At 42.8% G+C, this 72,089-nt stretch overlaps 3 protein-coding genes across 3 annotated transcripts; all 3 read left to right on the forward strand.

Annotated features, from left to right (window-relative positions):
• The first annotated feature begins 12,113 nt into the window (after nt 1-12,113).
• On the forward strand, nt 12,114-13,981 carry LOC116223799 (nuclear factor 7, brain-like). Its single transcript, XM_031581811.1, has 2 exons — nt 12,114-12,509; nt 13,804-13,981. The coding sequence occupies exons 1-2, from the start codon at nt 12,114-12,116 to the stop codon at nt 13,924-13,926; spliced, it is 519 nt and encodes a 172-aa protein (XP_031437671.1). The 3' UTR covers nt 13,927-13,981.
• Nucleotides 13,982-30,518: 16,537 nt separating this feature from the next.
• Nucleotides 30,519-37,435, forward strand: LOC105895272 (nuclear factor 7, brain-like). The gene is made up of 6 exons (XM_042709702.1): nt 30,519-31,183; nt 32,169-32,264; nt 32,367-32,608; nt 33,307-33,318; nt 33,404-33,522; nt 36,780-37,435. The coding sequence occupies exons 1-6, from the start codon at nt 30,797-30,799 to the stop codon at nt 37,310-37,312; spliced, it is 1,389 nt and encodes a 462-aa protein (XP_042565636.1). The 5' UTR covers nt 30,519-30,796; the 3' UTR covers nt 37,313-37,435.
• An 18,372-nt stretch (nt 37,436-55,807) lies between these two features.
• Nucleotides 55,808-65,422, forward strand: LOC116222776 (zinc-binding protein A33-like). Its single transcript, XM_031577448.1, has 5 exons — nt 55,808-56,211; nt 57,615-57,710; nt 57,816-58,046; nt 63,031-63,124; nt 63,977-65,422. The coding sequence occupies exons 1-5, from the start codon at nt 55,825-55,827 to the stop codon at nt 64,507-64,509; spliced, it is 1,341 nt and encodes a 446-aa protein (XP_031433308.1). The 5' UTR covers nt 55,808-55,824; the 3' UTR covers nt 64,510-65,422.
• Nucleotides 65,423-72,089: the final 6,667 nt, after the last annotated feature.

The following is a 72,089-nucleotide window of genomic DNA, read 5'->3' on the forward strand; positions in this document are numbered from 1 at the left end:
GCTCCACCCCCTCTTGCCTACCCTGCATGTATCCCCACTGAGGCTGTGAATACGGTTGAGCCGGCTGATTCCAATACGGTTGTCTACCCATTTGTTGTGGGGGATGGGGGCCTTGTGTTTGCTGAAAAGGTGTTGGCTGCTGGAACGCCAATGGCTCAGACCCTGAATTTTGCATATTGCTTTGTCTCACATCCTGCTTGGGTGATTGGGCATGTTCACCAAGCTGAGGGGCCTGAATGCACCCTTTTTTTAAGCCCTTGTCAGTGTCTAATTGATTCTGAACCACTTTCTCTGCCGTTCCGTGTCCTGTTTTTCCAAACTTAAGTCTGTCTTCCTCTGCACATTTACAAAATGAGTGACAATATCCTAAACTCTGTTTTCGTCATAGACCCAATTCGGTGCTCATCCTCTAATCTATTTTCTGCTGACGATGGAAGGCTTCTATTTATGGCTTCCTCATCATATGTCTAACCATTAAATTACTCTCTGGTTTTTTCGGTCTGTCCATCCTCATTCGCCAGCAGTCTGCTTCCACCCTGCCTCAACCAAACACCCAGGCAAGGATTCTCATCTGCTTTGATCTAATCTACCGACATACTTTGCCAAAGAGGGAAGGCCATTCGGGTATGTGTCTCGTAAGCACCTCCACACCTGATTCCTATAAGTATCAAATGCCAATTCATCTGCCAGTGAAATTACCCATTAGCCCTCCAAGTGCCACTTTATTTAAGAATGGCAGTGGTGGTCTCCTTAGTAAGGATACTGACTCAACAATGATTTTACATCCGCCCAACGGCTAACCTCTTTCCTTCCATCTCTGATTCCAGTTTCCCTATCCAAACTCCAGCTCCTTCTTGCAGAATAGGAAGCCTGGATATCAATCCGTCTAAGTCCGTATGACCCACGGTTGGTAATGCGTTACATTGCCTTTATGGAGTAGAGGCATCATCACCTCTACCTCTGTGACTGGTGCCTGTATCCCTTCTCTCTCTCTTTCTCTCTCCTCATTCCTTATCAACACATGTTCCAACTGCTTGATTTTTTCCTTCATTCTCCTCATCTCCTTATTCTCTCTCCCTACTTCCTTCAAAACCTCCTTCTTAGAAAAAACAGTGACTGGGCATTGTTCTCTAATCACCAAATCATCCCAGTCCTCAGAGTCACTGCCCTCCCTGCACCTTGTCACACTCTCTTCCTGTTCCTCTCTCTGTGTAACCCTTCTTTTAAATGGCTTCTGTGAAGACCTCCACCCCCATTCCTTTAACCTTACTGGGGCCATGCCTTTTGCCTGTGCTAAGCCATCCTCCTCTTCTTCCTCATTCTCAACTTCTTCCCGATCTCTACCTATCCTTCCATTTAACACCCCAGAATCCACTGTGAATTGTACCATCTGTGAGAGTTGTGGCACCCCACGTCTTTTACTCAAATCCTCCTCATCTTCAGCCAGACACCCCTTCACCTCATTGCTCAAACTCTTTATATGTCGTAACCGCCTTTCAACTGTCTGGCACAATTTACTTCCCATCTGGTTACCCTCTGTCCTTAACTTCTTAGCACTCATGTCTGATTCTAATGCTAAGTCATCATACAGTGAAAAGAGCCTGAGCATTCAGACGGCCTGCTACCGCCTCCAACACCAGCAGATTCATATGATTATAATTATCTTCCCTTCTGCGCCAAAAGGTGTCTTCCTCAGCCATTCTATCATTGAAGTCCGGTCTAGCTCTCCTCCTTCTCTCTCTCTGTGTCTCCTCTATACCTCCTCCTAAGTTTTTTTCCAAATCCATATCAACACCTCCCATTAATCTCTGTATTTCTTTTGTCCTTTCCTCATCAAAATTCAACCTTCTGTTCAATTGTTCTTGATCCTTACTTGCAAAACAAGCATGAGCCCCGCCTAATTCTTTCCAATCTCTGTCTCTTTGTTCTGAGAATGCTTCCCATGAAGCCGCTCTCACACCTGGTTCAGTCATTTCACCACTGTTATCTCTCGTGCTCTTTGTATAAGACCCAGCAGGAGACACAGATGACCCTTCTTCATTACCCCTCTTATCCCTACCATCACAAGCCTTTTTCATGAGGGAACCACGAGAAGATGCAGGGGGCCTGCTTACTACGTCAACACCCTTTCCTTGATCAACAGTACCCCCTGATAGGGGACCAGCAAAAGACAAAGGGGGCCTTACTTCCAAATTAACATTCCTAGAGTCCTGTTGTTCTAAGTCAGACAGAGACTCCAAGGGCCTTTGTTCTAAAACAGCTGTCCCCACAGACATTTCTCCTAATTCTATTTCAATGTTAATTAACCTCTTCGCTATTTCCTCCAACTTCTGCCATCTCACTGTCTCATCTGGAAGGTCCGCTTTTCCAATGAATCCTCCCTCAAATGTCACCACAGGGAACTGGCCCACCGCAGGAAGCTGTGGATACAACGGGATTCCTCTCCCCCCTATCTCATTGTCTGTAACATAAGGTGGAGGGGGAACCGACCCCCCCTTAACATCACCTTCTTTCTCTGTCTTATTCACACCCCGTCTCACATCAAGGCCCTGATTGCTTGCTCTCTGTTTAGCCAGTTTCATGAATGCACGCAGAACTTTTAATTCCTGTTGTCTTTTGATCTCCCTCTTAGCACTCTTATCTTGTACTTTGTAGTCTAGAATTTTCCCTTCCATCTGAGTTAAAAGCTTAGGGTCACATGACCCCTGTTTCGGCCAAGAAACACTATGATCCTTTGTCCATTTAGACCATTTGATCATTTGTTGCATCACCATCTGTGAATCTAACGCATACCATCTAATAATGGCCTCTACAGGCGTAACTGATTCCCCTCTAATCAAATCCATCTTAAATTTCACAAAATTACTAAAATTACTAAATCACAACCTGAAAAGCAAGATTACCTCCCTTCAAAGCAGGGACTTACAGGAGGAGAATCCTTGAAGTCACGTCCCACGTGGTTTCCTGAAACAAAGACAATTCCACAACACAGCCACGTGTACGGCACAACAATGCAATTACAGCTGCCTCTGTTGAAATGATCTCAAAATACAACCTTAAACTCACTTTTCGTTTATAATTATATATAGTTACCAAATCCTTTTAACCTACTACAATTACCCACAGTATTACCACTTAATTCAAACCTTTAGCCACAAATACAAAACGAATCCTTTAAGTTTTACTTAAACCACGTGTTTGAACAATGGAACCAATTCACTCAGTACATTATAGCCCACTCAGCTAAACAGATTCATAGGTTTTAGATCAAGGCCGATTTCAATGCGTGTCACAAAAACCAGTATCTCTGTATTATAAATTACAGCACACAACAACAAAACAATGTTCCTTGCACTAATACCACAATTTCCAGTCGCATTCGTTTTAAGATAAGCAGTCCACAATCAACCTATTCAACAAAAACGAATTAAACTGGTTTGAGTACTATGTTTCCAATAGATTTAACTACGTTTCTACGATATCACTTCATCGAGAAATTCCAAAATATTTCTGCCTAAAATCAACCGCAGAATACGAAGCGTTCATATGTGGTCATATAATCTAATAACAGATTAACGAAACTTGACTCCTGATTCACCCACAGTAAGCTTATTAAGTTAACTGCAACATAAGACAATGTGATATTAATATATAATGACCAGAAAAGTTTAACGGCGTCACGTACAATATCGTTTCGTTCGCTCAACTTAACTGCAGTTCAAAACTTCACAAATTCATCCACACTTTCACACGACTGGAGCATTTATCCTATATGCTCCCTATTTAACCACTGATATTAATGAGAACTTTATTGTAATGTCTACAGTGGCTTTATGCAATCATTCACACAGGTCTCCCACACTTTTCCAGAATCACTTTACAATCACCCGATTGTCACGCTTAAAACCAAAACGCGTGTTTTAAGTTGTATACCGATACAACGATCTCTGCCCAGAGATATATCAAGCTCACCTTGAGCCGTGCACTTTTCCGTCTATACCTTATGTTATCCTAAAAATGGTAGCGAGCCATACAGACTATCCCTTACTAAAACACTCTCATCTACTGGCCACGACGACGGGGCGCTTCGTTTTTGCAAAGACTAACACACCACAGTTCAGCTCTGACTCAACCAAAATCCACTAATTCAAGCGAAATTTGCTTACCTTAAATTTAAAGTGCGGCCTTGGATTAGTTGAGGTCAGCTCTGAACTTGGTGGTCTCCCGTCTTTCTGCAATCACGTCGGACGGTCACCAAATATGTGGTGTCCGATCACAATTACCGCGAGGTACCAGGAAATGTCGAAGTGGAGACAGCCGATTGTAGAGTATTTCAGTAAGGTTTATTGAAGATGCTAAACAACAATATGAGAATGAATTCGAAGACGCTCTGACCAAAATATCTCCCGCTTAGGCATTTAAACCTGACACTAACACTCCCCCTAATGCCTCCATTCGCTGACTGCTCAACCAATGAAACCTATGACCTCCCCGTTGACTCCACCAATCAGAACCCTATCATAGTACCTCGAAGACCCAGCCTTTATTTATCATAAGACAAAGCAGCCCCGTCTTCCCATTCAAATAATACTCCTAACCCCTTTGTCTTATACTGAATTAGATAAACCCATATTAAACCTACTCATTTACTACTAACATTCCTACATGACGTTTAGACTTGTTAGTCAGGTCTCTTGAAACTCTGAAGAGTATTCCATTGCTCAAAACAAGCTTCTCCCAGTGCTTCAGGTATCTTAAAGCTGTGACTGATTCTCTAGCTCGTTCTCTCCTCGAGGGTCTACGACGTCTTTCTACATAATACAAGACTCGAGAGAGGGCTCTGTCTTTGAGCTGTTCATCGCGTAGTTCCTTCTCTGTATAAGCAGGGAGTGAATCTTGACCTCCTGGGATCAGCTGTGGCACATGGTGCAGAGTAGCAACAGCGCGAGTTCTTGCCCCAGTCTCCCACTCATTGTGTGACTGCAGAACAGCAGAAATCTCATCCATCCCAATGGACTGAGTGTAGACCTGTAAAGCCGCGGGCACACTCTCAGACCCGTCTGGTTGTGGGTACCCATCACGGGCAGCAGAGCAGCGGAAGGTGTCCTGAACAGAGTCACTTGTCACACCCTGGACCTCAGAGAGAAGACTACTGAAAGGCTCTTGAACAAGTCTGAGACCGACTCTCTGCTTCACAAAGGGCACACGGCTCAGAGCATCCGCAACTACATTCTGTGGACCTGGAACGTACTTGATGTCGAAGTTGTAGCCGGCTAACTTGGCCACCCAGCGTTGCTCACAGCAATCCAACTTTGGCTTTGTCATGATGTGAGTCAACGGATTGTTGTCTGTCCACACCGTGAATGTATGGCCTTTCAACCAATGGCTGAACTTTTCGCAAATGGCCCATTTTAAGGCTAAAAATTCTAAACGGTGTGCTGGGTAATTTCTCTGAGACTGAGAGAGTGACTTGCTGGCAAATGCAATGGGTCTTGCCCTGGTTTCTCCCTCCCTGATCTGTGACAAAACGGCGCCAATGCCGTCAAGGGATGCATCGACAGACAGCATGAAAGGACGGGTGAAGTCAGGGTGGGCCAAGACAACTGTGTCAGCCAGTGACGATCTCAGCTTCTGGAAAGCCTGTTCCATGTCAGGGGTCCAGTCAGACGCACTTAACTTCCTGCTTTGCGATCTTCGTTTATGCTTCTGTTTATCTTTACTTTTACGTTTCTGTCCTGACAACAGAGAGAAGAGTGGTTTGGCAATGGCAGAGTAATTGGGCACAAAGTGTTGGTAATAATTGATCATTCCCAGGAAAGACCTGACCCGTTTTGCTGAGGGCGTCACGCCATCTGCTTCCATGAGGTCAGCACTCACCATCTTCATGATGCCCTCAGTCTTACTAGGGTCAGTTGACACACCTGATTCATCAACTATGTGCCCAAGGAATTTCACAGACTTGCGCAGGAAAAAGCACTTCTTGGGGGCTAGTTTCAAGTTGTGGTTGCGCAGTCTGCTAAACACCATCTCTAAGCGTTGCAGAGCAGTCTCCTCATCTGGAGCAAAGACTAGCAGATCATCTAAGTAGCAAAGCAGACTCAGATAGTTTTGATCCCCAAAAATGCTAGTCATCATGCGCATAAAACTTCCAGGGCTGTTGCACAGGCCTTGGGGCAAACGATTGTACTCGTACAAGCCTGTTGGAGTGGTGAAGGCAGAGTACTTTTTGTCATCTTCGTGCAACGGCATGTTGTAGAACCCAGAGGTCAAGTCCATTGTACTGAAAAGTGAGTTTCCTCCAAGCGCCGCTAAGCAGTCTGCCTGGTGAGGGAGAGGGTGAGCATCTTTAAGAGTACGCTTGTTCAACCAGCGGAAATCTGTACAGACACGAAGATCCCCATTCTTTTTCCAAACTAGAACTAATGGAGACGCATACTCACTGGTGGACTTCCTGATAATCTCTTTCTCCTCCATCTCACTCAGTACTTGGCGCAGCTTCTGATACTGACTGGGAGGAACACGTCTGAAGGGTAGCCGAAACGGCCTGTTGTCTGAGAGGTGTATACGGTGGACGAACCCCTTTGCCTCTCCGCAATCCAGATGATGACGTGAGAAGATGTCACTATAGCTCACAACCAGTTCAGTCAGCTTGTCTTTACACTGTCCAGACACATCACCGAAGCTTATGTCAACCTCACTCAGTCCAACTGACTTGAGCCTTTCTTCAGCAGAATATGATTTGTTCTCAGAGGGACTGTCCACTAGTGAACAACTGTTTAATGGGAGCTCTGCTGTGTGTGCGTCGTCCATGTCTTCAAGAGCAATGCAGGGGAAAACGTCAGCTAACTTAGCGTTGCGTCTCACCAAGACCGGCTTGTCTGAGGTGTTAATGAGCTTCAATGGAATCCATCTGTCGCCCCACAACGACGTCACCATTCTTGCCACCAGAATCCCTCTCGGAGCTGAGCGGCATGAAGTGAGCTCCGTCATCACAGTACTACCAGGGGACACAGGAGTAGACTTGGGCAGCTTCCCCCACAACAGGTACTCACGACCAGGTTCAAGGCACACAGCTGAGTTGCTTCTGACAGTGCCTATCTTGTATGGAACCTCCTCACCTCTCCAGCGGTCCATACCAGCAAGCATAGAGAGGAACCGCTCAGACTCTGGATCGCCAGCAGGACAAGGGGCAGATACAGCTTTCCAGTAGGCATCACATTGCTTATACTGGCGAAGAATATGCTTGATGACGTTGGTGCCCAATATCATCTCATCATGCTGGCCTTGGACAACGAGAGTGGGAACCGTGAGCTTGCAGCCATACACCTCCATCTGCAAATAGACAGCTGACTTAGGCATGACACGGCGACCACCACAGCCAATGAGGACGACATCTGTGCTGAACCGATCATGTGCTGCAATTACACCAGCTTCTCTAAGCTTCATTTCGGCAGTCTCACTGATAGTGCAAGCCATAGAGCCACTGTCCAGCATTGCATTCAAGGTCACTGTATCACCAATTGACACAGCTGTATAGAAGAGACTGTCACTGCCACCAACTTTGTGTATGTTCTGAAAGACAACTTGAGTGTTATCACATGAAATCTTGTTTGTTGCATAGATGATCTCTGCATCTGAAATATCTTCACAGTGGGAGGACGAATTAAGACCCATACTTTCTCCCCTTGAATATGAGTCAACTAGTTTCCCTTAAACTGAGAGGAAGACTTGGTGGGGCATTCTGTCTTTGTGTGACCCGGGGCTAGACAGGCAAAGCACAGCTTCTCTGACATGCAGTGGGTGACGGTGGAGTGTTTACTGTCATTACAGACACGACAGGCCTTCTCACGATTACCACTCTGGAATCTTCCTCCACGGGGAGCGATACCACGCTGCTCCACTCTGCCCATCATCTGCTCTAACATCGACATCATGCGAGAGACAATCCTTTCCTCAGCCTCTTGAGTGTTCTGTAAGATAGCTGGCATAGAGGAGTTAGAGGGAGGGCCTGGTGTCTGAGGTGAGGCATGGCTCTGACTCAGGGCGGTGATGGAGGGGGAACACTGTGTGTGGCTCACTGGGCTAGTAGCTGTGGCAGAGGTAAGGGCGGGGCACTGAGTGTGACACTGCTCAGGCAAAGTTTGACTGTATGCCACCGGGCTACACTGGCTGGCTAAGGTGGCAGTATGGCTCTTTAACTCTCCACGGGCTCTGCAGGAGGCTCTCAACTCCCTTTGATAATCATCAATTCTCAACTGTATGTCGCGTGCACTCCACTCATGAATAGGCTTACTCTTGAAGATAGAGGAAAGCTCAGGGTCGGGGCAATGCTTGACAAACATGCGAGCTATCTCCTCATCTGAGCTATCCATCTGCCTACCTTGTCTACGGAGGCCTTCGTCGGCAAGGTCAGCTGCTCTGTTTACCCTCAACCAGTAATCAACTGGGCTCTCGCTAGGTCGAGGCAGGGTGGAGTAAAAATCTGCTAATGGAAGACATGACGACACATCACTGAAATACCGAAGGAGAATATCAAAAATACGGTGGGGGTTCAGAGTCACATCAAGAGTTTTGTCGCTACGCAGGGCAACCTTCACAACATCTTTTGCTTTGCCCATCAGCTTCCCCATTATCTCTTCAGCCTGCTCTGCCACAGGACACTTCTGCTTCCTGAGATAAGCTTTAGTCATGTCAATCCAGTCCTGGACAGGGTATTTGTCAGAACCGTCACCTCTGAATAACTTAGGCTCTTTGTCTGATTTTACATGCACGGTAACGTGTGAGTCTGTCTGACTAACAGTGCTGGAGTCAGTGCCTGTGTGTGCGGGTGATGTGTTGAGAGGTGCGCCACTCTGGTGTACACTGTCTACATTAACTACACCAGCAGACAACAACCTGGCTACAATGGACTCACCAATCTGAGCACCCAACTGTCCCATCATACCTGTGAGATGGTCAATAGCAGCGGCATCAACGTTGCTGCCGGGTGTGGATGTGAGAGGACCCTCCCCCATGAACTGGCCAACAGGAGTACAACCTGGGTTTCGACTTAACCCTGTACCCCTACCGCTGTCAGCTAATGACTGGGAATAACCTGCCCCCCCACTGAACAACCCACGTCCCACAGCACCACTATCAAAACCTTGCCAGGCACCCAACATACCCCTCCCTTTTGGTAGAACTGGACTAGCAAAATTATCTCCTACATTACTGTAACCTCGTTTCTCAGCCATAATGGCAAGTATCTGCGTTGTGTAATTTTTTTTTTTTTTTTTTTTTAAGTAAAACGAAAAAAATAATATCAGAGGAAAATTACTGTATTACTGGATAATTATATAAAACATATATATATTTTTTTAAACTAGAACAATATATACATATCCCTACACTGCCCAACCATATACAAAGATAAATTCGAACCACACTTGATCTTGCACCCTTGAGTTGGATCTCCACACAGCATCCACGGCGATCGGCGTTCAGGCTGATCTTTGAGATCGACGGGTCACGGCACCAGTGTAACGGTCTTGTTGCAGTCAGGGACGGAGACGGATTTGCAGCTTTTTGCTTTCTTTATTCTGTTTTACAAACAAACAATTGTGGGCATATTCAGCATCGCTGACAGGCATATCTCTTCTGCCTGCTTATGGCCATATACAACAACATATTAATCACACAAACCAGTGCACGAACAGTTAAAACAACAATGCACACATAACACACACATCCCGGCATTGGAGCAACATACCTGTTTTACAAACAAACAATTGTGGGCATATTCAGCATCTGCACAAGTCAAACAAAACACAAAACACGTCAGGCTCAGCATGGCCACCCATACTCTATCACTATCATTATTATTCATATTCTATTTCTACCACACTATTCTATTAATATTTAGCTAGCTAGCGGAACGTGAGTAGTGAGAAGTTCCTAGCGAACTAGCTAGCTAATCACAGTGTGTACAATGAACCTCGTGTTCAAGTAAAATAATGCAATCAAACTTTCTGCCCATTGACAAACTTGCTTTACAAACCAACACAATACATACTTATTATAGAAAATACCTGTTACATGTCGAATTTCTCGACATTTACTGCATCTAGCTATCTAAAAATGTACAAATTGTGATGGTCAAATTGCATTATGGACCTACCGCTGACAGGCATATCTCTTCTGTCTGATTATGGCAACGGCACATGAATATATCTTGCAGACCTGCAGTACGTCACATCCCCAAAGGTGGCTCCAAAACACCAAGACTAATGAAACACGCTTATTTATGGCGAAACTCACACTCTATTTACATTTCATCTATTTACATTTATAACTCTGTTACACATAGTCTGGGGGTTGCCTTTTTTTCTTTCCTCCCCTCTCCTCATGTTATGCTGCAATTTTTCCCTCAACCTTGTCTTACCGTCCTGTCTACCCCTGTTTAAAAAGGCGATAGCAGTTATTTGTTAAGTTGCCCATACAGAGCATGTTTTGGATAATGACCATATTTGGTAATTACGTTGGTCATGTGACTCCACTCCGCACGGTATAGTGTTTAGATTTCGCTTCACGTCACGTCAGATGGAGTGGCAGTTCACTTTGGGCATATTTTCGCCTAGTTGAACGTTGCACTTGAACATTGAAATTGTGTGCGTCCATGTATAAGTAAGTTTGACTTTGTACCTTGTCATTATGTGTTTGTTATAGTTTAGTTATAGCTTGTTCATAATTGTTACGAGGAATGTAATTTAATTACGCTAGCATGATGGCACTGTTAGTGAACTAGCTTAGCATAAGCTGCTAATATACAAGTACTAGTTGTTGAAGTTTACCTATGCTAACTTTTGAGCGATCTTTCATTTAGTGTGCATGCCCTTGTTGATTTAGAATAGCTAGTAGCATGTCATTACTTAAGAAGTTACTACAGGGTTGTGGATTAATGTATATTTCTGTTTGTACTTTACTTTCAGAACCACACACACACACACACACACACACACACATACACACGCACAATCACACACACATACAAACATACACCCACCTACAATTCATTCCATTTACATGTGTGAAAGCAAAACAAAGTGCAAATAATCAAACTGAATATCCAAGTCTCCATTCTTTCCCATTCAAACCGGATGCCCCTCAGTGAACACATTTCCCGACCCCCCTCTATAACAACCCCCTTGTTTGTTTGCGTATATGGACGGGTGGATTGCCATTTTCGCTAGTTTACTATGCGACAGGCTATGTTGCTGGTACTTGTGTACTTGTGCTGTAACAATAAAGGACTACTACTACTAATGAGGCTTAAGGTGATAAAAGGAACAGGTTCTACAGTGTGTCTAAGTGTTACTTGCAATTACAGCAGTTACATTTCTGCACTTCTTTCTTTCTTTTTTATTTCATTTTGTTATATTTCTTATGTAAAGTAGTATTTATTTATTGTTACACCAGGTTCTATTGCTCGTAGCTTGAATATTCTCTCCCTTGTACGTCGCTTTGGACAAAAGCGTCTGCTAAATGTAAATGTAAATGTAAATGTTATTGACCAATCAGAATCAGAATAAGGTATGGCATCATAGACTTACGTCTTTTCTGACACATTGAAGAAAAAAATTCATGAGAAAATCCATTTAGTTGAGATTTAGGTCTGTCTATGTAAAATAAATACTCCTAATTAATTGGTCAGTAAATAAGGGAGGTCAGTTTTATCCCACAACACAAGAGGTTACAGTGTGGAAAGGGTTAACTAACTACACTACCAGTTCCAACTAGGAAACAGCCGCAGCACTGTCCAACCAGAAGCCTTTATGACTTTATCTGAGCCCCTCCCTCAGAAACTCCTCAGGTGATTGAGGAAGTGAACTTGACAGACATGTTGCTGTTCAGTTCCATTTGACACATCGTCCTGACAGAGCATATGCTAACTATATAGGAAAGGATCATGAACAGGAAACAGCAGCTGTGAAGACTGGAATAATGTTTTGAAGTCTCGTCTCGTTTTAATTTCAGTGAATTTTCTGGTTCAGGCTGACACGAGTTTTCAGTCAATTGAAAAGTGAAAGCAAAGACTGTCAGGCATAACTGTAGAGCAACTGCAACTACTAGACAAAATGGCATCCAAGTCCTTTTCGGAAGAGGATTTCTCCTGTCCTGTGTGCTACAATATCTACAAGGATCCTGTTCTTCTGACCTGTACTCACAGCATCTGTAACACCTGCCTGCAGAAGTTCTGGAAAGCCAAAGGATCCAGGGAATGTCCAGTCTGCAGGAGAAGGTGCTCAAAGGAGATTTATCCTGTCAACCTGGTTCTAAAAAACCTGTGTGAGAGTTTCCAACAGAGAGAGGAGAAAAGTCAGAGGGAACTATTCTGCAGAATGCACCGTTCTGAACTCCTCAAGCTTTTCTGTGAAGATGACCAACAGCTTGTGTGTTTGGTGTGTCGAGACTCAAAACTCCACAAGAACCACAACTTCAGTCCTGTCAGTGAAGCAGTACTTGAGCGTAAGGTAAGATTAGTGGTCATCAATTGTTTTCATATTGTCAATGATGTTGGACAATCATTTTTGGTAAAAAAAATCATTTTCTTGGTAAAAACTTCTCCCAGAAATCGTCGTGTGGTTGCTGTAGTGTTCATCTCAAACCACTAGGTGTCATGATGTCCCTTATCTCATATTTCTTCTCTACTGTTGAACCTTCTTGCATGACCTCCTCTCCACAAGTCTGTACCTACTGTACAAAACAACTCTTACAATTGCAATTATTACATTGTGTTGAACACTGTTGAAATCACCTTGATCAAGATATCAAAATGAACTGAATAAATAGTTTCAGTGGGACCATTTTAGACTGTGTTTGACTTTTGCACAGTAATTGGTAATACCTCATTCAAAATGTAGCTTGTTAAACAATTCATAAAACATTCATAAGCACTTGTATATATTTCTAAAGAAATGTTTAACATTAATGATAGGCATATAATACTACATAATGAAATTACATAATATTTATAATAAAATAATTGCTGCTGTGCTGGCTTAAAGAAAAAATTACTGTAAGCAACTTTTATTATCGGTATTGTGAAGCGTTCCAAACGACACGACAAGGGTGTTTTTCAGCAAGACAGGTCCATTTATTAACTCTTAAACTTACAAACTCAGGTAGTCAAACATAACAGAAAAGCCATAAGCCCACGGGCTTGCACACTAGAGTTACTAGAACCTTTCCCCTCGTCAGTCCTGCTTCACTCTGACGCTCTTTGTCGCACTAGTTGCTGCTCAGGTGCCAAACTAGTCTAACAATTTGCACCTGAGCTTGCAATCAGTGGATGGCCTGACCTCCTCAGTCCCCAGAGCACCTCCACAGGGTCCTAGAGCCTCCCCTGTATAGCCCTGGTAAGGGAATTCACCAATGTTTAAACCAAGTGGGACCCCAAGTGCAACTTGGGGTACCACAGTATAAATATTATATATGTTATTCACATCTTTTTAAAATGAGACAGCACACAGAAGGCAAGCAAAGAACACATATACAGTTCATATTACAATTTAAAGCCAGCAAGGTATGTTTTGCAAAACAGTTTAATTCATTATTTGGATTCCCTTGACATAAGGTGAAAATGTTTAATAATATCTAACAAAAAAGAAATCTAGCACTATTAACACTGTGATAAGCAGAGACATTTGATGGATCACAATCAGCTACCAAGTCAAACATGTTTATAACTAGTGTTCTAAATCTAGCATCCAGACATATGGAGGTATGTTGACAGTCAATACCTAATAATGTGTTAATTCATAACAGGAAGAACTGAAGATCAAACTAGAGCCTTTACAGAAGAAGCTTGACAACTTTAAACAAGTTAAAACAACCAGTGATGAAACTGCCCAACACATAAGAGTAAGAGTTATGGATTGTTTCTTTTAAAACAACACTACATATAACAGAAACTAATATCATATATAAACTAAGACACCTTTGTGTGATGACGTGGTATTACAGGTCCAGACCCAACACACAGAGAGGCAGATCAAAGAGGAGTTTAAGAACCTTCACCAGTTTCTACGAGATGAAGAGGCAGCCAGGTTAGCTGCACTGAGGAAGGAAGAGGAGCAGAAGACTCAGATGATGAAGGAGAAGATTGAGAAGATGAGCAGAGAGATTTCATCTCTTTCAGACACAATCAGAGCCATAGAAGAGGAGATGGGAGCTGATGACATCACATTCCTGCAGGTAGGGCCCATGCTTTATCTTTGTTAGTGAACCTCTGACATCAACATCTGATTATGAGTCTACAGAGTAAACCTCATGTTTATGATGAGATGAGGAAGAGAAAGATCCAAACAGATCTACTACTAACTACTAACACCCTCACACACACACACACTTACATACACACGTACACACACAAACGTACACACACTCGTACGCAAACAAACTGTTGGTACACCTGAAATTCGTCCATTGTGTGATTTTAATCAGGAACTTACGTAAACATTCAGCCTCTCCTCCAATCAATCTGTAACTTTAGCCTGATGTCACCTTGACTACGCCCCCTGAACTAGTGGACAGTCTTACATGCATTACTAGCCATTTCCCTCTTCTAACCTGGCATCATAATCACACAGATTACACATACATTGCTCTTAACATAGCCACACACACGAGGAGAAGACTTCGTGCTTCACATAGACTCGTCCTTTGTTCATATCACATGTATGTTTACAGACGTGCACACACATGTACGTGGAAATAAGGAACACACACACACATTCTTTCTGGCGTGCACACTCAACTCAACAGTGCACACTGTTACGACCCTGGCGGGTCTAGGCCCCGCCCCCATGAGATTTGCATGCCTGTTCTGTCTATCTCTAGAGCAGGTGATTGGGAGCAGGTGTAGCAGGTGATTGGAACCAGGTGTAGCAGTAATTGGAGGGGCTACAAAAGCCCTGAGCAGACTGCATTCGTGAAGCGTTGGATTGGAGTTTTGGATTGGTCGTTGGTGTTTGGATAGGAATTGGATTTGTGGATACTCGTTGGATTTGGATTGTCGTCGTCGTCGTCGTTTGCTTTATATTACCATTTAACTGACTTTACATTACATCTTTTGTTTCTCTCCACAACACTGACATTCACCACACGTTTTCCTATAACTAATAGATAACTATATACTTGTAACCCTTAATAAATAACTTATTATTATTATTATATCATAAATTCTGCGTGGCCTCCCCTTTATGTTTCGTGCCTGTGACCTGGGTTCGGTACATGTGGGGGCTCGACCGAGATTGTTTTCGGAATCAGGTAAGGTAACTTTTCAACCACTCATTGGGAAATAGTGGTGGTAAAGTTGCATTGAATTTTATAGATCGGGATATTGGCCTTTAATGCTGACGGGCACAAAACTGCCGGTGCAGCAGGAAGGGTATTGCAAATTGGGGAGACCCACGCGGAAAATTGTAAGTGTTAAACTTTTGTTGTTTTCGTTGGGTTGCCGTGGAGAAGGGAAGTCACTTTTGAAAGTGACGGCAGCTGTGGGCTCTCGTTGGGAGAGAAACGGGCTGTGCATATACTGGTTAGATTGAGTGCAGGTGTAGTGGTAACTGGGTGGGAAAAGGTAGGTTAGACCTACCGAGCAACGTGAACCCCTGCTCAGGTGAAGAGCGCTTACCGCTGTTTGTTGTTTTTCCGGCTTACTAAAGTTTATTGTTTTCTGTGGGTGTGTCGGACGCGCTGGGGCTGTCTAGCAGCTCAATTGCAGGTGGACACACTGAAGACTAGATCTGGAAATAGCGAGGACTGTGTTTGGGAGTTAGATCGGGGCAGCTCTAGTCTGTTGGGTTTTGGTGACTGGGTGGTTCATCACCTGCGCTTAATTGCTGGGTTGCACTGTCACGTCTGGGCCTGGGTAATATAGCGGTGGAAATGGAGCAAATGGCAGAGTTTTTCGAGTCTCCAACAGAAGGGTATCTTGACGGGCTAACGAAAGCTCAACTTCGCATAGTGGCAGAGCATTACCATTTTAGCGAGTCATTGCCCAAGGATCTTAATAAACAGGAGTTAAAGGATAGTGTAAAACAGCAGTTGCTTGAGAGGTCGGTAATAGCTGGGAAGTCCGATCCTCTGAATCCGACGGCGGCGTTTACCCCAACGCGCGCAGATGCAGGTGCCCTTTTGCATGGAAGCGCTTTTAGTTTTGAACAGCAAATGGAGTTTCTAAAAATGCGAGAGGCGGCGAGGGATAAAGATCGGGAGTTTGAATTTGAAAAAATGAAACGAGATCGGGAATTGGAGTGCGAAAAACGAAAATTAGAGAGAGAGCGTCTGAGGTTAATGGCGGAGGGTAAGATTGTGGGGACTGGAACTGGATACTCCTCTGGGCCATCGGGTAGGGCGGGCGCAGAGGACCTATCAGGTATGATTAAGTTCTTGCCCAAGTTCAATGACCGAGATCCCGACATTTTCTTTTCTATTTTTGAAGGGATTGCCGATGAGCGGGGTTGGAATGACTCAAACCGCACCCTGTTAATACAAACGGTTCTTTCTGGGAGAGCGCAAGATGCGTTTGTGGCCCTGTCTGTGACGGACCGGAAAAATTACCAGCGGGTTAAAGAAGCAGTATTAAGAGCGTATGAACAGGTTCCGGAGTTTTATAGACAGCGGTTTAGGAACTGGCAAAAAGATGACCAACAGACCTATTCCGAGGTTGCGAGAGATCTGGTTGGGTTTTTTGATTGCTGGTGTTCTTCCGTTAGTGTAAACACGTATGAGCGGTTGTGTGAGTTGATGGTACTGGAACAGTTTAAAAATATTGTCCCGGAACGGCTGGCTATCTTCTTGAATGAACATAAGGTTAAGACTGCCGGGGAGGCTGCAGTGCTCGCAGATGAGTATAACCTAACACACAAACCTAGTTATAATCGTGAGGAACGTCGGGAAATTCTGGGTAGCAGTTATCGCAGTGGTCCATGTGGGACTAGACAAAGTCCTTCATATCTCAGTGAGTCGGACACCGAAAAATGTAATTATTGCTTAAAACGCGGTCATTGGAAGAGAGAGTGCCCACTGCTCCAGGGGGGAGATAAGAGAGGGCTAAACTCTCTCAAATGGGATCCGGTAAAGGGGGCGGGATGTGCAGCCCCGGTGCGTAAATGGAACCGCACAGGAGAGGTGGTGCAGGTAAATGCCACTGTCCCTGCAGAAGGTTCAGGCTGTGAGGTGCCTGATCACTCTGGTCAAGGGCAGTGCGTCTCTGAATCCGCTGATGGTCGGGGAGGGTTATGCCCCATTTATAACTGATGGCTTCATATCGTTTGTCGGCTGCTCTGAGAAGAAGCCTGTAAGAATTTTGCGAGACACGGGTGCTACAGAGACGTTTGTATCTGAATGTGTTTTACCGTTGTTACGACCGGCTCGTGGGTTGCAACATAAACACGGTAGAGACAGACAATGTGGCGGATTGTAACAAAAGACTATTTATTTACTACAAAGTTTGATCCAAAGGAGAAAGTCTAGGGGTTTCCAAAGATGCGTGGATGCGTGAGGTGGGTATGTACGTGAGTAGGAGCGTTTGTCAAAAGTGTGTGTGAGAGTAGCGGAAGCTGAGAAGGGGCCTCCATCAGACGTAGCAGTGCTTTTATATCCTGGCACCAGGTGTGGATAATCACTGCTCATCATAATGGTTGTAGGTCCACAGCCTGCTCCCTCCATATGGCCAGTATAGGGACTGCAGGCAGGGTGCGCAGGGCACAGGGGGTCGTAACACCTCCCTCCCCAAGAAGGTTCCTCCCAGGAAACCTGAAAAAAAAGAGAAAAGAGCCCCCGTGACCCCGTCCCATCTCCGGGCCCCACCATCCTGGGTCCTTGAAAAACTGAAGGAGACATGAGAAGAACAGGTCACAGAACCATTTTATTCAAGCCGCACCCCTCTTTTTTTACAGTGTGGCATGCTAATTACTACAGTCGTGATCCAAACAACACTTCCCCATAGTGTAGGGATCAGCTAAATTAGGTCGAAAAGGACTGAGGGGCAACACGGCTAGGACCTGATCCCCTTTCTCAAAACACTGTGCGTTGCGACCAAAAGAGCGCTGCATCTTACACGTTGATTTCGCTAGCGCCTTTTTCGCAGCAGCACGGGTTTGATAGAGGTGCCTAGAGCCACCTATATAGCCCTGCACATTAGCAGGAGGCTGCCTAGCGCTACAATCAGTGTCTGATTCCCTATAGACACTATGACCATTCCCAGGTCCGGTGTGGACCAACTCCACTGGGCCAGATTCAGTCCCCACAACTGAACGGCCATTAACACAGTTATATTTCCCTCTTGTGCGAGTCTGGCTGTTGACTGGAGAAGCAACCCTCTTACCTTCAACAGTTTTACTGATCACCACAGAGCGACAACGTAACCGCTCCTGTTCCTCAGCTTCCTGTAGCTGTTTAGAAATAGGAAAAACAGGAGGAAAATGTGTTGCGCACCCATCAAGCGTGTCAGATGCCGGTGGAACGCTTACCATAACAGGTGGCAGTACCACCTTAGTAAGTTCCCAGACCCTCCCCCCAGCTAAGTCATTTCCCAGGATGAACTCTACCCCAGGCACAGGCAGAGATGCACACACCCCAACCACTACATGGCCGGTGACTAAGCCAGAGGAAAGCTGGACATGATGTAAAGGTAACTTTCTAAAACCCATTTCAATGCCTCTAACGAGTGCATGACTTCCTGTGGCAGTCCTGGCTGAGAGAGGCAGCACTCCCCCCAACAGGACCGACTGTGCAGCCCCTGTATCCCTCAGGATGCGCACAGGCACACTACTTTGGCCTGGCAGAGACACTGACCCTATGCTTATGAAAGGAGAGTAGTCCGCTTTCTCGCTAGAACCACCCTCATGCGAACAGGCACTTCCAACACAGCCACAGTTAGTCCTGCATTGCGAAGCTGCAACCAAAGCCACAGTCTTACATTGGTCGTTCTGGTATGCATGACAGTCCGATATTTTGTGTCCAGGGTTTCTGCAATAAAAACACACAATGTCAAAGTTTCCACCAGTCGCCCCACTAGGACTCCTTGGGGGAGACGCAGGGTAAGGCCCTGCCACAACAGGCCTTGGTTTACCCTGGTAGGGAGCCCTGTTCCTAAAGCCATCACCTGATCTGTTGGGCTGCATGTTACGGTGTGTCAAAGCGAACTCATCCGCCACCACAGCTGCTTCAGCCAGTGTGTTAACTTTCTGCTCATTGAGGTATGTTGTAATCACCTCAGGGACGCAGTTCTTAAACTCCTCAAGGAGGATGAGCTCCCTAAGTAACTCCAGAGAGTCTACTTGTTTAGAGGTACACCACCGATTAAATAAGCGCTCTTTTTCACGAGCAAACTCAATGAAGGTGTGCTGGTCCCACTTTCTGCACTGTCGAAACCTCTGCCGATATGCCTCAGGAACCAACTCGTACGCCTTCAGAATCGCAGCCTTTACCACCTCATAATCTGCAGACTGTACAAGAGGCACAGAGGCATAGATTTCTTGAGCCTTGCCTACCAACACACACTGGAGTAGTGAGGTCCAGATCTCTTTGGGCCATTTTAGGGAGGTAGCCACCCTCTCAAAATGAGGGAAGTATTTATCCACATCCCTCTCAGAGAAGGGTGGTACCATCCTCATGTATCTACTAATGTCCCTTAATGCTGTATGAGACGGTGACTGTTCACCAGGAGAGGTTGGAATTTCAATTCCTTTGGCTGCAAGTTCTAATTCTAACCGGCGGAGGTCGAACTGCCTTTGCCGCTCATCATTTTCGAACTGCCTCTGCCGCTCAATATTTTCATATTCCAGCTTTCTTAAGGCGAATTCTTTGTCAATGGCCATTTCCCTTAGCCTAAGTTCACTATCAGATCTAGGTGTTGTAGAGACCTGGGCTGTAACTGGGTCCTCTCTTTTTGCCGCCATTACCTCTTTGTCAATCAAAAGGTCCTTAACGGCTTCATACACCGTAGCCTTTGCTTTTTTAATTTGACTAGTTAGTTCTATTTCGTAATGCTCTGCTATTTGCAGTAGCTGTTCTTTTGAACAAGTCTTCAACATTTCCTCAGAGGGCTGAGCAACAAACTCCTCCATGTTGAAAGACATTTTGCTAACTAAACAACAGCAAACAGGGCACTACAGAAAACCCAGTGTATTCAGGCAATCCCTCAAAATAGACCTTACACACCACTACAGGCCTCTATCAAAACACCTCGAAGATGCAAACGTGGTTACACTATTGCCAGTTATTTCCCACACAAAAACTTTAGTAATGAAGAGAAAAGGGAACCCCCCCCTTCAGATAATAACAGGAGACTTGTCCTACCTACCAGCAGTGAACCTCCGTAGTATCAACGGTTCTCTTTATAATTTTCTTTAAACGGAGAACCTAATCGAGGGAACTAAACCAAGTGTACAACCCTAGTTTAACAGATTTTCCCAGAATAACCCAACACCGTGATACAGCACACGTCAGCAATGCTAAGCAGACAGTTGATCACTATAATCTGTCGCTTTTTTAAACGGAGATTTGTTTTAACGCTACGCAAGCTCCCACAGCCATACCTAACTGCCAAACTCCTTTAAACAAATGTACCGATGTACTGCAAATTCTTCAGACCACCTGAAGTCAACTAATAACAAGCCACCGCTCATATATTAAATGCCCAGCTTCTCAACTAACCGTCTCTCACAAAAAACACACACAATTGAGGGGGGGGAATTACCATACTCACCACGGTATCAACGTTCATCCGTACACTCCAGCCCTGTATTTACTATCCTTTCCTACACCTGTCGCTTCAGAAACATGCTGAGCTAGAGGTGCACTGTTCTCAAATGAGTGCAGCCGTACTCACGTACCCCTGACGAGAGTTCAAACAATACCCGCCCAGGATTGTTTCCACGACGAGAAGTAGAATCAAAACACGCAACACAAAAAAACGCAAAACAACAAACCAGTGCTCGATGGAAGGATCTGGTGATCAAACTGAGCCACTGCTTCCTACCTGGAGTATACGGAGGTAGATGATACCGGTACCAAAAACCTGACTAAGTGAGCCACGCACTCCACGCAGAATTGGAAAAAAAAAAGATCTATTTCGAACGAGCCCCCAATTTATGTTACGACCGGCTCGTGGGTTGCAACATAAACACGGTAGAGACAGACAATGTGGCGGATTGTAACAAAAGACTATTTATTTACTACAAAGTTTGATCCAAAGGAGAAAGTCTAGGGGTTTCCAAAGATGCGTGGATGCGTGAGGTGGGTATGTACGTGAGTAGGAGCGTTTGTCAAAAGTGTGTGTGAGAGTAGCGGAAGCTGAGAAGGGGCCTCCATCAGACGTAGCAGTGCTTTTATATCCTGGCACCAGGTGTGGATAATCACTGCTCATCATAATGGTTGTAGGTCCACAGCCTGCTCCCTCCATATGGCCAGTATAGGGACTGCAGGCAGGGTGCGCAGGGCACAGGGGGTCGTAACACCGTTTTCTCTTCAATCCAGCACGGGAAAATGTGTATTTATTCGGGGCATGGGGATGCAAACCATGTCTGTACCCCTGCATAAGATTGTGCTGAGTTCTGATCTGGTCCAGGGGGAAGTGATTGTCGGGGTTCGCCCAGCGTTGCCTGTGCCAGGAGTGCATGTGATATTGGGTAACATCCTGGCTGGGGCACGTGTATGGCCAAGCGGGCCAGCACCACCAGTACGGTCAATAGAGCCCATAGAGGCTAATAAACAAGGTGACTGGGTTACAGAGGTTCCTAAGGATTGCACTGCTGGGGTGACGGGGGCGAAGAGTCGTGCACAATCAGGGAGGGGATCAAATAGGATATCAGGACTGAAGTGTGAAAAGAAATCAGGTCTAAGAGGATGTTGTGTGTTTTTCCACTTCTTTGGTATATTTCTGTCCGGTGATAAAGTCTTCCGTGCCATAGGGAATGTATTATTTACTACACGATTATCATTGGTCATCGTACTGAAATGCACCTTCAGATTCTTCTTTCAAGAACATACCGGCAGAACAACCAGTTTCTTCCTGGGGGCTGTATTTGGTGTAGTGATAGGTTGGCCCATTGTTGGTGTGGACTTCAAGATCTTTGGCTTCATGTTGTTATACAGTGGTTTTACACCTCATGTGAAGGGAAGGTCCATTGTGCATGGACTGATGCGTGGTCGCACACTGGGGATGGGTTGTGCGGGGATGGGGCTTGCCTGCTGAACTAATTTCTCTCTTCTCCTGTCTCTTCCCCTGTCCCTCTTTGACTGCTTTTCCAGGGCCTGGAATTGCTGAGGTGAATAGGGGGTGTGACTGGTGAGCGGGATGGATGTTGAGCGGGTGATTAAATAGGGGATTGGGATTGTTTAGGTAAATGGGTTTTTTGGATAGTGCAGAATCCCACTTAGGTGGGCTTCTGTCTTAAGGGGGGGGATGTTACGACCCTGGCGGGTCTAGGCCCCGCCCCCATGAGATTTGCATGCCTGTTCTGTCTATCTCTAGAGCAGGTGATTGGGAGCAGGTGTAGCAGGTGATTGGAACCAGGTGTAGCAGTAATTGGAGGGGCTACAAAAGCCCTGAGCAGACTGCATTCGTGAAGCGTTGGATTGGAGTTTTGGATTGGTCGTTGATGTTTGGATAGGAATTGGATTTGTGGATACTCGTTGGATTTGGATTGTCGTCGTCGTCGTCGTTTGCTTTATATTACCATTTAACTGACTTTACATTACATCTTTTGTTTCTCTCCACAACACTGACATTCACCACACGTTTTCCTATAATTAATAGATAACTATATACTTGTAACCCTTAATAAATAACTTATTATTATTATATCATAAATTCTGCGTGGCCTCCCCTTTATGTTTCGTGCCTGTGAGCTGGGTTCGTTACAACACTCAAGCACACACACACACACCCTCTCTTTCGCACGCACGCACGCACGCACGCACGCACACACACACACACACACACACACACAAACACACACACTCCCCTTTAGTTATCAGTCAAAGTTAGATTGTATATTGGTTGTTTTATTTCTGATAATTTTGTGCACACACATACAGACACACAGGGTATCCACACATGAGCAAATCATCCCATCTCCCTCTTTAATTTCACAGAACTACAAGAGCACAGTGGAGAGGTGAGTGATCTGCCTCTTGTCTCTCTCTTCTCTGTGGTTCTGAACCCAAACCCACAGCAGCGCTGACTCCTGACTGTTTTTCCAGAGCCCAGTGCACACTGCAGGATCCAGAGAGGGTTTCAGGAGCTCTGATCAATGTGGAAAAACACCTGGGCAACCTGAAGTTCAGAGTCTGGGAGAAGATGAAGGAGATTGTTCAATACAGTGAGTTCTGTCGTGCATTTACACACACACACACACACACACACACACACACACACACACACACACACACATCATGTTGATCTTCAGCACGGAGTTCCAGGAGTGAGTCCAGTGCTGGAGACTGGAGTGGTGATCAAACCTCATCATACTCTCTCATCCTGCCTCTGGTGTGATATGCAGGCCCTTTGTCCAACTCAGTTCTATAATTGGGGCTTCATCATCATTGCCAGCCAGGAAGGGATAGAGAACAGGTGGCTACTGGGTAATGTGAATGCCTGTGTAGGAGTTGGGTTTGAGGTCATTTTCCAGTTGTCTCCGACTCAATCTTAGACAGACTTTTTATGTTCACTGAATTTAACACACATGGAATCTCATTATTTTAATAAACATTTTTCAAATGGAATTCAAGCTGGTGTAGCCCCTGTGGCATCTTATCATTGACTGAATACTGGTGGCCCACACAAACACACACACACACACACACACACACACACACAGTTGGGCTCTACCTAGAGGTGAGTCAGTTCTATGTGTGAGAGATTAGAGGGCATATGCAGACACCTGCAGAGAGGAAGGCCTTGCTGCCCACAATGGCCATTTGAATACTAATAAACCTGGTGTCAGAGGGCAGAATACAGAGCATCAAATGAAATAATGTAAGTAATATAACTCACTTCAGTTCAAAGGTGATACAAACAGGACAACAGCAGTATTTGGTTTTATCAGTGTGTTTCAGTTTTGTATTGATGACTGATGATAATCAAAACCATCCTCATCATTCTCATCATCAGAATCTCAACTGGATTCTCATGTGTGTTCTCTCTCTCTCTCTCTCTCTCTCTCTCTCTCTCTCTGTAGCTCATGTGACTCTGGATCCCAACACTGCATACCCACAACTCATCCTGTCTGAGGATCTGACCAGTGTGAGACTCAGCAATGAGAGACAGCAGCTTCCTGATAACCCAGAGAGATTTGATGAGTATGCTTGTGTCCTGGGCTCTGAGGGCTTTAACTCAGGGACTCACTGCTGGGATGTGGAGGTTGGGGACAGTGATTACTGGGACCTGGGAGTGAAGACAGAGTCTAGTCAGAGGAAGGGATGGATTGCCCTCAGTGGGGTCTGGCGTGTGTATCATAATAATGGTGCATATAAAGCACGCTCTCCATCCCAGCCCTTCACTCCCCTCACAGTGAAGCAGAAACCCCAGAGGATCAGAGTGCAGCTGGACTGGGAAAGAGGAAAGCTGTCATTCACTGACCCTGATAATAAAACACACCTACACACTTTCACACACACTTTCACTGAGAGAGTCTTTCCATTCTTTATGACTCAATATTCTCTGAGGATTTTACCATTGAAGGCTGCAGTAACAGTAAAGCAGCTCAGTTAGAGTTCAGACACCTGCTGCAGTTCATCTCCTGCAGGAGGGAAACACTGAACACTCATGATCAGGCAACATTTTAATTTTTTCAATTTGATCTGGCAGCACAACACAATTTATTCACATAGAAAAATGCATTGGTGATATACATGCCAATGATTCATCTGAAGTTGTGGTGGTTATTATATTTCATAGTTATTGTATTTTCATGGGGAATGCAAGAAGTAATCTGGTCAATTCAGCACTTCATTCTGATGATTGGTTATGGAGGACATGGGACAGGAATTTCTCCTTATTTTTTTGGCTTTTCATGAAATTACTAGTTTTCAGAAACTCTACCATGATGGGCACCTGTTGCCTAATAACCTGATTTCTTCATGCCTGAACTGCTGTGGAGATGAGCATACCAATGATGATTGGCTCAAAGATTATGTTTCAGATCAAAATAAATGATTAGATTATTACATATTATATCATAATCGGTGCCATGTTAATTATATCTGCAATCTAGAATAAATAATATTCCATAATCTGTGTCATGTCATTAATATCTGTAATCTAGAATATTCCATTACTGTCTAATGAAAGCTGGTGACATAGGCATCGCCCTCTACACACTCACCATTCCACACCTCCCAGTTTCTGATCACACCCACATCATCACACACCTGAAAGCCATTATGGACTCAGTAAGTCACTGAATAAGTACCTGTGTCACCTGTTATGATTAGGGATGGGTATCGTTTGGTTTTTATCCGATACCGGTACATAACCGATACTTTTAAAACGATTCCGGTGCCTAAACGGTGCCGGAACCGATACTTTTATAAAAAATTAAAAAAATTAAAAAAAAAAATTACGATTGACGACATTTAAGAAAGGCTTTTTTTAGTGCCAAATATATGAACTGTTTAAAGTAGATTATATATATAAATAAATACAAAACACTTTTTAACTTAAAACTTAAATAATATATGAACTGTTAACAAAAGTTTAGACTATACTTAAATACAAATAAATACAAAACACACACACACACTCTGTACACACACTACAGCTTCAATACTTCAGCAATTCTTTTGTAGAAATATCAGCATATTTGACTTCTCTGGCAAAATGCAACACCTTTCCTGACTAATCGCATGACCTGCACAGGAGAAAACCCTCTCCGATGCTGTCGATGAGGCCTGTACACACAGATATGTATCTGAAAGTACACAATTAGGGATGGGTATCGTTTGGGTTTTTTCCGATACTGGTGCTAAACCGATACTTTTAAAAAGATACCGGTGCCTAAACGGTGCCTGAACCGCTACTTTTTTTTTTAAAGCACAAAGCGACGATTGACGACATTAAAGAAAGGCTTTTTTTATTGCCAAGGCAATTTTTTTCTTCAAATTGAACAATATATGAACTGTTTAAAGTATATTATAAATATAAATACATAGAAAACACTTGGCTTCCAACTACAGCTTCAAACTTTTTAACTTCAAACTATGAACATTATATTAACTGTAAACAACAGTTTAGAGTATACTTAAATAAATATAAATAAATACAAAAAACAGCTTCAAACTTTTGCAAAAATATGAGCATATTGGCCTTTGGAGTCAAAAATGTATTATTTTGTTTGCATTTATTTCATGAAATTTCACCATTTTATGATTTGTTTATACCTATCTTTTCTATCTTGTTTATAGTTACTCTTATTACTTGAACACACTGAGTACTAGACAATGTGTACTGCCCCTTTAAGAGACTACCGTTGGTAGTTTAGCTGTCATCTCCGTATATTTTTCAGTCTTCGGTTGCTGATCTGCCGTTGACTCTCCCCTCTTTTCACGCAATTATTTTGTTGCATTTGCTGCACGTCGCGATGTTTGAATCTTTTTGTGCGAAATACAGCCACACTTTTGACCGTTTACCTTTCGGTATTTTCTCTGTTAAAAGGTTGATGGCTAGTTTTGTTTGTGCTTGCCTGCTCTTCCCTGTCATATCAGAACCGGTTCCAATACAACCGGTACCTACCCGGACCGAAATGCAACGCAGATTTCGGTGCTTCATTTCGGCATTTATCAGATAAGACTGTTGCTATGAAAACACCAATGAGCGTGAGCGACACAGGACAAAGTTTACATTGGGAACTGGGGCAGTTTTACATGTGCCCCACAGAATCTGCCTAGCGACCGTGGTCAATTGGCTGAGGCACCGAAATGAAGCACCGAAATCTGCGTTGCATTTCGGTCCGGGTAGGTACCGGTTGTATTGGAACCGGTTCCATATTGGTACCGGTTCTCGGTACCCAACCCTAGTTATGATACCACTATTCAAGTCTACTTCCTGGCTGAGCATCCCTGGTAATCTTGATACTCACCTGTCCTGTCTGTAATAGAAGCTGGTGACATAGGCATCGCCCTCTACACACACTCACCATTCCACATCTCCTAGTTTCTGATCACTGACTCCACCCACATCATCACACACCTGAAAGCCATTATGGACTCAGTAAGTCACTGAATAAGTACCTGTGTCACCTGTTATGAGATCACTATTCAAGTCTACTTCCTGGCTGAGCATCCCTGGTAGTCTTGATACTCACCTGTGTCTGCCTCTCCCTTTACTGATTTTAACTGAGCCTTTTGATGAACCTGTTTTCCCGTGTACTGGTCTCCTGCCTTATTGCCTTTCATGAGTGTGCACCATTGTAAAGAATAAACCTTATTCCCTATCAAAAACCATCCTCTTGACAGAGTCTCCATGTATCTGTGGTATTAGAAAATGAGAAATGAGATGAGATATTTTGGGGATTTGCTGAGATTTGAGTCTGCTGTAAGATCCTCATCACCCCGGTTGACAGCACTCTTTATGTACCGTAATTTCCGGACTATTAAGCGCACCTGAATATAAGCCTCACCCACTGAATTTTTCAAAAATAATTATTTTTAACATACATAAGCCGCACATGTCTATAAGCCGCAGGTGCCTACCGGTACATTGAAACAAATTAACTTTACACAGGCTAAAATGAATATCAAAAGTAATACAATAGTGATTATTAGTTTTGCCAGTTACGATAAGTGCACTGTTGCTTTAAGAGAGCACAGTTGCAAGAGTCTAGCACGTTAGATTGAAGACAGATAGATAGAAGAAAGACGCTAGTTTGAAACCAGTGAGCTAAAGAACTTGAAAAGACTGGATTTGTATTGTATTACACTTTTATTTTCTAAAGTGTTTTGAGTTGTGTTCTGTCTACGCCGGTAGACTGTGGTTATTTTGACATTAGTTAAGTTATTGAGAGATACTGAGAAATCGCCTGGAGCTAATCCATCCATGCTGCATCCATGCTAGCATCCTAGCTCCACAAAGCCACCGTAAACACAAAGCCACCGTATACAGTCACAGGTATCATAATCCATAAATTAGCCGCGTCATTGTTTAAGCCGCGAGGTTCAAAGCATGGGAAAAAAGTAGCGGCTTATAGTCCGGAAAGTACGGTAAGCACTATTCTAAGGTATAGTACTGTAGAGTTTCTCTCCCCTGTTCTAAATAACACTCCATCAGGCCCTACCAGGATCCATCAGGATCTATCTACTTACTAGTGAGATTTGTCTCAAAGGGCTGTGTGTGTTTATGTTATGTGTCTGACCCATGGGTTATGTGTACGTGTCAATCTGTGTTACCCTGTGTTTGTCTTGTGATGTGCTGTGACTGTCTGTTAAAGGAACCCTTTGTCTGAAATAACATGTCTGTGTTTAACCCTGTCCCTGCTTCAACTGTTAATTTGCCACAGTTTGTTTGGAGCTGTATGGCTTTGGACTTAACATATTGCCTCACCTGTGTTGCTCAAGGGACACTATAGGCCCTAAGTGAGTTAATGTGTGTGTGTGCTGGCATGTGTTCTGTTTCATTTGTTGTCATGATTGATGTGGGGAAGATACAGTATGTGTGTAATGTTTCTTACAGGGATCCATATTAGGTATTTACATTCCCCATACAAATGAAGTTAAATGTGTTTGAGTGTGTTCAAGTTGAACTATTCTGTGTTCTCTTGAGCTATCCTCTGCATAACAGGTAAAGGAGTCCGCCCCACAGTCACCGCTGCAGGCACCCCTGCTGATACTGTCAGTGTGCAAAACAACTGCAGACAGCACACTGAATCATAAGGCTGTGTAGTCTGCATGTGTGAGTGTGTGTGAGGGGTTGTTATCTTGGAGCATGGTTGTGAAGGTCAGGTGGCCAGTTTACTTTATTCAAAATAATTAATTTAATTACAAAATTCAAGGGTAGTTTTTGAATCAAGTACTGTACAGCAACTGCAGCCGTTGGAGAAAAGATGTATCCTATCCCGTATGTTGCGAAATCTTCAAGGATCCTGAAATTCTGTCATGTAGTCACAGTATTTGTTAGCCTGACGATGTCATACTCATAATTCTAGTCAGAATATGAGTCTGATATCGCTCCATTGGGCTGTGATTATGGGGCGTGTTTCAACCGAACCAGGAGAAAAAATGCCTCTTCGCTCAATTGGTTACCTACAACCAATCAGAACAACGTAGTATGTGACCAGGGGCAGCTGATACATTACACTTTTACCGGATCCCGTAGGAAGGAAGGCAAAAACATCTTTTCGATTGACAAATGCCTTAATCGCGTTTCTCTGTTCCTCTTTCAAAATGAATGCACTGTCAATGTCTAAATGGACTCGAATCTATACATTTCAGCTCTCCAGCGGCAGCCATGTTTGTTGAAAACAAATTCAACTCGTGTGTTGGTGACGTGGTTGGTTACGTTACTGTTGATCATCTGTCCATCATCGTATAAAGCCCGCCTTAACAATTTGATTGGTACGGCCGATATCGAGCCGCAGATAATTTCTCCTCAATGGAGTAATGCCAGACCGAACTTCCCAACAAAAAGATGTGTGGGCGGGGCTAAGTTCGGTCTGGTATCCAGGCTAAGTATTTGTAAAATTAAATCCTAAATTTCAGATTTTCAAAAGAACCCCCTGCACTGGAAATGTCCAGTCTGTAGAAGAGATTCTCAAAAGAACACCCTCCATTTAACCGTTATCTAAAGAACCTGTGTGAGACTCTTCAACTGGTGAGAAGTCAGAGAAAAACATTCTGCAGTCTGCACCGTTCTGAACTCAAGCTTTTCTGTGAAGATGACAAACAGCTTGTGGGTTCGGTGTGTCGAGATTCAAAACCACAACTCCAGTTCCCTCAGTGAAGCAGCACTTCCTGTTTTCGTCAGCCGTTTCCGCTGTCAAACAAGGGCCCCATTTGTTACCTTGTCCTGAATCCACCTTGTATAGCCTGTTACTATTGCACTGAATCTTTCATTTTCATTTGAGATGATTAGATTGGACACAAAACCAAATGTACCCAAAACACTCCCTTTGACAGAGATGCACTTAAAAGACTTAAAAACTGGTAAATGAGATGTTTCCCCTGTGAAAGGCTTTTTTAATGCACTTTATATTCAATAATACACTTCATTAATTTGCCTAAAATATCAGACTTAGATGTGGTTCTCTATTAGTATTGTGTTGATTGACTGTTTCAGTCCAGGATGTGATGAAAGTTCTTCTGAGAAAAAGTAAGAATAATACTTGTGTCTAACATTTCGATAAAGGAGTGTCACATTGTGTGTGTGTGTGTGTGTGTGTGTGTGTGTGTGTGTGGTGTGTTTGTGTGTGTGTGTGTGTGTGTGAGAGAGAGAGAGAGAGAGAGGAAACAGCTGCAGTACTGTCCAACCAGAAGCCTTTATGACTTTATCTGAGCCCCTCCCTCAGAAACTCCTCACCTGAATGAAGAAGTGAACTTGAGAGACATGTTGCTGTTCAGTTCCATTTGACACATCGTCCTAACAGAGCATATGCTATCTGTATGGGAAAGGATCATAAACCGGAAACAGTGGCTGTGAAGCTCTTGTGAAGCTCTTTTTCTGGTTCAGGCTTTCGAGGTTTTCAGTCAATTAAAAGTGAAAGCAAAGACTGTCAGGCATACAGTAACTGTACAGCAACTGCAACTACCAGACACAATGGCATCCAAGGCCTTTTTAGAAGAGGATTTATTTTGTCCTGTGTGCTACAATATCTACAAGGATCCTGTTCTTCTGACCTGTACTCACAGCATCTGTAACACCTGCCTGCAGAAGTTCTGGGAAACCAAAGGATCCAGGGAATGTCTAGTCTGCAGGACAAGTTGCTCAAAGGAGGAGTATCCTCTCAACCTGGTTCTAAAGAACCTGTGTGAGACTTTCCAACAGGAGAGAAGTCAGAGAGAACCATTCTGCAGTCTGCACCATTCTGAACTCAAGCTTTTCTGTGAAGATGACAAACAGCTTGTGTGTTTGGAGTGTCGAGACTCAAAACTCCACAAGAACCACAACTTCAGTCCCATCAGTGAAGCAGCACTTGAGCGTCAGGTAAGATGAGTGGCCATCAATTGTTTTTATTTTGTCAATGATGTTAGACAATCATATGGATTTTATTGGTAAAACTTCGTCTTGTGGTTGTTGTAGTGTTCATCCAGAACCACTAGGTATCATCATGTTCCTTTTGTCATTTTTCTTCTCTACCGTTGAACCTTCTTGCATGACCTCCTCTCCTTAAGTCCGTATCTACTGTACAAAACACCTCTTACAATTGCAGTTATTATATTGTGTTGAATGCTGTTGAAATCACCTTGATCAAGATATGAAAATCAACTGAATAATTGGTTTCAGTGTGACCATTTTAGACTATTTGACTTTTGCACAGTAATTGGTAATACCTAATTCCAAATATAGCTTGTTGAATAATTCCTAAAACATTCATAAGCATTTAATGTAATGTATTTTTAAAGACATTTTTTAACATTAATGATGGGCATATAATACTAAATAATGAAATTACATACTATTTATGATTCAATAATGGCTACTGTGCTGTGCTGGCTTGAAGGAAAATATGACTGTAAACAACTTTCATTATCGGTATACATGTTATATATGAGACAGCACACAGAAGGAAAGCAAAGAGCACATTTACAATTAATATTACAATTTAAGGCCAGCATGTTATTTTTCGCATTTAACAAAGAGCTTTAATTATTAAGAACAAAGAAAAACAGTTTCATGAATTATTTGGATTACCTTGACATGAAGAGGTCAAACTGTTATATGTTTAATAATATCTTTGAAAAAAAAAAGTATAAAACTCTCTCTATGTATATATGTGTGTGTTTGTGTGTGTTTATAAATAAGTCATCCTCAAAGCACTATTAACACTGTTAGGCACGGACATTTAATGGATCACAATCAGCTACCGAGCCAAACTTGCTTATAATTAGTGTTCTAAATCTAGCATCCAGACATGTAGAGAAATGTTGACACAGTCAATACCTTATTAATGTGTTAATTCATGGAACAGGAAGAATTGAAGATCAAACTGCAGCATTTACAGAAGAAGCTCAACCACTTTAAACAAGTTAAAACAACCAGTGATGGAACTGCCCAACACATAAAAGTAAGTTATGGATTGTTTCTTTTAAAACAACTCTACATAAAACAGAAACTAATATCATATATAAACTAAGACACCTTTGTGTGATGACATGTGGTATTACAGGTCCAGACCCAACACACAGAGAGGCAGATCAAGGAGGAGTTTGAGAAGCTTCACCAGTTTCTACAAGATGAAGAGGCAGCCAGGCTAGCTGCACTGAGGGAGGAAGAGGAGCAGAAGAGTCAGTTGATGAAGAAGAAAATTGAGAAGATGAGCAGCGAGATCTCATCTCTTTCAGACACAATCAGAGCCATAGAGGAGGAGATGGGAGCTGATGACATCACATTCCTGCAGGTAGGACCCATGCTTTATCTTTGTTAGTGAACCTCTGACACCAACATCTGATTATGGAGTCTACAGAGTAAACTTCATGTTGTGAAGGACATAGAGAGGCTGCCTGGCAAAGTGTATGGGAAGTTTATTTAAGTTTAGTTGTGATGAGTTATGTTAAGTTATGGTTGGCTGACATGGTGCATGTGGATTTTAGTTAGGATAGCAAGGGTGGCAGGATACACAACAGTGCCCAACTGGCTGGTGACAGCCGCAACACACGTGACATGCTTGTACCCAGGATCCGTAAAGCACTCCTTCATGATACAACATGTGCTGTCTGTAGCCCAGTTTTATTGATGTTGGGAATTGTATGTTTAACAATGATGAATTATGATAGTTATGTTGGCTGGCTTGGTGTATGGTGATTGTTAGTTATACAAGCATTGTAAGGGTGGCAGGATACAATAGCAGTGCACAACTGGCTGGCAGCAGCTGCAACAAGCACCGTATGCTGTACCCAGGTTCCATAAAGGCACTCCTTCACGGTACAACATGCGCTGTCTGTGGCCCACTCCTGCTAAACACAACAACATGGCCAGCAAGAAGTGCTAGGGCCTAACTCTAACCCTATCCACACATGAGCAAATCATTTTAATATTCAGGCTGACTTTAGATGTGGAGCAATGATGCCTAACCCATCTCCCTATTTCATTTCACAGACCTACAAGAGCACAGTGGAGAGGTAAGTGATCTGCCTCTTGTCTCTCTCTTCTCTGTGGTTCTGAACCCAAACCCACAGCAGCACTGACTCCTGAATGTTATTCCAGAGCCCAGTGCACACTGCAGGATCCAGAGAGGGTTTCAGGACCTCTGATCAATGTGGCAAAACACCTGGGCAACCTGAAATTCAGAGTCTGGGAGAAGATGCAAGAGATTGTTAAATACAGTGAGTTCAGATCACACACACACACACACACACACACACACAAACACAGCTCCTCATTTCTGTCCAGTGTTCTCCTCCTCTCTGCCTCCTCACCATCATGTCTCTGTGGGCTCCACATGAATCTGCTCTCTAAGGTTTAGTGACGCCACAGACATTCTGAGCTGCAGGCTGAGCTCTTTGCTGTTCAGCAGGTTTGACATGAGTTCACTGTTGCGGAGAAAATAGCAACTATCTTACAACTCCACAATCAAGAGTCAAGAGGCTGAATGTGTAGATCTGAGGTTAATCGTAGTCTTCTAAGTCAGCAATAGAAAGTGTTCCATGGATCAACGCAGAAAATCGCTGAGCAGTCTTTTTTAAAAGAACTTAGTTCCTCCCATATACTTGTGTGTTGCTGTACCTGTGGCCAAAAAGGAATTAGCTTCTTCTTTTTACTTTACCCAATCAGAACTTGTTGCGTGTTTGGTACCATTACCAACTTTCGGGATACTCATGGTGAAGTCAATTGATCTTGTTTACAAAATGGCTGACTGCTGAGAGGCAGTTTGGTATTATTTGTCAGCCATGTTGAGTGAGGTTACTAATGAGTGAGGTTTTCCTAAGTTGGTCCATATTCACTAAAATATGAAACAAATGACCACAGCCACACAGCGGAGAAATCAGCTGACTCCCATCCCATGTAGGTGGAGGATTTTTTCCTTTTCATCATGTTGATCTTCAGCATGGAGTTCCAGGAGTGAGTCCAGTGCTGGAGACTGGAGACTGGAGTGGTGATCAAACCTCCTCATACTCTCTCATCCTGCCTCTGGTGTGACATGCAGGCCCTTTGCTCAACTCAGTTAAGTCCATAACAGGGGCTTCATCATCAGTGTAGCCAGGAACGGGATAGAGAACAGGTGGCTACAGGGTAAAGTGAATGTCTTTGTGGGACTTGGGTTTGAGGTCCTTTTCCAGTTGTCTCCGACTCCAAAACAATCTTACAGACTTTTTATGTCCACTGAATTTGACACACATGGAATCTAATTATCTTAATGCACATTTTTTTAAATGGACGTCAAGCTAGTGTTGCCCCTGTGGCATCTTAGCATTGACTGAAGGCTGGAAAACGATGGAGAGTGATGGTGGGCTGATGTGGTGAACTCAATCACACGACACAGTGATAAGGAATACACTTTTACTTAGCAGGGTTCAGTACACAGGTGGTCAGTCCAATAGCAAACAATCCAAGAGGGGAGAGTAATCCAAAGAACAGGCCGAGGTTGGCAACATGAGTAGATCAATTAACAGAGATATCCCCAGAACGCGAGGGACACGGAAACATAACAAGGATATTAACAAAGATCGCTAGAAATGTGGAAACACAATGAGAATACAATGGTGAGAAACACCACGATGAAAAAGAACCCACAAACTTAAAAACAACAGTAGTTGGGCTCTACCTAGGGGGGAGTTAATCCTATGTGTAAGAGATGTGAAGACACCTGCAGACAGGAAGGCCTTGCTGCTCACAATGGCCATTTGAATGCTAATAAACCTGATGTCAAAGGGCAGAATACAGAGTTTAAAATAAAATAATGTAAGTAATATAAAGCACTTCAGTTCAAATGTGACACCTCCTCTCTGCCTCCTCACCATCACAAACTAATGAATCTGCTCTCTAAGGTTTAGTGATGCCACAGACATTCTGAGCTGCAGGCTGAGCTCTTTGGTGTTCAGCAGGTTTTACATGAGGCCACACAGCAGAGAGATCAGCTGACTCCCATCCCATGTAGGTGGAGGCTTTTTTCCTTTTCATCATGTTGATCTTCAGCATGGAGTTCCAGGAGTGAGTCCAGTGCTGGAGACTGGAGTGGTGATCAAACCTCCTCATACTCTCTCATCCTGCCTCTGGTGTGACATGCAGGCCCTTTGCTCAACTCAGTTGAGTCCATAACAGGGGCTTCATCATCAGTATAGCCAGGAACGGGATAGAGAACAGGTGGCTACAGGGTGAAGTGAATGTCTGTGTGGGACTTGGGTTTGAGGTCATTTTCCATTCGTCTCCGACTCTAAAACTATCTTACACTGAAGGCTGGTGTACTAAGGACGTGTTTCTTTAGAGCAGTAGAAAAACGTTCAACTATGTCTTTGAATATCATATTACTCAAGTATTCATTCATACAATGTATTGATACACAGTCACACACACACACACACAATATTGATACACACACACACACACACACACACACACAAACACACACACTGACAGTAACACATACAGAGAGACATACGCAGTTAGTCAGACATCAGTACATCAACAATTTTCCTTGAAAAATGACAGGAATGAATCTATCTAAAAATGTGCCCCCCCCCAAACACACACACAGACACCTGCAGACAGGAAGGCCTTGCTGCTCAAATGTCAATTTGAATGCTAATCAACCTGGTGTCAAAGGGCAGAATACAATAATATTGTAAGTAATATAACTCACTTTAGTTCAAAGGTGACACAAACAGGAAAACAGCAGTACCGTAATTTCCGGACTATTGAGCGCACCTGAATATAAGCCTCACGCACTGAATTTTTTTTAAATAATTATTTTTAACATAAATAAGCCGCACATGTCTATAAGCCGCAGGTGCCTACCGCAACATTGAAACAAATTAACTTTACACAGGCTAAAATGAATATCAAAACTAATACAATAGTTAGTTTTGCCAGTTAGATAAGTGCACTGTTGCTTTAAGAGCGCACAGTCGCAAGAGTCAATCAGAAGCTAGAACGTTAGATTGAAGACAGACGCTAGTTTGAAACCAGTGAGCTAAAGAACTTGAAGACTGGATTTGTATTGTTGTAAACTTTTATTTTATTTTCTAAAGTGTTTTGAGTTGTGTTCTGTCTACGCTGGTAGACTGTGGTTATTTTGACATTAGTTAAGTTATTGAGAGATACTGAGAAATCGCGTGGAGCTAAGCATCCATGCGGCTGCATCCATGCTAGCATCCTAGCTCCACAAAGCCACCGTAAACACAAAGCCACCGTATACAGTCACAGGTATCATAATCCATAAATTAGCCGCATCGTTGTTTAAGCCGCGAGGTTCAAAGCGTGGGAAAAAAGTAGCGGCTTATAGTCCGGAAAATACGGTATTTAGTTTTATCAGTGTGTTTCAGTTTCGTATTGAATACTGATCATGATGGTTTTGTTTATAATCATTCTCATCATCAGTACTTCAACTGGATTCGATTCTCATGTGTGTGTTCTCTCTCTGTAGCTCCTGTGACTCTGGATCCCAACACTGTAAACCCACGTCTCATCCTGTCTGAGGATCTGACCAGTGTGAGACTAAGTGTTGAGAGACAGCAGCTTCCTGATAACCCAGAGCGATTTGATGTGCATGCCTGTGTCCTGGGCTCTGAGGGCTTTAACTCAGGGACTCACTGCTGCGATGTGGAGGTTGGATACAGTGACATCTGGTTCTTGGGACTGATGACAGAGTCTAGTCAGAGGAAGGGAGAGAGTGTCTCCAGTGGAGTCTGGTGTGTGGTTCATACTAATGGTGCATATGCAGCAGAGTCTCCATCCCTCCCAGACATTCCCCTCACAGTGAAGCAGACACCCCAGAGGATCAGAGTGCAGCTGGACTGGGACAGAGGAAAGCTGTCATTATCTGACCCTGATAATAACACACACCTACACACTTTCACACACACTTTCACTGAGAGAGTCTTTCCATTCTTTGCCACTATCTCATCTCTGAGGATCTTACCAGTGAAGGCTGCAGTAACAGTAGAGCAGCTCAGTTAGAGTTCAGACACCTGCTGCAGTTCATCTCCTGCCGGAGGGAAACACTGAGCATTGATGATCAGGCAACATTTTTATTTTTGCAATTTGTTCTGGCAGCACAACACAATTTATTAACATAGAGAAATGCATTGGTGATATACATGCCAATGATTCATCTGAAGCTGTGGTGGTTATTATATTTCATAGTTATTGTATTTTTTTAATGGGGAATGCAAGAAGTAATCTGGTCAAATATTCCGTAACTGTCTAATGCAAGCTGGTGACATAGGCATAGCCCTCTACACACTCACCATTCCACACCTCCCAGTTTCTGATTACTGACTCCACCCACATCATCACACACCTGAAAGCCATTATGGACTCAGTAAGTCACTGAATAAGTACCTGTGTCACCTGTTATGATATCACTATTCAAGTCTACTTCCTGAATGAGCATCACTGGATAATCACCTGTGTCTACCTCTACTGATTTTAACTGAGCCTTTTGATGAACCTGTTTTCCTGTGTACTGGGGGGTATTTGTCGTAGCTCGCTAAACGGTTTAGCGAGCTAATTTTCAGGCTAAGATAAAAAACGCCCCTCTTTTTTGGTTCGTGGAAGCAACTTTTGATAAATCACCATAGTTACACATCGATTAGCACTAACCTGCTCCAGGGCAGGCTAATGTAAGTGTAGCTGGATAAGCTTGCCACACCCCCGGAAAAAGGAGGGATCCCATTGACCAAGGACTGATATTAGAGTTAGATTAGCGGAGGGAGAGAGTTCTTTGCGATCGCCAAGATCCATTATTCTTGTATGAGCGCTACCGATTCAGCCGACAAGGAATCATTAATTTACAAGACCTTCTCGAGTCATTTATTGCAAACACCACATTGACTGTCTTGCGCTTTTTTGCGAGTGGTACATTTTTGTAGTGTCGGTGATGCGGAGAACAAAGCACTCATAATTATATGAGTGTTATTAGTACACCATAGTATATCATTATTGTAGAAAATGATTACGGTGGACTCATGATAAGAATAGAGAGAAATACAGACAATTTATTTTCACTGCTTCAATTTATTGCATTTGTTATTAATACATTTAGTCATTTAACAGACGCTTTTATTCAAAGCGACTTCCAAGGAAATGTAAAACTACATCGAGGAAGGAGATGAGGGGATTTGAACTAGCAACCATGCAGATGCATACCGGTAGATGAAACCTCTGTACCAGCTGACACTTGGCGTCAGGTATTCATACATAGATATCACCCTATAAACATCCCAACACACCTTGCTCTCACAGCGGTGGTGGTGTTGAATTTTGCCATGATTATGATCTTGTATTCTTCATAAGCGTTCATGTTCATCTCCTACTTGCCAGCGGAGAAAAAAAGAGCCCTTTTCTTTGAGTTTAGAACCATTATACCGTTAGAAAATCATGGTTTTGGTGATCGACCTTTCCTGCCTTTTGAAGTAGGACGTGCACGCGCAAATGCCATGATAACTTTAGCCTGCTTGAAATTAACCACATGATTAGGATGCGGGTCAGCCGTTAACGAACCGATATTTGCTGTTCTCAATCAGCTCGCTAATCTTAACGGGCTAAAAGGCCAATTGATTAACTTAGCTTCAATCCTACGACGAACGTACCCCTGGTCTCCTGCCCTATTGACATTCATGAGTGTGCACCATATGTAAAGAGTAAACCTTGTTCCTTATCAAAAACCATCCTCATGACAGAGTCTCCATGTATCTGTGGTATTAGAAAAAAATTACCATCAGATTTATGGAGGTGCCACTGAGATATTTTGGGATATGCTGAGATTTGAGGCTGCTGTAAAATCCTCATCACCCTTAGTGACAGCACTCTTTAGCTAGGCACTATTTTAATGTAAAATACTTATTAGGTCTTGGGATTCTGGAAGTAGACTCCAGTCAGTAACCCCCTGTGTGGGAATACACATCTCTGGCTTCTTTGAAGCTCCATTCGGATGTTAGTTTAAATGTGAGTTTCTCTCCCCTGTTCTAAATAACACTCCATCAGGCCCTACCAGGATCCATCATCTCTATTTTGAGCTCCATTCAGGTCTACTTACTAGGCTCCATCAGGCCCTACCAGGCTCCATCAGATCTATTTTGAGCTCCATTCAGGTCTACTTACTAGGCTCCATCAGGCCCTACCAGGATCCATCAGATCTATTTTGAGCTCCATTCAGGTCTACTTACTAGGCTCCATCAGGCCCTACCAGGATCCATCAGATCTATTTTGAGCTCCATTCAGGTCTACTTACTAGGCTCCATCAGGCCCTACCAGGATCCATCAGATCTATTTTGAGCTCCATTCTGGGCATTAGCTCCTTTCAGGTCTACTTGCCTCTGAGTATCTCTCCTGTAAAATCCCAAGAGAATCAGAGTGCCGGTGGTGACAAAAGGTGTATGAAAAGGATCTTGGGCTTACTCATTTGAATGTGAAAATTGTGTGTGTGTGTATTTGTCTGTGTTATGTGTCTGACCCATGGGTTATGTATGTGTGCCAATCTGTGTAATCCTGTGTGTGTCTTGTGCTGCGCTGTGGCTGTGGCTGTATGTTAAAGGAACCCTTTGTCTGAATTAACATGTCTGTGTTGAACCCTGTCCCTGTTTCAACTGTTAATTTCCCACAGTTTGTTTTGAGCTGTAAGGCTTTGGACTTGAGAACATCCTGCCTCACCTGTGTCATTCAAGGGAAACTTACATGAAACTGACATGGCAAGCTGGTCTTTCGGTAAGGACCAAACATGATCAAACAGCATCATCTGGATCCTCAGTATAAAGTGGGGATGTCCATTTAAAACATCCCATGCTGAGTGTTCAGTGTGCGGACGCTGTCTGCAGTGGCGTAACGTAGTTACGACGGGCCCAGGTGCAGGCTATTACGACGGGCCCTAGTCAGTGGCGTAAGGCAGTGGTTCCCAAACATTTTACTGTCCCGTACCCCATGTTTGTAACCGCCACCGCCACGCCCCCTCCTCCTGCGCAGATATTCAGCCTACAACACTTAAAACTGTGAAATTCTCAGGTTATGTCACTAACCGCCGCCGCCACGCCCCCTCCCCCCGCGCAGTGTAATCTGAATATGAGGATAAATAATAATCAGCTGAATATGGGGATAGATCAATATTTTTGGCAATGCTATTCAGACTATTTAGATTGACATACATTTGTCTACGGGCCCCGGCTACTGGCCCCCAAGACCCACGTGCGTGCGTGTGTGTGTGTGTCTACTGGACAGATAGTGTGGTATTCACGACATTCACAGAGCTACTTCACAAGCTTGTAAGTGTGAACACATCAATACATCTGAACAATGACTGCTTTGAAAGGGACAATTGGAAATGTGTACAAGATAGCTGTAGCAGTTTCATGCTAACGAGAAATCCTATCTACAGATGTAAATTACTTAATTATTGATATCATTAATGAATTAATTAATTACTATAAATTAGGGCTGTCAATAGATTAAAAAAAATTAACTAATTAATCGCACATTTTGAAATGAATTAATCGCGATTAATCGCGATTAAAAGTTTTTTTTTCTTCTTAAGACTAAATCTTATAAATTAACGAGTAATCACTTCATACAAGCGTGTATTTTAGACACTGTTGTTTAATTGTATTTTTTTTTAAAACACAATGGTGCCCCTTGACGGTAAATCGTAAGAATTTCCCCTGAAGCAATTCGAATCACCTCAATCAGCCCACTGTCCTCAACTATGTTGCAACCCAAATGGCAACCTTTTCACGGACTGGTCTAGTTATTTTCCTAGAGAAGTCATGGAGTGTGGGTTGGGAACCATCTAACCTGGGACTGCTTTGCATTAAGGTGATAACTTCAAGACGAGCTGCTTCTGTGATAGCTAAATTCAGCTTGACAAATGCTACATACAACTTTAGTTTTGTCGATTGTTCCGTCATTTTGGCTCTTAAACAGAGACTTTCCGCCCAACAATCCCTCAGCTCTTTCCATCTTCAACTACCGCAGTGGTTCTCAAACTTTTTCTGTCATTCCCCACTGTGAACAAGGGGGGCTATTCAAGCCCCACCTGTCCCTCATCGCTCCCATAAAATGGTAGGCCAAGCCCCCTTACGGGCTACATTGCCCGAGGGGACACAGGTTCAAGTCTGGCCTGATGTAATTTCCCAATCCTCTCCCCACCTCTTCTCCGCCTCGCTTCCTGTCATAACTTCATGTCATATCCAAATAAAGGCATTTTTTTTTTTTAAATTGCGTTAATTGCGTTAAAATATTTTATCGCGTTAATCGCGGCCGCATTAATCGCATAGATTAACGCGTTAACGCTGACAGCCCTACTATAAATTAATAATATGTAATTATATGTTAAGGCAAAATATTGTCCAGATAACTGTTTGACTAGACTTGCACTAGACCAACTGTAATTGTTGTCATGGATGTTGTTAACTTAAAGGAAGGACTATAAAGGTGAGGTTCAGGTATAGTGGTGTCGGTAAGAACACCTTGGAGTCAGAATGCCGTTTACGGGTTTACTTAAAGGATTCAGGCTGCACTGTAATGCACAGGGTTCTAATCAGGCCTAGCCAGCATAATATAAAATGGTAATGCAATTTGGATTCTTGTTGTCTAAAGAAACTGAAATAAATGATAAATGATACATTGGTTTGCATAAATAACACATGCTTAATATGTACAGATCAAACGATAAAGATTCTTAGAAACGGTACAATTGTGATGGTTCCTGTGTGACTATACTGTCATCTACAGGTCAGTGATTTAATTCTAATGCACTTCGTCTCATTTTGAATTGGAATCCTCATAGTCACATTCTAAATAATAAAGGAAGTTGATGAATGTTAAACAGGTTTAACAGACCAATGGCACATCGTTACAGTTAGCCTCAAATACATTTGAATTATTGTTATACAACTTGGCCTTTCTAGGGGATGACTGTACAACTTCAAATGTACACAGATAGTAGAGTAATTATTAAGATCTCAAGTTCATCCTGCAAGACACTGTTTGATATGTAATCTGCATTTCAACAACTAGGTAATTTGCACAACAACAGAGAATATCCAATTATTCAGACTGACATCTGATCTGTGCACTCAATTCCCAAATTAAAATCATGCTAAAGAATATGTAGGTTGTGCACCTTATCACGTTGCTTTGTGAAGTAAAGTCATCAGAAATCGATGACAGATCCCTCTTTGAGTTCACACTTTGCAATGTTTTCTTTTTCCTCAACAGTCTCTGGTCTCTTCTCCATTTCCCCTCTTAAGTAAATAACCTCCAGAGGTCTGCCAGAGATGACTGCAGTTAACATCTGGTCAGAGGGACATCATTTATTTCATGTAGTCACCCACTCAAAAACTGAGACAGACCAAAAACACACTTTCTGTCATTTTATTTTGATATTGTGCATGTTATTTTGTTTGTTTGTTTCACAACTTTTTAGTCAGATTATGGGAATCAGACAAACAAGATTAGCAGACTGCAGGATGTCAGGTTAAGCAAAGCTAAGATACATGTTACTGATTTCTAGATATTCTGCAGTCTGCACCATTCTGAACTCAAGCTTTACATGGCAGTGAGAGTGGGTGGATAGCCCAGAACAACTAACATTTATTTAAGGCAGCAACTGGAGAAACTGTCCTAAGCATTGGCCAAATCACTAAAACAAGTTATTCAGACTAGATGCAATGTCCTCAGTAAAACACTAGAGGGCACTCTTTACAGATTGTGTGCAATGTTACAAACTCAGAGCCCAAAGTAAACACCAGAGGGAGTAACTCTCTCACACAGAAATCACTTTTCTCAGCTGCCTGAAATGCCTTGTTGGAATTCCGGCCCTTTTCCTTTCTTGCAATCTTGTAGCACAATGTTTGTCGCTACACGATGGTAGTCCTTTGGCGGATAGTAGTCCCTCACATTGCGCATGCTCAGACACAAACGGTTTACGGCATTAGGCTCAACATAATCGCGCATGCTCAGACAACAAAACGGTTTACAGCATAAGGCTCAACATCAACATCAACATATCTGGTTTGTCTTAACGCATAATGTAGGTTTATTTAACGTAATATTTAATAATGTTGTAAACGGTTTAAACGTCAACATATGGGGCTTGTCTTAATGCATAATATGGGTATATTTAATGTTATATTTAATTATGTTGTAAACGGCTAACAGCATAAGGCTCTACGTCAACATATGAAACGAAACTGGGGAGAGACTTTTTGATCCTCCACCTCATCTGTTTTGTCCACTGTGACAACATCTTCTTTGTTTTTAAATAAATGGTCATGTTTTCAAAAAACTGGCTTTCGTCGCTTTTCTCCATGATTGAAAACGGATCTGTCGTTGTGACGCATGCGCGGCTTCGCTGTCGACAGCAGCGCATGCGCAATGTGAGGGACTACTATCCGCCAAAGGACTACCATCGTGTAGCGACAATGCTTATTGCCCACCTAGCTGACCAATCAGAGCACACTGGGCTCATCAGAAGAATCAGAATCAGAATCAGAATCAGGTTTTATTGGCCAAGTAAGTTTGCACAAACAAGGAATTTGACTTGGTAAAGTGACTCTCAGTGTGCTTACACAAAATATACAACACAATACAATACAATGCAATACAAATAAACAAACAGTGCTAAGGAGTTTAAAAAAGTATGTACAAGGCGGAATGGCTATATACAGTAGCTGTGAAATGTTGCACAACAGTAGTGCAAAGAAGAAGTGGAGAGTGCGAGAAGTGCAGGGATAAATATATAAATATATATGCTACAGTGGGTTAGTTGTTCAGTAGTGAGACGGCGAGGGGGAAGAAACTGTTTTTGTGTCTGGAGGTTTTGGCGAACAGTGATCTGTAGCGTCTACCAGAGGGGAGGAGTTTGAATAATTTGTGTCCGGGGTGTGAGGGGTCTGCAGTGATTTTTCCTGCCCGTTTCCTGACTCTGGAGGTGTACAGGTCTTGGATGGTGGGCAGGTTGGCACCAATGATCTTTTCTGCAGACCTGACTGACCGTTGGAGTCTGTTCTTGTCCAGTTTGGTGGCCGATCCAAACCAGACAGTGATTGAAGTGCACAGAACAGACTCTATGACTGCGGTGTAGAACATGATCAGCAGATCCTGAGGCAGGTTGTACTTCCTAAGCTGGTGCAGGAAGTACATCCTCTGCTGGGCCTTCTTGATGATGGTGTTGATGTTGGGTTCCCACTTCAGATTCCGGGAGATTGTGGATGCCAGAAACCTGAAGGATTCCACAGCCAACACAGTACTGTTGTGTATGATGAGGGGGGGCAGTGCTGGGGGGCTCCTCCTGAAGTCCACTGTCATCTCCACTCAGGAAGGGGAGTTTAAAGACACAGGAGCACATCTGTAACAGCATCCTCTACAGACACTCACCAACAGTCACTGTGTAAATACCTGATTAAATTCTGCAAATAAATACTGCATAAATAACATGTTTTTTCCCTCAGTGTTCAGTCTACACATTGAATTATCTGAGCATTCCTGACATTCTTCTTGTTACTGACCTTTGTCTGCCTCTACCTTTACTTATCTTTGAGCCGTTCATAAACCTGTTTGTCTGTGTTCTGACCTCCTGCCTTATTGCCTTTTATGACTCTGGATTTGCCTTAATGCCTCTGTGAGGCAGTGTTCCTTATCTGCTCATTTGTGAAAGTATGAATTGTGCTAATAAAGACACTAGCTGTCTCACTAAACCACCCTGCTCATGGATCCAGTCTCTCAGCCTTCATGACAGCATGGGAGAGCTGATCAGAGAAGCACTGTCAACGCTGCCACACTACAAGATGGCCGCCATTCAAATGACTACAGCTCCCAGAGTGCAGCAGGCCCCCAGGTGTAGGTGCTTCAGGCACCTAATTGAAAGGCCTTTTAAGAGGGGTGGTGCATATGGTGGGAGAGGACCCAGAGAACCGGGTGGAACTAGAGCACATGGAGCACCGGACGGGCATTTGAAGCGCTTAGTGAAACGCTTGCTGAAACACAACCGGAAGGGGGAAGGATAGCCCCAAGCTTGACAGGAGCTGGACGGACCCACTCGAAGCCGACTGCCACAGTAAGTTGTGTTTATTGTTCAACCCTGAAGGAAAAGGGACAAGAACATTTTGTGTTGGACTTTTGTGTTGTGTTTCAAGAACCTACCTTTGCCTTTGTTTGAGTTTGTTGAAGAAATACCTGAGTTGTACCTTTTATAAGTGAGTTTGCCTAATTAAAACCTTCTTTTAACCTCCAATCGTGACTGATACCTCAGGAACTGCACTGCCCAACCCTGCAACCTGTTACAATGGTAAGAATACATAGACGCAGAGAAACAACTACATTCTAAGATCAAACACTTGCACATAATTAAACATCTACAATGTCGGATACGGATAACTCTGAGATGTCTTATCTTTGGTACCCTAAACCTCTCTTCATATGTGAAACAAGACTGAGGCAGTAGCCAGTCAGTGTCTCCATCCAATCAGAGTGTTCAGATCTCTCCCGCAGGTGTGGAGGCTGAGCAGGTGGGGGCCCTCTGGTGCTCCCTCCCCAGCTGATGATGAAGGGTGAGTTAAGGATTAACCTGCAGCAGCTGCAGCAAAGGTGACAGGAGACAGGGGAACTGGGACACAGGAGACAGGAGACAAGGGAACTGGGTGACAGGAGACAGGGGAACCCGGACTTTATCCCTGCGACTAAAATATATTCTTTACTGTAGTAGACTAAGGGTCCAAAGACAGACACTGGAGGGTGTGTTTATTACACATGTCTAACCATTAATAAGGCTGAAAGGAGATAACAGGTGTAATACCTGAAACCACTGCTCTGCAACAACCATCATTAAGCCTTAACTTTGAACTCGCTCTCTTATCCACCATGGTTTGTGTGTGTGTGTGTGTGTGTGTGTGTGTGTGTGTGAGAGAGAGAGAGAGAAAGAGAGAGAGAGAGTGAGAGAGAGAGAAAAATAGAGAGAGAGAGAGAGAGAGAGAGGGAGGAAGGACGGACACATCAGAAGCCCTGTCCAACCAGATGCCTTTATGACTTTACCATAGCTCCTCCCTCTGAAACTCCTCACCTGAATGAAGAAGTGAACTTGACAGACATGTTGCTGTTCAGTTCCATTTGACACATTGTCCTAACAGAGTGTTATCTGTATGGGAAAGGATCATAAACAGGAAACAGCAGCTGTGAAGACTGGAATATTGTCTTGGAGTCTTGTCTCGTTTAATTTCAGTGAATTTTCTGGTTCAGGTTGACGCGAGAGCAAAACAGCTTTTACTTGCAAGAGAGGTTGTGAAAGCAAAGACTGTCAGGCATAACTGTAGAGCAACTGCAACTGCAACTACCACACAAAATGGCATCCAAGTCCTTTTTAGAAGAGGATTTCTCCTGTCCTGTGTGCTACAATATCTACAAGGATCCTCTTATTCTGACCTGTACTCACAGCATCTGTAACACCTGCCTGCAGCAGTTCTGGCAAGCCAAAGGATCCAGGGAATGTCCAATCTGCAGGAGAAAGTGCTCAAAGGAGATCTATCCTCTCAACCGGATTCTCAAGAACCTGTGTGAGACTTTCCAACCGAAGAGAAGTCAGAGAGAACCATTCTGCAGTCTGCACCGTTCTGAACTCAAGCTTTTCTGTGAAGATGACAAACAGCTTGTGTGTTTGGTGTGTCCAGACTCGAAACTCCACAAGAACCACAAACTCAGTCCTATCAGTGCAGCAGCACTTGAGCGTAAGGTAAGATTAGTGGTCATCAATTGTTTTCATATTATCAATGACGTTGGACAACCATATGGATGTTGTTTGTAAAACTTCACTCAGAAACTCACCTCAACAGATAATCGAGTGGTTGCTGTAGTGTTCATCCCAAACCACTTGGTGTCATGTCCCTTTTTTTCCATCTTTCTTCTCTCCCGTTCAACCTTCTTGCATGACCTCCTCTCCATAAGTCGGTACCTACTGTACAAATCACCTCTTACAATTGCAGTTATTACATTGTGTTGAGCACTGTTGAAATCACCTTCATCAAGATATCAAAATTAACTGAATAAATGGTTTCAGTGTGTCCATTTTAGACTGTGTTAGACTTTTGCACAGTAATTGGTAATAGCTCAATCAAAATGTAGCTGGTTTAACAATTCATAAAACATTCATAAGCACTTGTATGTATTTTTTAAAGAAATGTTTAACATTAATGATGGGCACAATATACTAGATAATTAAATTACATAATATTTATAATTAAATAATTGCTACTGTGCTTGAAAGAAAACATGATTGGAAGCAACTTTCATTATTGGTATAAATGTTTAATATGATATTCCTATCTTTTTTAAATGAGACAGCACCAAAAGGCAAGCAAAGAGCAGTTGCACAATTCATATTACAAATAAAGTAACATGTAGCATATTATGTTTCGCAAAACAGTTAAATTAAATATTTGGATTCCCTTGACATAAGGTGTTGAAACTCTGTGAAAATGTTTAATAATATCTTACAAGAAATACTTCTAGCACTATTAACACTGCGGTGAGCAGAGACATTTAATGGATCACAATCAGCTACCAAGTCAATCATGCTAATAATTAGTGTTCTACATCTAGCATCCAGACATATGGAGGTATGTTGACAGTCAATACCTTAATAATGTGATAATTCATAACAGAAAGAACTGAAGATCAACCTGAAGCCCTTACAAAAGAAGCTGGACAACTTTAAAAAGGTTAAAACAACCAGTGATGAAACTGCCCAACACATAAGAGTAAGAGTTATGGATTGTTTCTTTTAAATAACACTAAATATAACATAAACTAATATCATATATAAACTAAGACACCATTGTGTGATGACATGTGGTATTACAGGTACAGACCCAACACACAGAGAGAAAGATCAAGGAGGAGTTTGAGAAGCTTCACCAGTTTCTACGAGATGAAGAGGCAGCCAGGTTAGCTGCACTGAGGAAGGAAGAGGAGCAGAAGAGTCAGTTGATGAAGAAGAAGATTGAGAAGATGAGCAGCGAGATCTCATCTCTTTCAGACACAATCAGAGCCATAGAGGAGGAGATGGGAGCTGATGACATCATATTCCTGCAGGTAGGGCCCATGCTTTATCTTTGTTAGTGAACCTCTGTCACCAACATCTGATCATGGAGTCTACAGAGTAAACTTCATGCTTATGATGAGATGAAGAAGAGACAGATTTAAACTTACACTACTCACACAGACACACACACATATGCACACACACACACACACACACACACACACACACACACACACACACACACACACACACGCGCATGGAGGCACACACACACACAGGCTCTCCACACATGAGAAAATAATTTTGATATTCTGACAGACTTTAGATGTGAAGTAATGATAATTAACCCATTTCCAATATTAATTTCACAGAACTACAAGAGCACAGTGGAGAGGTGAGTGATCTGCCTCCTGTCTCTCTCTTCTCTATGGTTCTGAACTCAAACCCACAGCAGCACTGACTCCTGAATGTTATTCCAGAGCCCAGTGCACACTGCAGGATCCAGAGAGGGTTTCAGGACCTCTGATCAATGTGGCAAAACACCTGGGCAACCTGAAGTTCAGAGTCTGGGAGAAGATGAAGAAGATAGTTCAATCCAGTGAGTTATGTTGTGTGTGAACACACACACAAATTCGCTCTCTCTCTCTTTCTCTGTTTCTCTCTCACTCTCACACCCACACACATACACACACACACACACACACACACACACACACACACACACACACACACACACTGTAACAACCCGGCTCTTAGACTTGTTACAAGAAACCAAAAATACACCAAAGTTTATCCGAAACGCCAAGGTTTAATATACAAAGTTCCAAAGTTTCAATTCTCAAAGTTCTCAATCAAAGTTCTCAATCAAAGTTCTCAATCAAAGTTCTCAGTAGGTGTGTTCTCTTGCTCCCTTCCTCTCTTGCTCTCTCGAATTCAGGAAGTGCCGGATCTTTATGGTAGAGGGACACGCCCGCCCAGGTGGTTAATCACCGGCACCTGGAAGACAGAGATTTAACACAGCCACACACGCATGCACTCAATTTACACACGCATGCACTCAATTGACACGCATTCCCGCAGACAAAACAGGCAGAGCCGACGAGCCCAAAAGGATTTGTCACACACACACACACACACATACACCACACACACACACAAACTCCCATCCCATGTAGGTGGAGGCAGGTGGTTGAAAGGGCTTGGAATATTCTAATGTGTGTTGGAATGAATATCACAATACAGCAAAACAGAGAAAACAGACCAATTATACTATGCTGATTCTTTTGCTCAAACTTTTCATGTTTCTATGTTGATAACAACTTTTCGACTTCTGTACTTGCGTGACCCATTCTTCAGTGAATGCAGACTGCTTTGAATCAGCTTGAGTCTAAATTGTCTTAATACTAACTTTCCACCTCGAGTTGAAACTGATATAACAACACTGGAGTCTAGAAGATCACTGCAGGCCTTGCACTGCACTGCATTCTTCGTTCTCTTTGAAGATCACTGCAGGCCTTGCACTGCACTGCATCCTCTTTGAAGAGCTGCATTTTCCCTCACAGGGTGGTGTCAGGTTCAGTGTTTTTAACCCATGTGTCCACATTGGCTTCAAATAGTGCACTTTCCTATTCACACAATTGTACATTTGGTGTGAATGTTAGTGCTCAGTCAATCATTTAAATAGTAAGGATTGTAATTACAATGATGGAGTTTTACAAAAACAATTGATTGGAAATTGGAAATCACTCGCATAGTCTGAAAACACACACACACACACACAAATGTCAGAATGGAAATAACACATAAGTCTTGACTGAATGCCCATGTGTCTTTTCTCTTTATATCTCTCTGCAGCTCCTGTGACTCTGGATCCCAACACTGCACACCCACAACTCATCCTGTCTGAGGATCTGACCAGTGTGAGATTCAGTAATGAGAGACAGCAGCTTCCTGATAACCCAGGGAGATTTGATAAGGGTTCATGTGTCCTGGGCTCTGAGGGCTTTAACTCAGGGACACACTGCTGGGATGTGGAGGTTGGGGACAACAGGGATTGGAATGTGGGTATTATGAGAGAGTTGGCTGGGAGGAAGGGGGACATGGGCAAACTAAGGGGACTTTGGCTTGTGTGCTATAATCATGGTAAATATAGTGCAATTTCTTACTCCTGGTTGAATTCCTTTTGGCTTTTTGGAACTATGCCATGTTTTCCAATTAAAGTGGAGCAGAAACCCCAGAGGATCAGAGTGCTGCTGGACTGGGACAGCAGAGAGCTGTCATTCACTGACCCTGATAATGACACACACCTGCACACTTTCACACTCACTTTCACTGAGAGAGTCTTTCCATTCTTTGGTTCTCAGTGTACACGTGTCCCACTGAAGGTCTCTGCTATGGTTGATAAGGGAAGCGGCTGTCAAATCAGTTGAGCAGATATGGTAACAGATCACTGTCATTCATGTCTTCATATCTCTTAACAAATATATTGCCTGAGTAGATTTTGTGATGGAATTCATTCTTCATTACTGTCTGTGTCATTAGTATGCTGTTTCTGTAATGTGAATTAATGAACTAATAATTAATGAATGTTGTCTTTTCATTTCTTCACTTTAGTAGGGGATGTGTTGCTTTAACCAGTAGTTGTTTGTGCACCAGGCGTTTTGACTATAGCCACAATAGTTTGGATTAATTTTTTCAAAGGTGCTGGGAGGAAGATATTATGGAAAAGTTTCAGTTCAATGTCATGGACAGCACTAGGATGGTGAAGGTTATATTGGATCTAGAAAAGTGTTCTGAGGTAAATGATTTCCTCTATGTACTATGTGACTTTCTGCATACGTGTGATTCTATCGATAATAAACTTTAAACTGGATTCCAAAGATCTTTCTCACCTGATTTATTTAAGGTGATTTCCACAACATAGTGATACTGACACTTTTCTAGACATGGTATGTTCCTACATCCTGGTCATACTGAGGTAAATGTGAGGAGAGAGTAGCTGAATAGTCATAGACTCTTTGTTTATATCTTAACAAGATTGTAACAAGATTAATTGATCTGTGAGGGTGAAATACACATTGTGGTTTAAAACTCCCATGATCTACTTCACCTCATCCATTTGAGTGAGTTCCACTGGGGCTCATTTCAGTCAGCGTGTGGCTCTACGGGGGCCTGAGATTCTGGGGACACAGAGCCACAGCATTCGTGTTTTCATGGAGTTACATGGTTTTGTCATGAATGAATGCATTTTGTAGTATTTTGTAGTTTTTTTAGCCTGACCTATACCTGAAAGTTATGTGACACTTGGTGCTCAATGTTTTAGACATGTGACAACTAATATACAGGTGAGATCAAGGTGAGTGTATCAGGGAAATGGATTGCTGTTTGTGTGAGTATGTATGTGTGTGTGTGTGTGTCTGTGAGCTCACAAACCTCAGCTTTTATTGCAGTGCCCCCTTGTGGAGAAGAGAGCGCTGCGTCTGATTTGTAGGTTTTGATAGAGAAAACACTCATCTTTTCTGATCTGAATAAAACTCTTTGCTCTTGGTTCTTTGTTTTTTTCAAAAACTTCATCTGGCAGAGTGTGGAGCAAAAAAGGTTTATTTTGCCAGTGCAATACCAACAGGATAAACCTGAGGAAGTCGCGAGACTACACTGGCGTTACAGAGTTTTGAATTATTTTGTCACTATAGATCACTTATGGGCCTGCCCATAGGATACGTATATGTTGCTTTTTAATTGGAGTATTGAGGGCGCGGAAATGTTTTGTGTCATCTTTGGTCAGTCATCAGTGTGAGTGTGCAGTTGGACAGAGAGGGCCTTAAAGGTGCTGATCTATAGATAAGAGTGAGACAGAGAGGGCCTTAAAGGTGCTGATCTATAGATAAGAGTGAGTGTGCAGTTGGACAGAGAGGGCCTTAAAGGTGCTGATCTATAGATAAGAGTGAGTGTGCAGTTGGACAGAGAGGGCCTTAAAGGTGCTGATCTATAGATAAGAGTGAGTGTGCAGTAGGACAGAGAGGGCCTTAAAGGTGCTGATCTATAGATACGAGTGAGTGTGCAGCAGGACAGAGAGGGCCTTAAATGTGCTGATCTTTAGATAAGAGTGAGTGTGCAGTAGGACAGAGAGGGCCTTAAAGGTGCTGATCTATAGATAAGAGTGAGTGTGCAGTAGGACAGAGAGGGCCTTAAAGGTGCTGATCTATAGATATGAGTGAGTGTGCAGCAGGACAGAGAGGGCCTTAAAGGTGCTGATCTATAGATAAGAGTGAGTGTGCAGTAGGACAGAGAGGGCCTTAAAGGTGCTGATCTATAGATACGAGTGAGTGTGCAGCAGGACAGAGAGGGCCTTCTAGGTATGCACAGAGTTCCCACAGCCATCCTGTGGATAGTTTCTCCCCACACATCACTGTGCCCAGACTTGATACATGTTTAAACATAGAGTGCACCTAATGTACTTCTTATCAATAGTGTACATCATAAATTAATCAATATGTTGTAGTGTAGTAGTTTTAATAGGTTGTTATCATGAATATCCAAATGACTATACTGTTTGGTAATATTCTACCCACTCTGGTTTTTATCCGGATTGTTAATAGTGTACACACACAGATTATTGAGTTTTTATTCAGATATTTTCCACCACAAGAGGTAACTGATGGAGATAATTTCCAAACACTGTTAATGACTTAAGAATATAATAATCAAGTGCCTTGTATTATTAATTACCTTATATGAATCATGTACTTATGTAAGCAGGAACATGGCTTTTCTGTGTTTCTGCGTGTGTGAAACTAAGATTATTAGGTGCCACTTAGTCTGCATATGTACAAGAGCATGTTTAGACCAGAAGTGATAAGAAGGGACGAACTGTGCTTCTTCCAATCTTGTGCAAAACTTCCATCCTTGCCTTGAGCGTCAGAAATCCACCACGTGGTTATCCCTGCTGAACGCTCAACTTCTGTCTATATAAACCTTGTGCGATGTGTTTATCATGGCTTCACTTTCAGCCTTGTGCTGGGAGTGAGCCCGATTGCAATTGTTGTCTGTCTAATAAATATACTTATATGCAGCTCCGGAGTCCTGAGGTAACTAGGGTGAATTTTCACCTATCAGTAACTCTTTGAAAGAACATGATGGCTGAGAAAGGCCCTTATTTTTATCTGATTTCTAATGGAATGGAAATTCATTCATAACCAATAATTCTTTTCATGGATCAAAATAAATGTTTTATATATGCTTTCCATACATTTATGCTTTGTACTTTGCTGTAACTTGATGTAAATTCTGATTAAGCATATATTTTAGCATTTTGTCTGCTGTATTCTGTATCAGTTTAAGACTACTAATTGATCTGATATGCTTTACTCAATTGATTGCATTATATCTTTTATAGTGCGTATCATCATCATCATACTATTTTGATGCAATGTGTATGGTTGAGTTGTCTGTTTAGCTTGTTTTGTGAAGCACAATGTAAAATCGAATAAAATAAAATGAAATACGAGAACTTAAAACACTCCTGAAATGTAGAAGAATCAGCTAATTGTAGCCTCCTCAGTAAAGCTGGCCAGGCTAAAGGCAGATGTGGCCGTGTGCACGCTAAGGCTAATGTGAATAAATAAACTACATTTTGATCCGTACTGATCAGCAAATCCTCTTAAGGTCTATCAGTTAAGATTGAGCTCACACTCTTTATGTATGGTAGATTGTATATATTTTTTTTAAAGTGTTTTTAAAGCATATTCCATCTATATCAATTATATTCTCTATATGTTTCGGCCTGTTTGTTATAATTAGCAAGAAAGGCCACACCCTTGTGTCAGTTATTGTCTTGGAAGGTTGTCAACACCTCCTTATAATCTAGTATTCTTCTTATAAGTTTTTATGTTTTTTAAATGGATGGATTTCAGTGGGCCTCTTTGTAAACAGCAGTGAAACGACAAATGAATTATGTAATGAAACCTTAGAAAGAATGGATTAGATCCATTGGAGCTTTTTGAGAAATATATCAGAGTCCTGATTCTCTTTCTTAGATTTAAAGATATTAGAGTCTATTTCCTATCCCTTGGTCGTATCCTTAACAAGCTTTCTGCTATGAAGTTGTGCTGGACAGACAAAGTGATACACTGACCCTATAGTAATACAATTTTGATGCAGCCACAGAGGATGTACATTGTTGTTTGTGTTTGTTTGTTTTCCCTTTCCTTCCCCATTCCTTATTTTAATCAGGCTGTCTGATCTGATTAACACGTTCTGCTCTGGATTCTGTAGTTGGTCTGTGGACGTGATGAACAGGAATTCCTCTACAGTACTGGAGTCTACCTTGTGTGTTTCAGTTGGTTCTGCTTCTTGTAGACATACAGTATATGAGCATCATTTAGTTGACAGCTCCGATCTACTGGGCTTCAGTTCATGTATGTCTGTATTTATGGTTATGCCACATCTAAAACCTAATCCACCATGGTTGCTGAGCAAAAAGGCTTTCTGCTATGAAGTAGTGCTGGACAGACGTAGTGATACACTGCCCAAAATCTGATTGGTGTGCGGCTCGCTGGCAGACACCTAACCACACTCACGTCTAGCTCCTTTAACATTGTTTTCGCATGCAATGCTGTCAAATAAACCAAACCACCCAAAGGACACAATAAAACAGAGGGAGAAAGACTATTGGAGCTGATTAACTGTCCTGTCAATGTTTTTTAGCCTAAAGTGACTGTACCCGATGTGAATTCCATGTTGTCACGAACCTCAGGAGACACAAAGGATGTAGTGATGTCGGTTTATTTGGATAGCCAAGCCAAGGGAACAGGGAAATAACGGGTTAAAGAAAACAGGATACTAAAGCACAAAAGATGTAAACACAAAAGATACTGTTCTAAACCGTCAAAGCACAAAAGATTCTGTCCAAAACGGGGCATCTTTTCTGACACATTGAAAATTATTTTCATGAGAAAATCCATTTAGTTGAGATTTAAATCTGTCTATGTAAAATAAATACTCCTAATTAAATTAAATTTGGTCAGTAAATGAGGGAGGTCAGTTTTGTCCCACAACACAAGAGGTGAATGTGTGGAAAGGGTTAACTAACTACACTACCAGTTCCAATGAAGAAACAGCTGCAGCACTGTCCAATCAGAAGCCTTTATGACTTTACATGAGCTCCTCCCTCAGAAACTCCTCACGTGAAAGAGGAAATTAACTTGAGACATGTTGCCGTTCAGTTCCACTTGACACATCGTCCTAACAGAGCATATGCTATCTAAACGGGAAAGGATATACACATAGACAAGAAACAGTGGCTGTGAAGACTGGAATATTGTCTTGTCTTGTCTTGTTTAATTTAAGTGAATTTTCTGGTTCAGGCTGACGAGAGTTTTCAGACAATTGAAAGTGAAAGCAGAGACTGTCGGACATTACTGTAGAGCAACTGCAACTACCAGACAAAATGGCATCCAAGGCCTTTTCAGAAGAGGATTTATCCTGTCCTGTGTGCTACAATATCTACAAGGATCCTGTTATTCTGACCTGTACTCACAGCATCTGTAAAACCTGCCTGCAGAAGTTTTGGGAAACCAAAGGTTCCAGGGAATGTCCAATCTGCAGGAGAAGGAGCTCAAGGGAGATATATCCTCTCAACCGGGTTCTAAAGAACCTGTGTGAGACTTTCCAACAGGAGAGAAGTCAAAGAGAACCATTCTGCAGTCTGCACCGTTCTGAACTCAAGCTTTTCTGTGAAGATGACAAACAGCTTGTGTGTTTGGTGTGTCGAGACTCAAAACTCCACAAGAACCACAACTTCAGTCCTATCAGTGAAGCAGCACTTGAGCGTAAGGTAAGATTAGTGGTCATCAATTGTTTTCATATTGTCAGTGACGATGGTAAATCATATGGATTTTGTTTGTAAACCTTCACCCAGAAACCCACCTCAGCAGATAGTCGTGTGGTTGCTGTAGTGTTCATCCTAAACCACTAGGTGTCATCATGTCCCTTATCTCATCTTTCTTTTCAACCTTTGCACCTTCTTGCATGACCTCCTCTCCATAAGCCTGTACCTACTGTACAAAACATATCTTACAATTACAGTTATTATATTGTCTTGAATGCAGTTGAAGTTACCTTGATCAAGATATCAAAATTAACTGAATACATTGTTTCATTGTGACCATTTTAGACTGTTTGACTTTTGCACAGTAATTGGTAATACCTAATTGAAAATCTAGCTTGTGAAGCAATTCATAAAACTTTCATAAGCACTCAATAATTTATTCATAAAGAAATATTTTACCATTAATGATAGGCATATAACAATGGATAATGAAATTACATAATATTTATAATGAAATATATGCTACTGTGAGAAAATGAGACCGTACACAGAAGGCAAGCAAAGAGCACATGTACAATTCTTATTACAATTTAAGGTCAGCATGTTATCTTTCACATTTAACAAAGAGCTTTTATTATTAAGAACAAAGCAAAATTGTTTCATGAATTATTGAATTATTGAATTCCCTGAAGTCTTGAAACATTATTATTAGTGCTGTCAAACGATTAAAATATTTAATCACGATTAATCGCATTTATGCCATAGTTAACTCAAAATGAATCGCGATTAATCGCAAATTTTTATCTATTCTAAATGTCCCTTCGTTTATTTATTTTTTCCATCATTTTATTTTTATTTATCAACATGGAAAAGTTTATTGGCTTGCTTTATGCAAATGTTTTATTTCATTGAAAACCAATATTGCCAAACAGGGCGGTACAAAATTAAATTATAAAGTGCACATTTCAGGTAAACAAGGACTCAACCTATAGTGCAGTTAAACCATGGCTTAATATTTTCTTTTTTCAAGTTTGCTGGGAACATAGCAGTCAGGCCTCTTATTTCAGAAACATTGAACCGTAACAGTTAGGTTACCAATAAAAGGTAAGCCTACTACTTCTTTGCTTTTAGCCAGCTGCCTGTTGACATTTTCAGACAACAGTGAAGCTCGCTTCTTTTGCACAACACAACTTTTAAAAGTAAACTTTCCATTCAGAAGCTTTTTATCATCCATTTCGCCGTATCGCGCTCACCATTCACTGTTAACACTGCAGTAAGCAGAGAAATGTAATGGATCACAATCATCTACCGAGCCAAACATGCTTATAATTAGTGTTCTTAATCTAGCATCCAGATATATAGAGAAATGTTGACAGTCCACACCTTAATAATGTGTTAATTAATAACAGGAAGAACTGAAGATCAAACTGGAGCCCTTACAGAAGAAGCTGGACAACTACAAACAAGTTAAAACAAGCAGTGATAAAACTGCCCAACATATGAGAGTAAGAGTTATGGATTGTTTCTTTTAAAACAACACTACATATAACATAAACTAATATCATAATATCAATTAAGACACCTTTGTGTGATGACATGTGGTATTACAGGTCCAGGCCCAACACACAGAGAGGCAGATCAAGGAGGAGTTTGAGAACCTTCACCAGTTTCTACGAGATGAAGAGGCAGCCAGGTTAGCTGCACTGAGGGAGGAAGAGGAGCAGAAGAGTCAGGTGATGAAGGAGAAGATTGAGAAGATGAGCAAAGAGATCTCCTCTCTTTCAGACACAATCAGAGCCATAGAGGAGGAGATGGGAGCTGATGACATCACATTCCTGCGGGTAGGGCCCATGCTTCATCTTTGTTAGTGAACCTCTGACATCAACATCTGATTATGGAGTCTACAGAGTAAACCTCATGTTTATGATGAGATGAGGAAGAGAAAGATCCAAACAGATCTACTACTAACTACTAACACCCTCACACACACACACTTACATACACACGTACACACACAAACGTACACACACTCGTACGCAAACAAACTGTTGGTACACCTGAAATTCGTCCATTGTGTGATTTTAATCAGGAACTTACGTAAACATTCAGCCTCTCCTCCAATCAATCTGTAACTTTAGCCTGATGTCACCTTGACTACGCCCCCTGAACTAGTGGACAGTCTTACATGCATTACTAGCCATTTCCCTCTTCTAACCTGGCATCATAATCACACAGATTACACATACATTGCTCTTAACATAGCCACACACACACGAGGAGAAGACTTCGTGCTTCACATAGACTCGTCCTTTGTTCATATCACATGTATGTTCACATACGTGCACACACATGTACGTGGAAATAAGGAACACACACACACATTCTTTCTGGCGTGCACACTCAACTCAACAGTGCACACTGTTACGACCCTGGCGGGTCTAGGCCCCGCCCCCATGAGATTTGCATGCCTGTTCTGTCTAGCTCTAGAGCAGGTGATTGGGAGCAGGTGTAGCAGGTGATTGGAACCAGGTGTAGCAGTAATTGGAGGGGCTACAAAAGCCCTGAGCAGACTGCATTCGTGAAGCGTTGGATTGGAGTTTTGGACTGGTCGTTGGTGTTTGGATAGGAATTGGATTTGTGGATACTCGTTGGATTTGGATTGTCGTCGTCGTCGTCGTCGTTTGCTTTATATTACCATTTAACTGACTTTACATTACATCTTTTGTTTCTCTCCACAACACTGACATTCACCACACGTTTTCCTATAATTAATAGATAACTATATACTTGTAACCCTTAATAAATAACTTATTATTATTATATCATAAATTCTGCGTGGCCTCCCCTTTATGTTTCGTGCCTGTGAGCTGGGTTCGGTACATGTGGGGGCTCGACCGAGATTGTTTTCGGAATCAGGTAAGGTAACTTTTCAACCACTCATTGGGAAATAGTGGTGGTAAAGTTGCATTGAATTTTATAGATCGGGATATTGGCCTTTGATGCTGACGGGCACAAAACTGCCGGTGCAGCAGGAAGGGTATTGCAAATTGGGGAGACCCACGCGGAAAATTGTGAGTGTTAAACTTTTGTTGTTTTCGTTGGGTTGCCGTGGAGAAGGGAAGTCACTTTTGAAAGTGACGGCAGCTGTGGGCTCTCGTTGGGAGAGAAACGGGCTGTGCATATACTGGTTAGATTGAGTGCAGGTGTAGTGGTAACTGGGTGGGAAAAGGTTGGTTAGACCTACCGAGCAACGTGAACCCCGGCTCAGGTGAAGAGCGCTTACCGCTGTTTGTTGTTTTTCCGGCTTACTAAAGTTTATTGTTTTCTGTGGGTGTGTCGGACGCGCTGGGGCTGTCTAGCAGCTCAATTGCAGGTGGACACACTGAAGACTAGATCTGGAAATAGCGAGGACTGTGTTTGGGAGTTAGATCGGGGCAGCTCTAGTCTGTTGGGTTTTGGTGACTGGGTGGTTCATCACCTGCGCTTAATTGCTGGGTTGCACTGTCACGTCTGGGCCTGGGTAATATAGCGGTGGAAATGGAGCAAATGGCAGAGTTTTTCGAGTCTCCAACAGAGGGGTATCTTGACGGGCTAACGAAAGCTCAACTTCGCATAGTGGCAGAGCATTACCATTTTAGCGAGTCATTGCCCAAGGATCTTAATAAACAGGAGTTAAAGGATAGTGTAAAACAGCAGTTGCTTGAGAGGTCGGTAATAGCTGGGAAGTCCGATCCTGTGAATCCGACTGCGGCGTCTACCCCAACGCGCGCAGATGCAGGTGCCCCTTTGCATGGAAGCGCTTTTAGTTTTGAACAGCAAATGGAGTTTCTAAAAATGCGAGAGGCGGCGAGGGATAAAGATCGGGAGTTTGAAGTTGAAAAAATGAGACAAGATCGGGAATTGGAGTTCGAAAAACTGAAAATTAGAGAGAGAGCGTCTGAGGTTAATGGCAGAGGGTAAGATTGTGGGGACTGGAGCTGGAGACTCCTCTGGGTCATCGGGTAGGGCTGGCGCAGAGAATCTATCAAATATGATCAAGTTCTTGCCCAAGTTCAATGACCGAGATCCCGACATTTTCTTTTCTATTTTTGAAGGGATTGCTGATGGGCGGGGTTGGAACGACTCAGACCGCACCCTGTTAATACAAACGGTTCTTTCTGGGAGAGCGCAAGATGCGTTTGTGGCCCTGTCTGTGACTGACCGGAAAAGTTATCAGCGGGTCAAAGAGGCAGTCTTAAGAGCTTATGAACAGGTTCCGGAGTTTTATAGACAGCGGTTTAGAGACTGGCGAAAGAATGAAAGACAAACCTATTCCGAGGTTGCAAGAGATCTGGTGTTTTTTTTTTATCGCTGGTGTTCTTCCGTTAGTGTCAAAACATATGAGCAGTTGTGTGAGTTGATGGTGCTGGAACAGTTTAAAAATATTGTCCCGGAACGGCTGGCTATTTTTTTTAAATGAACATAAGGTTAAGACTGCCGGGTAGGCTGCAGTGCTCGCAGATGAGTATAACCTAACCCACAAACATAGTTATAATCGCGAGGAACGTCGGACCACTCAGGTTAGCAGTTGTCGAAATGGTCCATCTGGGACTAGACTTAAGCCGTCATATCTCAGTGAGTCGGACACTGGAAAATGTAATTATTGTTTAAAGAGCGGTCATTGGAAGAGAGAATGCCCACTGCTCCAGGGTGGGGATAAGAAATGGCCAATCTCTCCCAGATGGGACTCGGCAAAAGGGGCGGGGTGTGCAGCCCCGGTGCGTAAATGGAACCGCACAGGAGAGGTGCAGGTAGAGGCCACTGTCCCTGTAGAAGGTTCAGGCTGTGAGGTGCCTGATCACTCTGGACAAGGGCAGTGCGTCTCTGAATCCGCTGATGGGCGGGTCTGGGAGGGTTATGCCCCATTTATAACTGATGGCTTCATATCGTTTGTCGGCTGCTCTGAGAAGAAGCCTGTAAGAATTTTGCGAGACACGGGTGCTACAGAGACGTTTGTATCTGAATGTGTTTTACCGTTTTCTCTTCAATCCAGCACGGGAAAATGTGTACTTATTCGGGGCATGGGGATGCAAACCATGTCTGTACCCCTGCATAAGATTGTGCTGAGTTCTGATCTGGTCCAGGGGGAAGTGATTGTCGGGGTTCGCCCAGCGTTGCCTGTGCCAGGAGTGCATGTGATATTGGGTAACATCCTGGCTGGGGCACGTGTATGGCCAAGCGGGCCAGCACCACCAGTACGGTCAATAGAGCCCATAGAGGCTAATAAACAAGGTGACTGGGTTACAGAAGTTCCTAAGGTTTTCACTGCTGGGGTGACGGGGGCGAAGAGTCGTGCACAATCAGGGAGGGGATCAAATAGGATATCAGGACTGAAGTGTGAAAAGAAATCAGGTCTAAGAGGATGTTGTGTGTTTTTCCACTTCTTTGGTATATTTCTGTCCGGTGATAAAGTCTTCCGTGCCATAGGGAATGTATTATTTACTACACGATTATCATTGGTCATCGTACTGAAATGCACCTTCAGATTCTTCTTTCAAGAACATACCGGCAGAACAACCAGTTTCTTCCTGGGGGCTGTATTTGGTGTAGTGATAGGTTGGCCCATTGTTGGTGTGGACTTCAAGATCTTTGGCTTCATGTTGTTATACAGTGGTTTTACACCTCATGTGAAGGGAAGGTCCATTGTGCATGGACTGATGCGTGGTCGCACACTGGGGATGGGTTGTGCGGGGATGGGGCTTGCCTGCTGAACTAATTTCTCTCTTCTCCTGTCTCTTCCCCTGTCCCTCTTAGACTGCTTTTCCAGGGCCTGGAATTGCTGAGGTGAATAGGGGGTGTGACTGGTGAGCGGGATGGATGTTGAGCGGGTGATTAAATAGGGGATTGGGATTGTTTAGGTAAATGGGGTTTTTGGATAGTGCAGAATCCCACTTAGGTGGGCTTCTGTCTTAAGGGGGGGGATGTTACGACCCTGGTGGGTCTAGGCCCCGCCCCCATGAGATTTGCATGCCTGTTCTGTCTATCTCTAGAGCAGGTGATTGGGAGCAGGTGTAGCAGGTGATTGGAACCAGGTGTAGCAGTAATTGGAGGGGCTACAAAAGCCCTGAGCAGACTGCATTCGTGAAGCGTTGGATTGGAGTTTTGGATTGGTCGTTGGTGTTTGGATAGGAATTGGATTTGTGGATACTCGTTGGATTTGGATTGTCGTCGTCGTCGTTTGCTTTATATTACCATTTAACTGACTTTACATTACATCTTTTGTTTCTCTCCACAACACTGACATTCACCACACGTTTTCCTATAATTAATAGATAACTATATACTTGTAACCCTTAATAAATAACTTATTATTATTATATCATAAATTCTGCGTGGCCTCCCCTTTATGTTTCGTGCCCGTGAGCTGGGTTCGTTACAACACTCAAGCACACACACACCCTCTCTTTCACACGCACGCACGCACGCACGCACGCACGCACGCACGCACACACACACGCACACACACACACACACACACACACACACAAACAAACACACACACTCCCCTTTAGTTATCAGTCAAAGTTAGATTGTATATTGGTTGTTTTATTTCTGATAATTTTGTGCACACACATACAGACACACAGGGTATCCACACATGAGCAAATCATTTTTAAATGATGCCTTACCCATCTCCCTCTTTAATTTCACAGAACTACAAGAGCACAGTGGAGAGGTGAGTGATCTGCCTCTTGTCTCTCTCTTCTCTGTGGTTCTGAACCCAAACCCACAGCAGCACTGACTCCTGAATGTTATTCCAGAGCCCAGTGCACACTGCAGGATCCAGAGAGGGTTTCAGGAGCTCTGATCAATGTGGAAAAACACCTGGGCAACCTGAAGTTCAGAGTCTGGGAGAAGATGAAGGAGATTGTTCAATACAGTGAGTTCTGTCGTGCATTTTCACACACACACACACACACACACACACACACACACACACACACACACACACACACACACACACATCATGTTGATCTTCAGCACGGAGTTCCAGGAGTGAGTCCAGTGCTGGAGACTGGAGTGGTGATCAAACCTCCTCATACTCTCTCATCCTGCCTCTGGTGTGATATGCAGGCCCTTTGTCCAACTCAGTTCTATAATTGGGGCTTCATCATCATTGCCAGCCAGGAAGGGATAGAGAACAGGTGGCTACTGGGTAATGTGAATGCCTGTGTAGGACTTGGGTTTGAGGTCATTTTCCAGTTGTCTCTGACTCAATCTTAGACAGACTTTTTATGTTCACTGAATTTAACACACATGGAATCTCATTATTTTAATAAACATTTTTCAAATGGAATTCAAGCTGGTGTAGCCCCTGTGGCATCTTATCATTGACTGAATACTGGTGGCCCACACAAACACACACACACACACACACACACACACACACACACACAGTTGGGCTCTACCTAGAGGTGAGTCAGTTCTATGTGTGAGAGATTAGAGGGCATATGCAGACACCTGCAGACAGGAAGGCCTTGCTGGTCACAATGGCCATTTGAATGCTAATAAACCTGGTGTCAGAGGGCAGAATACAGAGCATAAAATAAAATAATGTCAGTAATATAAAGCACTTCAGTTCAAAGGTGACACAAACAGGATCATATGTGTGTTTCAGTTTTGTATTGATGACTGATGATAATCAAAACCATCATCATCATTCTCATCATCAGAATCTCAACTGGATTCTCATGTGTGTTCTCTCTCTATCTCTCTCTCTCTCTCTCTGTAGCTCCTGTGACTCTGGATCCCAACACTGCAAACCCACAACTCATCCTGTCTGAGGATCTGACCAGTGTGAGATACAGTGATGTAACACAGCAGCTTCCTGATAACCCAGAGAGATTTGATATGGGTGCCTGTGTCCTGGGCTCTGAGGGCTTTAACTCAGGGACACACTGCTGGGATGTGGAGGTTGGGGGCAGTGATATTTGGTCCCTGGGAGTGAAGACAGAGTCTGGTCAGAGGAAGGGAGTGGGTGCCCTCAGTGGAGCCTGGTTTGTGTATCATGTTAATGGTGCATATAGAGCAGACTCTCCACCCCAGCCCACCACTCGCCTCACAGTGAAGCAGAAACCCCAGAGGATCAGAGTGCAGCTGGACTGGGAAAGAGGAAAGCTGTCATTCACTGACCCTGATAATAACACACACCTACACACTTTCACACACCCTTTCACTGAGAGAGTCTTTCCATTCTTTAGGACTCTCTCATCTCTGAGGATCTTACCAGTGAAGGCTGCAGTAACAGTAGAGCAGCTCAGTTAGAGTTCAGACACCTGCTGCAGTTCATCTCCTGCAGGAGGGAAACACTGATGATCAGGCAACATTTTCATTTTTTCAATTTGATCTGGCAGCACAACACAATTTATTCACATAGAAAAATGCATTGGTGATATACATGCCAATGATTCATCTGAAGTTGTGGTGCTTATTATATTTCATAGTTATTGTATTTTCATGGGGAATGCAAGAAGTAATCTGGTCAATTCAGCACTTCATTCTGATAATTGGTTATGGAGGACATGGGACAGGAATTTCTCCTTATTTTTTTGGCTTTTCATGAAATTACTAGTTTTCAGAAACTCTACCATGATGGGCACCTGTTGCCTAATAACCTGATTTCTTCATGCCTGAACTGCTGTGGAGATGAGTATACCAATGATGATTGGCTCAAAGATTATGTTTCAGATCAAAATAAATGATTAGATTATTACATATTATATCATAATCGGTGCCATGTTAATTATATCTGCAATCTAGAATAAATAATATTCCATAATCTGTGTCATGTCATTAATATCTGTAATCTAGAATATTCCATTACTGTCTAATGAAAGCTGGTGACATAGGCATCGCCCTCTACACACTCACCATTCCACACCTCCCAGTTTCTGATTACTGACTCCACCCACATCATCACACACCTGAAAGCCATTATGGACTCAGTAAGTCACTGAATAAGTACCTGTGTCACCTGTTATGATACCACTATTCAAGTCTACTTCCTGGCTGAGCATCACTGGTAGTCTTGATACTCACCTGTGTCTGCCTCTCCCTTAACTGATTTGAACTGAGCCTTTTGATGAACCTGTTTTCCTGTGTACTGGTCTCCTGCCTTATTGCCTTTCATGAGTGTGCACCATTGTAAAGAATAAACCTGGTTCCTTATCAAAAACCATCCTCTTGACAGAGTCTCCATGTATCTGTGGTATTAGAACATGAGATATGAGATGAGATATTTTGGGGATTTGCTGAGATTTGAGTCTGCTGTAAGATCCTCATCACCCCGGTTGACAGCACTCTTTAGGTAAGCACTATTGTAATGTATAGTACTGTAGAGGTGATCCCCCCTGTTCTAAATAACACTCCATCAGGACCTACCAGCTCCATCAGGATCTATCTACTTACTAGTGTGATTTGTCTCAAAGGGCTGTGTGTGTTTATGTTATGTGTCTGACCCATGGGTTATGTGTACGTGTCAATCTGTGTTACCCTGTGTTTGTCTTGTGCTGTGCTGTGACTGTCTGTTAAAGGAACCCTTTGTCTGAAATAACATGTCTGTGTTGAACCCTGTCCCTGCTTCAACTGTTAATTTGCCACAGTTTGTTTGGAGCTGTACGGCTTTGGACTTGACATATTGCCTCACCTGTGTTGCTCAAGGGACACTATAGGCCCTAAGTGAGTTAATGTGTGTGTGTGTGTGTGTGTGTGTGTGTGTGTGCTGGCATGTGTTCTGTTTCATTTGTTGTCATGATTGATGTGGGGAAGATACAGTATGTGTGTAATGTTTCTTACAGGGATCCATATTAGGTATTTACATTCCCCATACAAATGAAGTTAAATGAGTTTGAATGTGTTCAAGTTGAACTCCTCTGCGTTCTCTTGAGGTATCCTCTGCATAACAGGTAAAGGAGTCCGCCTCACAGTCACCGCTGCAGGCACCCCTGCTGATACTGTCAGTGTGCAAAACAACTGCACACAGCACACTGAATCGTAAGGCTGTGTAGACTGCATGTGTGAATGTGTGTGAGGGGTTGTTATCTTGGAGCATGGTTGTGAAGGTCAGGTGGCCAGTTTACTTTATTCAAAATAAGTAATTTAATTTCAAAATTCAAGGGTAGTTTTTGAATCAAGTACTGTACAGCAACTGCAGCCGTTGGAGAAAAGATGTATCCTATCCCGTATGTTGCGAAATCTTCAAGGATCCTGAAATTCTGCCATGTAGTCACAGTATTTGTAAAATGAAATCCTAAATTTCAGATTTTCAAAAGAACCCCCTGCACTGGAAATGTCCAGTCTGTAGAAGAGATTCTCAAAAGAACACCCTCCATTTAACCGTTATCTAAAGAACCTGTGTGAGACTCTCCAACTGGTGAGAAGTCAGAGAAAAACATTCTGCAGTCTGCACCGTTCTGAACTCAAGCTTTTCTGTGAAGATGACAAACAGCTTGTGGGTTCGGTGTGTCGAGATTCAAAACCACAACTCCAGTTCCCTCAGTGAAGCAGCACTTCCTGTTTTCGTCAGCCGTTTCCGCTGTCAAACAAGGGCCCCATTTGTTACCTTGTCCTGAATCCACCTTGTATAGCCTGTTACTATTGCACTGAATCTTTCATTTCCATTTGAGATGATTAGATTGGACACAAAACCAAATGTACCCAAAACACTCCCTTTGACAGAGATGCACTTAAAAGACTTAAAAACTAGTAAATGAGATGTTTCCCCTGTGAAAGGCTTTTTAATGCACTTTATATTCAATAATACACTTCATTAATTTGCCTAAAATATCAGACTTAGATGTGGTTCTCTATTAGTATTGTGTTGATTGACTGTTTCAGTCCAGGATGTGATGAAAGTTCTTCTGAGAAAAAGTAAGAATAATACTTGTGTCTAACATTTCGATAAAGGAGTGTCACATTGTGTGTGTGTGTGTGTGTGTGTGTGTGTGTGTGTGTGCGTGTGTGTGAGAGAGAGAGAGAGAGAGAGAGAGAGAGAGGGAGGACACATCAGCAGTACTGTCCAACCAGAAGCCTTTATGACTTTATCTGAGCCCCTCCCTCAGAAACTCCTCACCTGAATGAAGAAGTGAACTTGAGAGACATGTTGCTGTTCAGTTCCATTTGACACATCGTCCTAACAGAGCATATGCTATCTGTACGGGAAAGGATCATAAACCGGAAACAGTGGCTGTGAAGCTCTTGTGAAGCTCTTTTTCTGGTTCAGGCTTTCGGGGTTTTCAGTCAATTAAAAGTGAAAGCAAAGACTGTCAGGCATACAGTAACTGTACAGCAACTGCAACTACCAGACACAATGGCATCCAAGGCCTTTTTAGAAGAGGCTTTATCTTGTCCTGTGTGCTACAATATCTACAAGGATCCTGTTATTTTGACCTGTACTCACAGCATCTGTAACACCTGCCTGCAGAAGTTCTGGGAGGCCAAAGGATCCAGGGAATGTCCAATCTGCAGGAGAAGGTGCTCAAATGAATGTATCCTCTCAACCGGGTTCTAAAGAACCTGTGTGAGAGTTTCCAACAGGAGAGAAGTCAGAGAGAACCATTCTGCAGTCTGCACCGTTCTGAACTCAAGCTTTTCTGTGAAGATGACAAACAGCTTGTGTGTTTGGAGTGTCGAGACTCAAAACTCCACAAGAACCACAACTTCAGTCCCATCAGTGAAGCAGCACTTGAGCGTCTGGTAAGATGAGTGGCCATCAATTGTTTTTATTTTGTCAATGATGTTGGAAAATCATATGGATTTTATTGGTAAAACTTCGTCTTGTGGTTGTTGTAGTGTTCATCCAAAACCACTAGGTATCATCATGTTCCTTTTGTCATTTTTCTTCTCTACCGTTGAACCTTCTTGCATGACCTCCTCTCCTTAAGTCCGTATCTACTATACAAAACACCTCTTACAATTGCAGTTATTATATTGTGTTGAATGCTGTTGAAATCACCTTGATCAAGATATGAAAATCAACTGAAAAATTGGTTTCAGTGTGACCATTTTAGACTATTTGACTTTTGCACAGTAATTGGTAATACCTAATTCCAAATATAGCTTGTTGAATAATTCCTAAAACATTCATAAGCATTTAATGTAATGTATTTTTAAAGACATTTTTTAACATTAATGATGGGCATATAATACTAAATAATGAAATTACATACTATTTATGATTCAATAATGGCTACTGTGCTGTGCTGGCTTGAAGGAAAATATGACTGTAAACAACTTTCATTATCGGTATACATGTTATATATGAGACAGCACACAGAAGGAAAGCAAAGAGCACATTTACAATTAATATTACAATTTAAGGCCAGCATGTTATTTTTCGCATTTAACAAAGAGCTTTTATTATTAAGAACAAAGAAAAACAGTTTCATGAATTATTTGGATTACCTTGACATGAAGAGGTTAAACTGTAATATGTTTAATAATATCTTTGAAAAAAAAAGTATAAATCTCTCTCTATGTATATATGTGTGTGTTTGTGTGTGTTTATAAATAAGTCATCCTCAAAGCACTATTAACACTGTGTTAGGCACGGACATTTAATGGATCACAATCAGCTACCGAGCCAAACTTGCTTATAATTAGTGTTCTAAATCTAGCATCCAGACATGTAGAGAAATGTTGACACAGTCAATACCTTATTAATGTGTTAATTCATGGAACAGGAAGAATTGAAGATCAAACTGCAGCATTTACAGAAGAAGCTCGACCACTTTAAACAAGTTAAAACAACCAGTGATGGAACTGCCCAACACATAAAAGTAAGTTATGGATTGTTTCTTTTAAAACAACACTACATGTAACAGAAACTAATATCATATATAAACTAAGACACCATTGTGTGATGACATGTGGTATTACAGGTCCAGGCCCAACACACAGAGAGGCAGATCAAGGAGGAGTTTGAGAACCTTCACCAGTTTCTAAGAGATGAAGAGGCAGCCAGGCTAGCTGCACTGAGGGAGGAAGAGGAGCAGAAGAGTCAGTTGATGAAGAAGAAAATTGAGAAGATGAGCAGCGAGATCTCATCTCTTTCAGACACAATCAGAGCCATAGAGGAGGAGATAGGAGCTGATGACATCACCTTCCTGCAGGTAGGGCCCATGCTTTATCTTTGTTAGTGAACCTCTGACACCAACATCTGATTATGGAGTCTACAGAGTAAACTTCATGTTGTGAAGGACATAGAGAGGCTGCCTGGCAAAGTGTATGGGAAGTTTATTTAAGTTTAGTTGTGATGAGTTATGTTTAGTTATGGTTGGCTGACATGGTGCATGAGGATCTTAGTTAGGATGGCAAGGGTGGCAGGATACACAACAGTGCCCAACTGGCTGGTGACAGCCGCAACACACGTGACATGCTTGTACCCAGGATCTGTAAAGCACTCCTTCATGATACAACATGCGCTGTCTGTAACCCAGTTTTATTGATGTTGGGAATTGTATGTTTAACAATGATGAATTATGATAGTTATGTTGGATGGCTTGGTGTATGGTGATTGTTAGTTATACAAGCATTGTAAGGGTGGCAGGATACAATAGCAGTGCACAACTGGCTGGCGGCAGCTGCATCAAGCACCGTATGCTGTACCCAGGTTCCATAAAGGCACTCATTCACGGTACAACATGACTGTCTGTGGCCCACTCCTGCTAAACACAACAACATGGCCAGCAAGAAGTGCTAGGGCCTAACTCTAACCCTATCCACACATGAGCAAATCATTTTTATATTCGGACTGACTTTAGATGTGGAGCAATGATGCCTAACCCATCTCCCTCTTTAATTTCACAGAACTACAAGAGCACAGTGGAGAGGTGAGTGATCTGCCTCTTGTCTCTCTCTTCTCTGTGGTTCTGAACCCAAACCCACAGCAGCACTGACTCCTGAATGTTATTCCAGAGCCCAGTGCACACTGCAGGATCCAGAGAGGGTTTCAGGACCTCTGATCAATGTGGCAAAACACCTGGGCAACCTGAAATTCAGAGTCTGGGAGAAGATGCAAGAGATTGTTAAATACAGTGAGTTCAGATCACACACACACACACACACACCTCCTCATTTCTGCTCAGTGTTCTCCTCCTCTCTGCCTCCTCACCATCACGTCTCTGTGGGCTCCACATGAATCTGCTCTCTAAGGTTTAGTGACGCCACAGACATTCTGAGCTGCAGGCTGAGCTCTTTGCTGTTCAGCAGGTTTGACATGAGTTCACTGTTGCGGAGAAAATAGCAACTATCTTACAACTCCACAATCAAGAGTCAAGAGGCTGAATGTGTAGATCTGAGGTTAATCGTAGTCTTCTAAGACAGCAATAGAAGGTGTTGAAGGTGATCAACGTAGAAAGAAAATCACTCAGCAGTCTTTTAGTTCCTCCCATATTCTTGTGTGTGGCTGTACATGTGGCCAATCAGAATTATCTCTGTCTTTTTACTTTACCCAATTTGCGAACTTGTTAGCGGGTTGGGTGCTGCCACTTCCCAACTTCCGGGATAACTCGTGGTTGAAGTCAATTTGAATCATTTTTACAAATGGCTGACTGCTGAGGAGGCAGTTTGGTAATTATTTGGTTCCGCCATTTTGAGTGAGGCTACCTAATGAGTTGATGTGCTTTCTAAGGTGTGGGGTCATTATATCACTAATATAAAGATACAATGACCACAGCCATACAGCAGAGAAATCAGCTGACTCCCATCCCATGTAGGTGGAGGCTTTTTTCACATTTTTCAGCATGGAGTTCAAGTGATTGTGGAGCTGTGCAATCTTATCTTACTGCCTCTGGGGACATGCAGGCCCTTTGCAAACTCAGTTCATAACACGCACACACACCAGGAACATAGAGAACAGTGGCTCTAGTTCAGGGTGAGTCCAGTGCTGGAGACTGGCAGGCAATTGAGCTCCACCTAAGGGGGAGTCAGTCAGGAATGGCCATTTGAATGCTAATAAACCTGGTGTCAAAGGGCAGAATACAGAGCATAAAATAAAATAATGTCAGTAATATAAAGCACTTCAGTTCAAAGGTGATACAAACAGGAAAACAGCAGTATTTGGTTTATCAGTGTGCTTCAATTTTGTATTGATGACTGATGATAATCAAAACCATCATCATCATCATTCTCATCATCAGTACTTCAGCTGGATTCTCATGTGTGTGTTCTCTCTCTCTCTCTCTCTCTCTCTCTCTGTAGCTCCTGTGACTCTGGATCCCAACACTGCATACACAAAACTCATCCTGTCTGAGGATCTGACCAGTGTGAGACTCAGTGATAAGAGACAGCAGCTTCCTGATAACCCAGAGAGATTTGATAAGGGTCTCTGTGTCCTAGGCTCTGAGGGCTTTAACTCAGGGACACACTGCTGGGATGTGGAGGTTGGGGACAGTGATGTCTGGGCCCTGGGAGTGAAGACAGAGTCTAGTCAGAGGAAGGGATTGAGTGCCCTCAGTGGGGTCTGGCGTGTGTATCATAATAATGGTGCATATAAAGCACGCTCTCCATCCCAGCCCTTCACTCCCCTCACAGTGAAGCAGAAACCCCAGAGGATCAGAGTGCAGCTGGACTGGGACAGAGGAAAACTGTCATTAACTGACCCTGATAATAACACACACTTACACACTTTCACACACACTTTCACTGAGAGAGTGTTTCCCTTCTTTTGCATCTCAACGCTCAGAATCTTACCAGTGAAGGCTGCAGTAACAGTAGAGCAGCTCAGCTAGAGTTCAGACACCTGCTGCAGTTCATCTCCTGTACAAACACTTAATCATTCAAAATGATGCCCATTCAGTTATACTTTTAAAAACATGTGTGGTAACAGGCGTATTGGAACTGAGGTT

This window comes from Clupea harengus, chromosome 2, assembly GCF_900700415.2.
Source record: "Clupea harengus chromosome 2, Ch_v2.0.2, whole genome shotgun sequence".
NCBI classification, from domain to species: domain Eukaryota; kingdom Metazoa; phylum Chordata; class Actinopteri; order Clupeiformes; family Clupeidae; genus Clupea; species Clupea harengus.

Coding starts and splice junctions, on each gene's coding strand:
- LOC116222776 (XM_031577448.1), top strand. CDS start 55,825: ATGGCATCCAAGGCCTTTTCAGAAGAGGATTTATCCTGTCCTGTGTGC. Junction 56,212..57,614: donor AAGCAGCACTTGAGCGTAAG/GTAAGATTAGTG, acceptor AATTAATAACAG/GAAGAACTGAAGATCAAACT. Junction 58,047..63,030: donor ATGACATCACATTCCTGCGG/GTAGGGCCCATG, acceptor CTGCAGGATCCA/GAGAGGGTTTCAGGAGCTCT.
- LOC116223799 (XM_031581811.1), top strand. CDS start 12,114: ATGGCATCCAAGTCCTTTTCGGAAGAGGATTTCTCCTGTCCTGTGTGC. Junction 12,510..13,803: donor AAGCAGTACTTGAGCGTAAG/GTAAGATTAGTG, acceptor AATTCATAACAG/GAAGAACTGAAGATCAAACT.
- LOC105895272 (XM_042709702.1), top strand. CDS start 30,797: ATGGCATCCAAGGCCTTTTTAGAAGAGGATTTATTTTGTCCTGTGTGC. Junction 31,184..32,168: donor AAGCAGCACTTGAGCGTCAG/GTAAGATGAGTG, acceptor TTCATGGAACAG/GAAGAATTGAAGATCAAACT. Junction 33,523..36,779: donor GCAAGAGATTGTTAAATACA/GTGAGTTCAGAT, acceptor CTCTCTCTGTAG/CTCCTGTGACTCTGGATCCC.